Below are 72,089 nucleotides of genomic sequence, written 5' to 3'. Positions count from 1 at the left end.
TACAATAATGGCATCATTTTCTGTCCTGTGATAACTGTGAATAAACTGTGAAGCACATTTCTGGAACATCTCTGGATATCTCTGGAATGGTTGCTAAGAGCGGAGTAAAACTCACTCTAACACCTGGGAAATGTACACTGACCTAAAATACAGAGCCACCTCTTTCCGGAAATTTATAGTTACGAACCTCTAAGAGTATATATAGCACGTTACACTAAACCAATGATTCGTTAATCCGGGCATTTCATGCCGTTCGGATTAACGGGGTTTCGTCGTAATCTGTATTAAGTTTCAAGGCCTCCATTTTGAACAGGACCATACGAACTCAAACATAATCTTTTGCACTAATGACCGCTATTGTATCCTTCGTGGTCTCAGTTTATATATCGGCTTACCGATCGCGGTGGGCGTCAACCGGACAGCACCCTTGCTTCCAGATTAATTAGCTTAATTAGTAATGCTAAATATCTCTTAATTAGCATAACAGTTTGGTTGCCCCAAGGTCTGATACTAAGACAACCCATTGTCTATCGTGTCCTGTGATGCGTGGTGTAGTCTTGATACAGTATGAATTGTTAATTATTGTTCGAGGCTTTCCCAACGTGATTCCCCTTAAATGCCATCGTTAGAGAGTCTTTGTGCTGTGGGTGGAAATACTTGCAAAACAGGTTGTTTTTTGTGCAGATCAAGTGAAATAGGCTTAGTGAAATAGGCTTAGAGAGACGACGTTGTTAAGATACCATTGGTGTTAATGCCTGGCCATCTACCAAAAAAGGACATTCATTAACGCTGTTTTCGTTGTTTTATTTGTTCATTTGAATCAAAGTGAACGGCATTGTTCTATATTGTTCTATATTGTCACCCCATCCATGTCTGACACGGGTCATACAACCACGGTACAAGATTCTGTATCGAAATGACGCACTCACGAAATAAACAAGTTGTGTAAGTCAATATCTTATAATACCCCGTCAATATTTATTACATGCTCTTTCCACTTCCGGGCGGTGGGGTAGCCTAGTGGTTAAAGCGTTCGCTCGTCACGCCGAAGACCCGGGTTCGATTCCCCACATGGGTACAGTGTGTGAAGCCCATTTCTGGTGTCCCCCGCCGTGATATTGCTAGAATATTGCTAAAAGCGGCTTAAAACCATACTCACTCGTTCCACTTCCCCGATCTCCACCGAGTAGGTAAACATTCAAAGCTAAAATCCTAAGAAAGGTATGATTCTTTATGGATAACAACTTCTATATTAAGTTCTGTTTATTCTTGTTTAACAAAGGTATCAGAATCTATACCGACGTCGCATTATAATATACATGTAATAAAGCAGTTGTTATCCATAAAGTATCGTATCTTTCTTATTATTCATCAACTTCTAAAATCCCTATCAAACAGAGCTAATATTCTATGTATGTTCGTTCCTTCCGGCATGTTTTCGTGTGGACCTAACTTTCGAAATCAAATAAATATCCGAGTTTTGTTAGGTTCGTTATCAGGAGACAAATATGTTTGATTTAATCAGCTTCGTTGTGAAGTACCTGCCGTATTTCAGAAGCCTCGATGATGCCTGTTTTGTGATATCCTTATTTAGTATGCTCGGAGATGACTATATGTAGTTTGACTGGGGTCACACCGTGAATAGCTGACTATGTGAAGGAAGTACATTGTTTACCCCGTTGATAAGCGTTATCCGAATTTAGTTTTGTTTAACTTCTTGTAATTGAGTAGGCGGGCATATGCCATGTTGTTGTTGACAGTACCTCTTCTGTCGCAACAGTAACCAACGTGTGGACATCATACTCGTGTGTGCTCCCAGAAAGTAGTATGTGTCGAGATTGCTCCCAGAAAGTAGCATGTGTCGAGATTGCTTCCAGAAAGTAGCATGTGTCGAGACTGCTCCCAGAAAGTAGCATGTGTCATGTGTCGAGATTGCTCCCAGAAAGAAGCATGTGTCGAGACTGCTCCAAGAAAGTAGCATGTGTCGAGACTGCTCCCAGAAAGTAGCATGTGTCGAGATTGCTCCCAGAAAGTAGCATGTGTCGAGATAGCTCCCAGAAAGTAGCATGTGTCGATACTGCTCCCAGAAAGTAGCATGTGTCGTGACTGCTCCCAGAAAGTAGCATGTGTCGAGATTACTCCCAGAAAGTAGCATGTGTCGAGATTGCTCCCAGAAAGTAGCATGTGTCGAGATTGTGGAAAGTACAAAGTGCTCCCAGAAAGTAACCATTGTATCCCTTATGCCCCCAGAGAGTAAAAAATGTGTGGATATTGCTCCCAGAAAGTAAGAATATCTCATGCGTGATTCAGTAAGATGACAATGTCTCGTCTATGCTGCTAGAATGTTGACAATTAATGTGTCGTGCAATATAGACACTATATCATGTATGAACTCAGATAGTAGACGCTGTGCTGTGTATGCTCCCAGAAAGTTGACAATGCGTCGTCTATGCTGCTAGAATGTTGACAATTAATGTGTCGTGCAATATAGACACTATATCATGTATGAACTCAGATAGTAGACGCTGTGCTGTGTATGCTCCCAGAAAGTTGACAATGCGTCGTCTATGCTGCTAGAATGATGACAATTGATGTGTCGTGCAATATAGACACTATATCGTGTATGAACTCAGGTAGTAGACGTTGTGCTGTGTATGCTCCCAGAAAGTTGACAATGTGTCGCTCTTGGGAATTAGGCAAAGTGCCGTGTGTATGTGCTCAGAAAGTATCAATGTATTATGACATCCAGATGTTAGTGTTTGGGTCAACCCTAAACTAACCGAAAGACAATGAAATCTTACAAGACTCCCCTCTAAAACCTGAAGCTGTTTAAACATGTGGAATAGACCAGACTTGGCTTGACTTTTTATCATCTGGTTTCGATTTCATAAAAGGCATACATTCATTGGTGTCGAACTACAACTATCTCGAATGTCTACTGAGGTTATCTCTGCTACCTGAACAAGAGCATATATGTGTTATAAGTTATGCAAGCTGATTGAATCCATATCTGCCAATTTCCGGTATAGGTAATGGTTGTTATTAGCTCGTCAGTCAAAATTGAGAGATGGTACATCTGCATTTTGTGACAGTGCACATACATGACTGATAGCGTGAGTTAGTCTGTCGAACAGACCCTGAAGCAAATATATCCAAGAAAGCCCACGCAAGTCTAGCAATTGTGGCAAGTCTAGATTTCCTCAGCTTCAGGAGAATGAAGAAAGTCTCAGGGCTCCTTTTCATTATATTTTTTTTTTTTACTATGAACTTTTTTCAGTAAAATATGTTCATTTCAGAGACTAGTTGTTAGTCTAAGCGTGAGTTAGCAAGTAAAGTTTTATATTTTGAAATAAAGTAGATCCCATTTCATTTTCAAACGTCTGTGTGTATGGTAACATCATATTACCAACTATGCCATAGTCCGATAGCAGTGAATTGGCTCTTTATTATATCCTCAGATCCACTGTCATCAGGAAAGTGAGTGAGTTAAGATTTAACGCCAACAGGGCCAAACATTTCGTACTAGCAAATAAACACAAAAAATCAGATTGTTTTAAAAAATTTATTTCAAACTATCAACTACGTAACACCGACACGTGTTATCGATGTCCACAATGAACACTAATCAATCCTTTATTTGTAAAGGATTGGTGGTGGTTGATTCGAAAAATGCATATAAGCATTGTTCATTGTAAGAGCAGTTCAATTTGTTGTTACAGTCAGTCAGTGTGCCTCCAACGATGAAAATTGTGGCACTTCCATATTAGGAGTTCCCGTTACAAAGGAAATACTTGGTTAAAGCCCGCTAACACTACGGGGAAGTCTTTTCCCGCCGCCCCCGGTTGGGCTTCACAAGCAGACGACACATGGTATCACGTGACTTGTCTGGGACAGCTGCACGAGGCTGTGACCCTTCACCTGGTTCTGGTCACCCACGGATTGTGTGGTCGCCCACGGCGTGGTGGCAGTGTCTACGCACTGACCTGGAAAAGCGAAGAGAAAAGGTTATAGTAAATACCAAATGACTCGGCATATGACAAGGCAGGTGTGGGTTGGCTAAACACTAGACACAGGTTTCATACTGTTGCATTTTAGAATATTACAAAGCTTCAGCAAAGCACGCTGGCATAAGATGTGAAATCAAAGAATGGAACACGTTGCTGACGTTGTATTATGCATTCGCCACGTGTAATGTCGTTACTTAAATTAAAATAAAAGACAGGATTGAAATGAGTCAGACATTAACTGGGAGTAGGTTCATGATTCACTAAAGACGATTCTAATTACCTGGTCAGTCTTTGAAGTGACATCTTTTCCGGGTGATCGATGACCCTCTCATGGTCAGGCCGACTCCCCAACTGGTCAGTCAACCGTCAGCCCCCGCGGCAGTGTAACAGTTAGCTCCTAACAGGCAGGTGAATCATGTGTGTGGGTGTTTCCCTTGACCGCCCGTCCCTCTTCTTGGTTGACCCGTCAGCATCTGACCCGATGTCCACCTTGCAGCAGATGGCCATAACTTCTTGTTGACCCCTGGGCAGGTTCAGCTGACCCCTGGTCACTACAGTGGATGATTCAATATGGTCTTGCCGATCTTATGTCATAAATCTTCCTCCCACCCTCTCATCCAGTGTGGCTGTCGCCATTTTCGGTACCTCGAGGTACCCGCAAGGGTTGAAGTTCCCTGTCCTTGAGGATGAAGAGAATGGGTATTCTGGCAGTTAAGAACTCAGTGCAGTGCTGCACAGAGTACGAGTTCATTCAGGAAGTCGGATGACAGGTCTTGGATAAACATCGCTAAACATCACGTGATCAATGTACTGGGACACCCGTTCCATCTCAGGGCTTAGGTCTCCAGAAGGAAACTGAAAAAATAAATAACAAAATATAAATTTCAAGTAAAGTCCATCATAAAAATATACTATGAACCTTCGAAAAATGTATTAATGACCGTAATTCATAATGAATCTAGATTAGCAATGATGATATTGAAGCAAGCATACCTGAATAAGAGCACACGACGCGGGTCCGCAAACAGCATCATTTGTAGCCTTGACGTCCAGAAGGGCAGCTAATTTGTCTACGCTGTCAACCTGCAATGCAACATAAACACGTTTATTTCATTGGTTAACCGCAACAGCCTTGACATTGCTCACCATTAACATCCGGGTAGCGTAAACAGTTGTACTTCATTGACAAACAGGACATAGGACACTATCTGTTCCAAGAATTGTTTACGTGCAGATAAGTAACACATCTAGATGACCTACATAATGTTTATGTAACAGCTTTACTTCACGGCCAGGTCCCTTCCTATGCCTAATGTCCTGCATGTCAAATTTGTCTCGAATGTTATAATATAATTAAATCATTGATTAATATTAATTAATAATTGTAAGTGATAAAACATGACTACATACCTTAATCAACTTAATGTCGTTTTCCCAGCAAAAGGCTTGTATCAGTGTTTGTTGAATATGCACTGTGACGTCACAGTGGTCACTTGCATCAGGTAAGATACACAGCATTACACTGTCTGGGTTATTGGTCAGCAGGTCAGCACACTGGAACACCCCATGGGTAGCTTGACCAGTCTCCACGGCATCACGAACTATGCTTGCCAGGTCACAGCCAATCCCTCTTACTGGAGTTCTGGAAAACAATAATAATAAATTAATACATAATAAAATTTTCACAATTTAAATACAATTAAACTTGCAGAAATAATACCAGGAATTCACATGATATGATATCGACTTTTGTAATCGGCATAACTTCAAACTACTTTCATAAATAGATTATTTGCTAATATAACACTGATTACTGTATTTAATGTTCTTTTGATCAAAGGAGGGTAAAATATAAAATACCCCAAGTGTACTTCAATTCATTTGTTGCACAAGTCTCTTTTATCGAGATAAAAGGGAGTGTCTAGACGATGGAATTTGGGGCATCACAAATATTTGCCTGTGGAAATTGCACTGAGAAAACTTCGGGGGGAATTCCTCCCAGGCGCGCCTGTCTATGCCCTGACTCAGACTGTAGACCGTCCGCTGATCGTATTGATCGCCAGAGGAATTCCCCCTCAATAAACAACTAGCGGTTAGATCGTGGCTGTAAGATTCCGTAAACATGTTGACAAGCACATGGTATGTGCTTCACAGCCACTACTTATTTTGTAGGCTAAATCACAAGTTAGATCCCATGATTTGAAGGTGAGTTAGATTGCGCGTGACGAATCATAAGACACCGCCCGTGACAAGTCGGTCACACGGTGTGCGAATGAGTCCCAACCGCCCGCGAGTCAGCTGGCTCTCGGGAACATCTGCGCTTGCTGATAACGCAGCATCAGCGTTAACAAAATTACTTTCTGAGTTACATTTAAACACATAACTGCAGTAAATTCATGCTTAACATTCGATTTACTAAAAGATTACGCAATTAAAAAAGTAACTTTTGGCTTGACTCCAAACATGATGCACACATATAGTTAAGGGCAATGCAAATATTGACTTATTTTGTAACTCTCGGTCTCCGGTGCAAAATGAGCAATATTGTCGAATAAAATTAACGTCACGACCTGGACTTTGCCAAGGCAGAAAACATATAAATATCTGCGGTGATTAATCAGTGACTCAGCTGAGATAAACATGCAAACAAGTCCCCATTCCTGTTCGCTATAGGTTAAAACTAATATAAAGTAAGGAAAAACGATATGCTACTCACTTTTCACTCTTCTCTGAATCCTTAGATAGTGATGTAAGCTTCCTAAGCTCCAATTCACATCTGTATAAGTCAATACTCTCCGGAGCACAAGGTAAATCCTCAGAAATAAGTGGAGCCATTGTAACACGGTCCTCTCTCAACGACAGCTAGCGCTAAACTGAACTGAGAGCGTGTCGAGCCTACTCATGTACGAACAAAGAGGGGCTTTCCAGGAAGGCCGACGCTGATTGGTCAATCGCCGCACTCAGTTCCGTCTCGTATCAGGTCACACCACTACGTTCAAGTTCGCTATAGACAAAGTAAGGTTACATCTTTTAGTCTCGGTGCGAGATCGTTGACTAAAACCCGTTCAACAAAGGCTGTGGAAAGTACTTAGATGACTGTTCGGGTGGTTGTAGTGAAGGAAATTAGACTGAAACGAACGCTGCACGTGGTGAGGTGTACGCTATCACGAGTGCTGTAGACTCGCCTTGCAAGTATATATGTAATGGGCGTGTTGTTTTTGCATTAGACAAGGAAGCTCGCACACATCATGAAAAAACATCGGTTGGATTACTATGTGTTTTTAACTGTAATCCTACCTCGCCGTTAAAAAAACAAAAGTTGAATTTATATGAAAACATAGTTGAGTGTTTGTATTTCGAAAGATTCATAAGATCCACCCGTGCCATTGTAGTTGTTTTTCTCGAGACATTGGCATCTCACACGCTAAGTTCCAAAGTACATATTTTGGCAATTGTTTATTCTGTACACGACTGACGAATAAATAACAGTGGGTTAAATTCAACAATACGGATTATGTGTACAAGGTTTCACTTCTCGTGCTTATCTTGATTCAGCAACAGCGAATGAACGCTCTGTGTGACTGTGTAAAATGATCGCTGTATGAAACATTAGCTGCTTGCAATTCATTGTTTCTCCCATTTGAATAACGCAATATGTGCTAGCATAAACTGCACGGGCATTTGTATTACACATTAGTATCACAAACGCCCCCTCTTACTCAGCATACCGCAAAGATATAGCTTATATACTCAACAAACCTCCCCAGCCAACCCCCACATACCTCACACCCATACCCTACACCACCTCTCCAATTAAAAAGTTGAAGGGGTATAGCATGGGTATATTTTGTATGGATACGGATAGATAGTGACTAACTTCTGAAAGGTTTAAGTTATTTACTCTGCATGTACCGTGCCCTTTGATGTATATATATGTAGGCGTATGTAATACAGAGTGACTTCGATGAGGCACCCGTGAAGATGCGGGTTAGAATTGGTCTTCAGCAACCCATGCTTGTCGTCAGGCTCGCTGACTTGGTTGACCTTTGTCATCGTATCCCAATTGCGTAGATCGATGATCATGCTGTTGATCACAGGACTGTCTGGTCCATAATCGATTATTTACAGACCGCCGCCATGTAGCTGGATTATTGCTGAGTCCTGCGTAAAACTAAACTCACTCACTCACTTCGACGAGGCAATGAATTGTATCAAGCAATCCATGTCGACCAGCGGTCCAAACATTTATTTATATATATAGACTGATGCTTAGTCCCTGAATATATATAATTTTGATAGTAACAAATTAACCCATTTAAATTGAAAAGGAGCCCCAGTGAGTTGGGAGATTCAGAACCTGAGGAAACTAGACTTGCTTCCTTTAGCATTGCAGCGAGGACTAGGCTGTAGGGAAAATAATATGGTTCAGGGACTTTGATACAGTCTAATAGCACATATATTTCAACTTGATGCGTATAGCTGATATATATAGAGATAGAAAAACATGATACCGCATGTCTATATGTATGGTAAACCGTGCATATTAACTGTAAAATACAGATATGTTGCCCGTATATGAATATCGTGTATGAAAATATAAAAAAATCCCATGTGGAGAATATTGAAATATAGATATACAAAATAACAAATATATATTTGTGTCCTGCATACCTGCACTCGGATACCTGGCAGCGTCTGTTTGTAATGTAGTAATAAAACATGCATACGTCCTGCACTGTTGTTTATGTTAATCTGCATGTATTTTCGATAAGGAAGAAAGTTTATTACCGCGTTTTTATTATATATTTCAGTAAAGAATATGACACTTCCCTGCAGTCTTATCTTTTAAACTTTCTAAACCATTTTATTTAAGTTGGTTTAAATTCCGAGCTCAGCGAAATTTACTTCAAATGTATTTTCTGTCATATGGGACTGGCCAAAGGATCCTTGTTAGCAATTAAGACATTTAAAGGGCTTTAACAAAAAAATATGTCAAAGGTGTTACTAAGGTAAATTTAGAACCCTTAAACCCCTAAACAATCTAAAGGTTAAACCGTTGAGTTCATTGTCATTGTCAAAGTTGACCCATATACCTATGCCTATATGCTCTAAGTATGGGTAATCTTGGCTATCAAGACAATTCCTTTGTGAGATATTTTTGCCCAATCACCTAGCTTTAGTGTCTGTGTGCTTTGTTGTCGAAGGTTCAAGGTATGGCACTATTAGCGTGCTGATGTCGAAAAGGCATTGGACCTTGTACACAACGGCGGCGATTATAATCCGGATCACAAATAAGCTCGCCGGACCAAACCAAATAAGTGCGGGCAGTGAATAGTTGGGGAATCGAGGGGATTATGGCTGTGACTTCTTTCATTGACGTTTTGAGATAAATGTGTGTAGGTTGTTAAAAAGTACGTAATCGTTTGGGTTTTATTGTATTATTGGCCTCCTCGAAAAAAGCACGTGTTACAAGAAATGAGCTTTTTGTCATTATTAACCATATGTCTTAAGAGAAGCGTATATGTATATTAATGTAGGTGTACCAAACAATGTTTATTTCTTTAATTCTCTATCCACTTCTGATTCTATACAACGATACCGTGTAATTGTCGAAAGAGTCATGCGAAGGAGTCTTAAGTCAACAGATTCATTAGTCTGTCGTACAGACCCTGAAGTAAATATATCCAAGAAAGCCAACGCAAGTCTAGAAAATGTGGCAAGTCCAGATTTCCACAGCTTCTGAAAATGAAGAAAGTCTCAGGGCTCCTTTTCATGTTATTTTATTTTTGTTTTACTATGAACCTTTTTCAGTAAAATTTGTTCATTTCAGAGACTAGTTGTTAGTCTTCAGATTCATCTGCAAGTGACAAGGGTTATACGACTCTACCTCTTATTATATTGAAGTGTAAACAGAAACAACTGGTGTTTTTCGTGATAAAATAAGTAAAGGATACAATGTGTTGGAAAATATGCTATTTCATAAGGAAAAATAACAATAGCGGTGCTAATTGTCATCATATATAATGCCAGAGACTATGGTATGACGGCGCATATTGTGAGTCTGTTGAATTTTACGCCTCTTTTAGCAATATTCCAGCAATATCACGGAGGGGGACACCAGAAATGGGCTTCACACACTGTACCCATGTGGGGAATCGAACCCGGGTCTTCGGCGTGACGATCGAACGCTTTCACCACTAGGCTACCCCACCGCCCCCCATATTGTGATTTGTATTACTTTATACTGGAAACTGTACCAACCGCATAGACACGAGCGTCTCTTAATGTGTTTGTGTACCTGGAAGCAAGAAGATAAACAGATAGATTGACCACGTATTCCGCATTTGTTTTCATCTTTCCCCTCTATGTGTTTCGCAACGTTAAAACCACAAAGGCACGCCTCAGATTCGTTATCTGCTTCACTGACAACGCAGTTGATATTATTGACAGTAGCCATATTCATTTATATTCATTAATAATTCATTTGACGTTTCCGATTTTTACCACAAAACACGATTGCACCCCCTCGCCCTCATCACAGCACTTCAATAATATTGATGTGATTCAGGGCATCGATGACATTAACTGCACAGCAAGCAATGCGACCCATGGCCTTTTAAGCCTGGTGTTGCGCAACACACAGTAATCAGGCCCGCCTGCCTCTGCAGTTGCATCGACGAGAGTCACGCTCGGAAGAGTTGTCGAACATTTTGCGGCTATCATCGTGTTTATGTGATGAAATGATTGTTTTACCATGATATCTGTTTCTGTCATATGTATTGAAATCTGAAAATCTGAACGAGGAAGCAAAAGTCACGCTTAAAACTTATTTGCACTGTTTGTTTAATATGCGGCGATCGACACGTGCGCACATACACTTGTTCCGGCAAAATTGGTTTCCCTTCTGAAATTTGCGTTGCGAAGCGGCTCTCATCATGAGCCACATTTGGTGTTACTTGTATAAGTTTGTATCTGCTTCAGAGCGTTAATGTTTTTGTAGGGGCGATTGGGTAGGCAAGTGGTTAAAGCGTTCGCTCGTTACTCCGAATACCTGTGTTCGATTCCCCACATGGGTACAATGTGAGAAGCTCATTTTTGATGTACCAATCAAGATTTGAATGATTTTTTTCTTTTGTGATGAAAGTTCTGTCTGGTCTTTTCCAAACTGTGTGAAAATTTGGACAAAGGATACCGTATAACTTATCTACCAACGCCCAAAACATAGCCCGAGATTTCACATGTAGGGTCATCACGTGGTGTGACGCCGTTGTGTATTTTCACTGGAAATCTGACAAAGGAACGATATGTTGACATCTTAAATGGTCACCTCCTTCCAACGGCCCGAACACTGTATGAAGATAATTGTATTTTCCAGCATGATAACGACCCAAAACACTCTGCGGGCTACACTAAACAGTGGTTGTCGGACGAAAATGTTCAAGTTTTAGACTGGCCCAGCTACACACCATATCGTAACCCTATTGAGAAGGGGACTAATGAAGGACAGAATAAACCAAAGAGGACTTAGAAATATTGAGGATATGAAGAAAGAGGTGGTCGAATATTAGGATGAGCTGTCACACGATTTCAAAAAAACTTTGATAGGTGATGCATTCAGTCGTGTATTGCAGGGCAAGGAGGTCTCACAAAATACTGTAAAGACACTTAGGCTGTAAGAGAACCATATCTCAACATATTCATTTAAGTAAAACGTCTTTGGTTAACATACATGCATTAGATATTTGCCGAAACAACGTTCTCAATCATTTCTGGGACTACTACAAACCTCCAAATGTTCCTATTACGCGAAATACGTCTCAGATGTATCATAAATTTTCTGCAAAATAACTCTCGATAAACTGCCATTGGAAACCAGCAGGGGTGGCCGCGTGTTGGAGTCACCTCACAAAAGCCCGTGTAGTAACGGTTACGAAACAGTTTCAATATAACCGATAATAACAGTTCGACCGTTTGAGGGGGCCGAGCCATGAGATCATTAGGTCAACCCGTGCTGTATTTTCATAGCGTGTGGCGAACGTGATATAACGGCAATATATCGGTAAAGAGACCCCATGCACCATGCGTCGCTGGGGTATTCCTGAGAACTGGGAGATCAAGGAACCCCTGTGGTTTGTTTCCGTTCAAAGCCTTATATCTTCTTCCGCTAGTGGCTCTTCTAAAGGAGGACCAGCTTGGTGGGAGGCGAAACCGTCCGTTACTTATACTTAATAGAATGGAGTGAGTCTTACAAAACACCGGCCACTCCTGCGCAGGTCACGCCGTACTGTGTGGTCAGTTAGACTAACGCATTGTCTCTGAATATATATAGAAATGTATATTATGATATATTATGATTGTACCAAATAAACCCATTGTGTGTGTGTGTGTGTGTGTGTGTGTGTCACAATAGACTAACGCTTAGTCTCTGAATATATGGGGCGGTGGGGAAGCCTAGTGGTTAAAGCGCTCGCTCATAACGCCGAAGACCCGGGTTCGATTCCCCAGATGGGCACATCCTGTGAAGCTCATTACTGGAGTCCCCCCGAGATATTGCTGGGATATTGCTAAAAAAGGCGTAAAATTAAACTCACTCACTCACACTTGTTCTGAAATCTCTTTATTCGGTACAGGGTGTGGGCTAGCAGCCCTATGTACAACATGGTCCATACATTGTAAGAGAATTTGTGCAGGTACAGCAAGGCTATGTGACGATAAAATTGATCTTGCATATTACTTGTATAGGTGTATCCAGAAAGATATAGCATTCCACGAACAATGACGCATAATTGTACAAGGCAATTAAAACAAAGTCTTAAGGCCTAGAGGATATAACAGACTATATCCAATGTTACATGTTACAATGATACCCATACATAGGTTTAAGAAAGTACAAATGTATCTGGATATGAAGATAGTAGTTTTACACAGTAAATAAACAGGTACATTAAAGGCGGAGATTTGCAGCATGGAAAATAAAACAGACCATATACAAGTGTACCGAGGCATGGGATATGTAACAGCATGTACAGTGATGCATAGCTTTACAGGGCACTATTTAAGTGCCTCAGAGCATGGAAGATATACCACAATCCATATATAGTGCTATATAGTTTTACAAGGTAATTATACTAGAGTTTTAAGGCAAAGTCTCAAGGCCTAGAGGATATAACAGTCCATATCCAATGCTACCTGTTACAATGATACCTATACAAGAACATCAACACATGGATAATAGAACGGTCCATATCCAGTAATCCATGGGTTTAACAAAGTACAGATGTATCGTGTTTTTTAATTGGTTTGTTAATTTCGAGAACACTGGCATGTATAACATCATCTCCCTTTCCCCGGACTGTCGACAAGTAGTTTGGACGGATTATTTGTTGCTGTCGACAGTCCGGGTATAAACCGCTGATTGTGTATCCCCGTGGTCCACTCACTCTTAACTGCAGGAGCTGTGGCAATGAGAGAATGAGAGTCTAACTCCCCAAAGACTTCAGGTTTCCCACGAATAGCCTTGCTCCAAGGCTGTACTGAGTGCTAAGCCCTTAGATGTATAGTAATTCTATCCTTTAAAGAGGATAGTAGGAGTCTGTTAGGAATACAATCTGTTCTTTTTATTCATATCCTTTTTAGAAATTATAATTTAAAGTATTATTTTACCTTGGAGACTTGTGCAAGTCTAACTCAAGTCGTTCACACGGAGATCGTGCATTAGTCTGTCTCACAGTCCCTGAACCACAATATTTTCCCCACTGCCAAGCTCTCTCTGCAGTGCTAAAGCCCTAAATAAAGCAAGTCTAGATGTCCTCAGGTTCTCTGGTCTCCTGGGGCTCCTTTTCAATTTAAATGGGCTTGTTTGTTACTATCAAAATCATAGATATTCAGAGACTAAGCATTAGTCTAATCGTGCATGTATACACTAGCTTCTTCTTTGTGGCATTTCCTAATTTACACAAACATCTTACCTTCTGGCTCATAAACTGCATTTGTTCTTATAAATGGCTGGGTTCAATTAAATTGTGTCAGAGCTGAATATTTGCTGATCCAGCGGAAACCCAGCTGTCGGTGAGCGTGCATATCAGTTTTCCCAATGCATGGCGTGTGCGGCTATAAATAGACGGACACACACAATATGCAGTCTGTCTCACAGTCCCTGCACCATTTTCTTTCCCTTCCTCAAACCGTTTTTGTGGCAAGTAATGATTTTTCCTCCGATTCCGAATCTCCCATCTTACTAGGGCACCAATTTAAATGGTGTTATTTGTTTCTATCAACATTATATATTGTCAGAGACAAGGTGTGAGTCTACAAAACGTGTTCGCACGTGCAGTGAGGTGAGGTGGGGTGAAATTGGGTTTAACGTCGTGCTGGAGAATATTTCGCTGATATGACGACGTGCATGCGTGTGTATATGTATGTGCGGCTGCTTGTACTAGCCCTGACGTAAGCTGGATTTATAGTGCTAGCCCAGAGATACCATGCCGCATTGAAGCATGAATACCCCACTCAGACAAATTATACTGACTCCGAGCTGACCAGTCCTTGTTGTATCCATTAATACCAAGCGCCAGGCAGGGACCAACAAGTACCATATTTTAACGTCTTTTGGTATGACGCGGTCGGGGATGGAACCCGCGACCTTCCGCTCTCCGGGCGGACGCTCTAACCACTACACCCCGGAGGCGGTCTGCACGTGCAGTGAGTAAAGAAAGAGTGGGGTAAAATTGTCTTTACTGTCTGAAGACGGGTGCATCGTCAAGTGTTCTATTTCAACAGGATATTAAAACTCAAAAACGCCCTCCCGGAAGTGTATGCCCGCTGCCAATCCCACCTGTTGAAAAAAATGAAAAACTCGAATAATGCCACTATCCGAATACACAATAACAAAAGGGCCCGGAGGAATTATGCTATGTAAGTGAATGTACTACTGGTCACGGTTGATACATGTCAGGGACACAAGCACTTGTTCCCGGATACGTGGTAATACATACAGATGACGTAGATCTGCTCCAAATGTGAAATCTCGTATGATAAAGTCAATCTTCAGTACATCGCAGCATGCACTTTACATTCAGAACAGTGTCTGTGGGTTGCAAAGTTTCCCATACAGCCTCATGTAGACTAACGCCTAGTGTCTGACTATATATAATTTTGATAGTAACAAACAAACCCATTTAAATTGAAAAGGCGACCCAGGGAGACCAGAGATTCAGAACCTGAGATAGTTCATATAAATAAACTCGTATTCCAACCAAGGCCTGCATTGGTATAGTGCAACGTCGTCTAGTTATACGCTTGACTAAACCTAGAAAATCTAGACTTGCTTCATTTAGAGCTTTCGCGATGCAGAGAGGGGTAGGCTGTACGGAAAATAATGTGGTTCAGGGACTGTGAGACAGACTAAGCTTCATGATGTCACGATACGATCGCTGGACCTTGTTTTTTGGTTTGCCAGCACCATGTCTTGAGTGAGTGAGTGAGTGAGTTTAGATTTACACCGCTGTTAGCAATATTCCAGCAATAGCACAGCCCAGAAATGACAACATATGTAGTCTGTGATTTCTCTTAAAAATGTATTTGAACGGGTTTTTTCTTATGCTATTTTTATAGGGCACAGACCTGACTAGACTTGCTTTCTCACATTTCAGACAGGTTGTGAGAAAGTGTAATCCCAAACATAACATGTGTTACACAGGTGATGGAAGCCGATATCTACTTCACAGATTGAATACACGTAGTAGTAGTAGTAGTAGTAGTAGTGGTAGTAGTGGTAGTGGTAGTGGTAGTAGTAGTGGTGGTGGTAGTAGTAGTAGTAGTGGTAGTGGCAGTGGCAGTTGTGGTAGTGGTAGTAGTAGTGGTGGTGGTAGTAGTAGTGGTAGTGGTAGTAGTAGTAGTAGTAGTAGTAGTAGTAGTAGTAGTGGTGGTAGTGGTAGTAGTAGTATAGCTAAACACGTTTGAATATGGAGACGACAGTCTACCTTCAAACTTACATTTCCTATTGAACGCCACCTTATCTGCTCAAGGCATTTCGTCCCGTCCTATGAAATTTTTGTGGTTTGAATCGCCACACACGAGGTTGAAACGCACCTGATACGATGTGTATAAAACTATTTCCGGAACACATCTCAAAGCAATCGGTGCAAAATTTGACAATGACAAGAGTAGGAGGGTGTAAGGTTTAGTATCAAGGGGAAGTCACCGTGTATAGATAACGCCTACCCAGGCGCAATACCCACAATGCATTGGCATGTCAACTATTTCCGTCATGCGTGGAATGTTGGGTATGGTGTTTCAATAATTTGAGCGATGGCCTTTGTGTTCAATATATGACTTACACCACATGCGGCGATATCCCGAGATATGCTTATCAGGATATACGTCAAGTGATATGGTCCTAGGCACGAGTGAGCAGCGGGGTATTATTGAAGCATGATACGTCTCAATTCAAGTCCCGCCGTAACTAGCGGTGACAAGCGTGGACCTCTCTGCGATACCGAGCCCGCTGAAGCTTGTTACAAATTGACTCTGTCGTGTTCTGGTTTTACGACTAAATGAATCATCGAGTCACCGATATGAAGATAAAATTATAAACGATCATGTTTAGCTGTGTTCATGGCAGCATCACCTGTAGTGAATGTTTGAGGGTGTGGAAAAAATATTTACACTGATGTATATTTTACAAGAAAATCCAACCCGTTTTCCAAAGATATATCGAATGATAATGAATACATCCTGGTGTGAGGGCCAAATATTTCACGATGTCACAAAATACTGATGACGAATTTTTTAATTGTTCTCGACCAAGTGCATACTTACCACATCGTCTGTCTCACAGTCCCTGAACCACATTATTTTCCCTACTGCCTAGCCCTCCCTGCAATGCTAAAGCTCTAATAAATAAATGAAGGGAGTCTAGATTGAAGTGACTTGCGTGTTAAAATTCATTTTAAATTACAGTTGCATGTGGACGAGTGAGTCTGTATGACCTTTTGTCATACTTAACAATATTTGGGGCGGTGGGGTAGCCTAGTGGTTAAAGCGCTGGCTCGTCACGCCGAAGACCCGGTTTGATTCCCTACATGGGTACAGTGTGTGAAGCCCATTTCTTGTGTATATAATTATATAACTTATGTATATAATAAGGTTCAATCTTTCTTCCAATTTGTTTTTTGTTTGGTTTCGTTTTGTCTTTTACCTGCTAATAACGAAAATCACACTTGGCAGATACTCTGATATTCAAAGTTATTGGTGGCCAATCCTGTTTACAGGTGCTAATGACCGCCTCTCTGTGGTGTACTAGTTAGAGCGTCCGGCCGTCGCGGGTTCGATCCCCGGCCGCGTCATACCAAAAGAGGTTAAACTATGGTACTTGTACGTAGGTCCCTGTCTGGTGCTCGGCATTAATGGGCACAACAAGTTCTTACAAGTTTCGTGCCCGTATGGCACTGTCGAAATTTTCTTCATAAAAACACATGTTGTCCTAATCTTTGTCATTATGTAGGCAATAACTACTTTAGTATATGTTAAGTACGACAGAGACAGCGATGTACATGAATGTTCTTTAGCACAGGCTACTGTTGGCTCAATTCTTGGCTATTCGCAGGGAAATGGACAACTAGAAGCATGGCTGACTTAACTGTTCGGGCATGTTGGAAATTCGAGAGAACATTGTAATTAATGACCAATTTCCCATTTGAACTGAAATCGTTATTTCAACATCGCCATGTTTGATAAATAGTGATAACAAATGTAACACCATCTGCTGTGATGCATGTTACGTAAACTATCTAACCCCAATGACGTCACGGATGCAGCTACAGGCATGAAATAAATACCCTGTTATGACGTATTATACCGCCGCCTTGCCCACGACTACAGGGTCCTCGTGGTATACATCTATATACATGCTGTCTGCAAGATGAACGTCAAGCACTGTCAAGCAGGATACGTCATCCCACAGCGTTAGGTCTTCTAATATTACGTCACTGATAGTTGTCGCTAATTAGTAATGAAAATTGCCCCTTACATATATTTGGAAGTCATTTGCTGATTTTGATTGTGTTTTCAGGTCAAGCTAAAAAATGAAGTCATAAAGCTGGACATTTTTAGTCATGCGTTAAACAAATAAACAACTATTCCGTTACTGGAGACGTTGAGGTTGCCTCTGGTTTCAAACTTTGTTTCATCACGTCGGAGACCAGATTTAATTGCCTACATGCCTACAATTTACTACATGCCTACAATTACCTACATGCCTACACTTACCTATATATCTACAATTACATACATGCCTACAATTACCTACACGCGCCCAGTTGAGGTATGGCTGAGATAATGTGAAAGGCAGTCTATATATAAAGCTTGACTTAGGCACCTCTCCTTATAACTAATTTAGATAAAATCTTTCATCTTCATAGTTTTTTAATCAATCCCCAATTATTTACAGTATCAAAGATCAAATATATTTTGTAAAAAATAATAATACGCAGATTTATGGTGTATCAAACAACTCCAGCCTGTTCTCGTCGCATAACAATTGTTTAACCACACGAAACCGTTACAAATGCATTTGGCCTTGTCTTTATGCATTAAAATACCCTTGCAAGAAAACTGAATTTCAAGACGTTCTTACATGCGTTAGGCAAAGAATACATTCATCGTTTTCATTGCACTTTCAGCACACTAACACAGTAACCGTGTTGCGTTAACTAGGTCACGCACATCATTTCTATGTCCGTTCTATATGTCAAAATATCTGACAAATTACCTTGATTTGTGGTGACTGATATGTACCCCTTTACCTGCACCGTGACGTCAGACACCACGTATAGTGACGCAAAGGATTCCGTCGTTCACACCCTCCCGGCCAGACTCTTTCGCGCATACGCAACTGTCGGGCGTTAAAATTTAAACCATGTTCAGTAACAGTGGTTCTTTGTAAAATGAGAGACTGGTTCCTTGGAGAATCAAAGCTGCTAGCAGATATTTGTTTAACGTCTGTGTCGGGCTGCACGTCAAGAGAGTTTTCGCTTAAATATTGCAGGCTTATCGTGTGATTGTTGCCATCTTGCTTGTGATGTTCCTCCGAGAAGCTATGACGTCTTTTCCACGAGTCACCCGATGATTACGTCATCTGAAGGGGAACAGTATATAATGATGGCGTTAAAAATGTCGTGCATTGCGTTTTATTGTTCTTTTTCTGTTTAACGCCGCACTCAGCAATATTCCAGCTATTTGACTGGTACGCAAGTCCTTTCTGAAAAAAAGTTTAAAATATAAAAAAAAATTCAAGATACCTGGGTATCCTTGAGTGACTTTGTCCGATGATTATTTGTTTGTTGTTTAACTCCAGCAAGACTCCAGCTATATGGCGGCTGTCTGTAAATAATTGAGTTTGGACCAGACGATCCAGCCAGTAGGGGTGGGTATTGCAGAGAATATCCATATTGCGATATATTGCGATGTGAAAGCATGTATTGCGATATGTATTGCAATATATTGCATGAAGTATTTCTAAACAAAAAAACTACTATAATCGAGTTACTTATTGATTTATAGAGTGAAAACACAACAAAATCACTATGCTTGATTAAGCTTTAATAACAAATTTTAATCATGATAAAATAAAAATGTGAATAATATTTGGCACAAATGAAACAAGGAAATACCCGAAGATTTCCGAGTGTTACGACGTATTCCGAATGCAAGTCAAAATACCGGTTTTCGATCAGCCTATCGCAATACGTATCGTTTTCATGTCTGAATCGGTAAATACCGGTACACCGGTTATATTGCGCAGCCCTATCAGCCAGTGATTAACATCACGGGCAATGTATGCAGTTGGTAGACACCCCTTACGACTTGCATTGGTTGCGAAAGACCAATTCTAACCTAGGTCTCTAGGGGTAATAGCACTTGTTCAAGATGATATGAAATTACTAACGGTAAACTCATGACTTCGTAGTGACGGGAGCAGCAGTGGTAGTGTACCTCGAGTATTTCACAGACGTAATAAAGCGTTTTATAGCTATTTCAATCATCGCTATAATTAACATGTCCTACATAGCCGTCGCCGTGTAAACGCAACCTGTTTATGTAATCCTGTCAATACACAACCTGTTTATGTAATCCTGTCAATACACACTCCAGATACTGAAATCATTACGACAACTGCTGTGCGATTTCAGCTAGACCTGTTAAACCCATACACAACTGCTATGGCAACTACTGGTTTTAGTAGATTTGGAATTAAACAGATGTCACAGGTAGTAATGGTAGACACAGAATTCGTGCTTACAGTGACAGCTGTTGTAATGGTAGGAATAGTAGTAGTAGCAGTAGTAGCAGCAGTGGTAATAGCAGCAACAGTGGTGGTGGTAGTAGTAGTAGTAGTAGTAGTGGTAGTGGTAATAGCAGCAACAATGGTGGTGGTAGTAGTAGTAGTAGTAGTAGTGGTAGTGGTAATAGCAACAATGGTGGTGGTGGTAGTAGTAGTAGTAGTAGTAGTGGTAGTGGTAATAGCAGCAACAATGGTGGTGGTGGTAGTAGTAGCAGTAGTAGTGGTAGTGGTAATAGCAGCAACAATGGTGGTGGTAGTAGTAGTAGCAGTAGTAGTGGTAGTGGTAATAGCAGCAACAATGGTGGTGGTAGTAGTAGTAGTAGTAGCAGTAGTAGAAGTAGAAGATGTAAGTAGTTGTTGTTGTCGTTGTAGTAGTACCAGTTTTATCCGATGCAGTTGAATTAATACAACTGTTCGTAACAACATTTGTAGCGTGAATGGTAGCAGTGGTAGTAACAGTAGTGTCAATATTCATAAAAAAACAAGTAGATGTTGTCGAAATGAAAGTAGTGGTTACACAACCACCCCAGTAGTAGTAGTAGTAGTAGCAGCATCAGTAGTAGTAGTGGTGGTAGTAGTAGTAGTAGTTGTAGTGGCAGTAGTAGTAGTGGTGGTGGTGGTAGTAGTAGTAGTAGTAGTAGCAGCAGCAGCAGTAGTAGTGGTAGTAGTAGTAGTAGTGGCGGTGGTGGTGGTGGTAGTAGTAGTGGTGGTAGTAGTAGTAGTGGTGGTGGTGGTGGTGGTGGTGGTGGTAGTAGTAGTAGTAGTAGTGGTAGTAGTAGTAGTAGCAGCAGCAGCAGTAGTAGTAGTAGTAGTAGTAGTAGTAGTGGCGGTGGTGGTGGTGGTGGTGGTGGTGGTAGTAGTAGTGGTGGTAATAGTAGTAGTGGTGGTAGTAGTAGTAGTAGTAGTAGTAGCAGCAGCAGCAGTAGTAGTAGTAGCAGTAGTAGTACTGGACAGAGGTTGGAATCTAGGAGACGTTAACGTTGTGACTGCCATTTGGGTAAATTTAATTAGTGCAAATTATAAATAAACCTTATAATAATCTACATTACGAGTGCAATATCTTGATATACCAATGATTAAAATCACGCAAGAGCCTTCTTGTCACGATGGATTATACACAACCAGCGAGGATCTCGATCCTTGTCACAAACCATCTAATCCACGAATTAATGACGTGAAAGTATTGATGTAGTACTAACAGTAGTGATTATATGAACAGAAGCACCAGATATCATTGGGGTATGGTAAGTCGTTATAGTGGAATAAGGAATTGGTATCACAACCGAACTAACTTCACCGGCATTAACCTAAGCCTTCTAGTACATGGTTAGTGCAGCAGCACCCGAACAGGACTGATAAGTCTATTGCGGAGGAATATGGCTGCACGTTGTAAGATATAACCGCTTAGTGCGCGATGATATAGCAACCAAACTCTCATTATTTTGGGGAGGCACAGTGGATCTGCATGCATTTATGATACAGATAACACGCTGATATTGAAACATTTCTGCGATTATCGCTTTAACTGGGTGTTAAAACCAACATAAAATATAGGCCTATACAAGGCAGTGTCTATATGGTTTCGAAATGCTCGGCTCTGGATCAGAATGGTTTAAACTCATTCAGCACAGTGCTTCTAGGGTCTGAGCTTAACAAACACTGCCTGTTTCATTACACGTTTCACAAACATTGGTATCGATCACAAAGAAATCTGCATAAAATACCTTCTTCGTCATGCTGGTCTTGTTTTATAAGAGAGTTTATAATGCATAAAAAACCTGAACGTCAATAAGCCATTCTTTTGATCCCTGCAGTGTTTTTGAATGCGTTAGATGTTTGCCGCTAAAGTGGCTTCGTCTTGTCTGGGACGAGTAAGAAGTGGAAGTTTAAACACTGACGTTTGCTGTCAATGGCATGACAAAGCTGCAAACATGGGAGTTTTTGTCTTTCCAAATCTGTAACCAGAATTGATGAAATGTTTCGGACATACTACTTTAACAAGTGTGTCCTTTATAAAGGGGTCAACACCATGTCATTATTTTGAAAGTAAGTAAGTTTGTAAGTAAATGGAACTGTATTCACTTATCTTGTTGTAAATGTGTTTGTTCCATTGGTTGTGGTGAAATGTTTTTCCAATACTATATCACTGTATTTTCGACGGAAGATTATTATCCAAAGGGTTGAAATCATTCTCACTCGCTATACCAGTTGCATTAATGCGTTGTTGGGTATTGTGTGTCATGAATATCGATTTATGGTTAATGCATTTAAATGTGATCTTCTCATAGAAATCAAAATCACTACAGCTACAAATTAAATTTGAGTGTGTTTGCGACATATGGACTACTCACAAAGCCAACAAGCTGTTTCCACGCTCATCACAACACTTTCAGATGCGACCACCCTATTAAGCCGCTTGGGCTGTATTTTGCAAATCCCAATAAAAACGACCTTCGAACCACCAAGCTTCAGACTGTAGTGCGTGATATCCTTTTAACGGTAAATGTGGTTGTTCGTTGATGAATGATCACGTATGATTTCTTTGTTGGCACTTCGCACGACGCGTCCTAAATGTACACGACAGCAGGTGCGCTGGCCTCACGCCGCACGGACTTCACGTGCTCCACGCATCTGTCGTCCCGTAGTAACAGGGATGACCGTTCATTTACACCTACTCCAGTTATGTCCCTTGTTATTGATTACTGATCATTTGAAGTACTGCGGACTTAACTTGATTATTCTGGTTGGGTTTCACTTTATGAATATTTTAGAAATGACCTTAGATTTTCATTGTTTGTTAGACAGGGTATGGGAATATGATTTAAAGGTTAGTTAAGGTCACATTCCCACCAAGCGTCCACGTGTTATAACTAAAGCCTCTGATTAACTGTGTTATGAAGGTGTTGCAATCTAGACACGTTATAAGTTTACTGGTTTCAATAACAAAGGAATACGATGTGTAAAATTCTGTGCACGTTTTGAACCTGCAAGCAGTTAAGGTTGTTTTTTAAGTGCATGTCAAATCACATATTGTCTCGACTGTTGATACCGAAAATCGTAATTTGTTTCATTGAAACAATAGCGGTTATGTCTGTTATACCTTTTAAACAAATATACCCGGTATATGCAAGTCTATAACAATTAGCAAGTCTTTATCACTGCATTTTCAAGTGATTGGTGATCGGAATCTTTTCACGTCTTGTAAAACTTCAAGCGTTTACAGCTCTGCAGATTTCCTTAGCCTCTGAAGCTCAAGTGAGTCCTTGACTCTTTTTTATTATATTTCACAACTTCTTTCTGTCTACTATTCTAATTTCAGAGACTAGATGTTAAATTAGTCTAAGGGTGACTGGAAATCAAAGGCTGTGAGAAACATCAGGCTTGCTGGAAAAACGTCAAAGAAGTCTTTTTTAGCCGCTTACAAAACAACGATTCTAATCAGTGTTAGGATGAATACATACCGTCCTCCGTGAGTATATTTAATCATTGATTGATCTGTTTACGATCTGCATTCATTTACATGCTTAACCAGACCAAGGAATGCTGTAAACAAATGACATTTTTATAAGATGAAACATTTCTTGTGCTGATCTATTTAACAGAAACAAACGTAGTTCTTACTGAGATTTATTTACATGATTGTACAAGGCGCGGCCAGACAAGGTTTTCCCAGTTAATCAGACATTAGGTTTATTGGCAATGTACTTATTGAATCACCAAGAAACACATCCGGGTATTATGCAGCTCACTGAGTGACTGAATTTGGTTTAACAAGCATTGAGTGTCTGAGGGGTGAGTTTAGTTTTACGCCACACTCAGCAATATCCCAGATATATGGCGGCGGACTGTAAATAATCGAGTCTGGACCAGACAATCCAGTGATCAACAGCATGAGCATCGATCTATGCAATTGGGATACGATGACATGTGTCAACCAAGTCCGCGAGCCTGACCACCCGATCCCGTTAGTCACCATTTACGACAAGCATTGGTTACTAAAGATCAATTCTAACCCGGATCTTCACGGGTCACTGAGTGACTGACTAAGTTAGGTTTAACGAGCTTTGCACAGTATTTCAGTTAACTTCGAATATTCAGTTAAAGATAGATGCTCACTACAGTAGCTTACTGTCCAGGACACTTGAAAGCAGCTGGACATTGTATCAACCAGGTCCGGTATTGTAATCAACCAGGTCCGGTATTGTAATCAACCAGGTCCGGTATTGTAATCAGCCAGGTCCGGTATTCAACCAGGTCCGGTATTGTAATCAACCAGGTCCGGTATTGTATTCAACCAGGTCCGGTATTGTAATCAACCAGGTCCGGTATTGTAATCAACCAGGTCCGGTATTGTAATCAACCAGGTCCGGTATTGTAATCAACCAGGTCCGGTATTGTAATCAGCCAGGTCCGGTATTGTAATCAGCCAGGTCCGGTATTGTAATCAACCAGGTCCGGTATTGTAATCAACCAGGTCCGGTATTCAACCAGGTCCGGTATTGTAATCAACCAGGTCCGGTATTGTAATCAACCAGGTCCGGTATTGTAATCAGCCAGGTCCGGTATTGTAATCAACCAGGTCCGGTATTGTAATCAACCAGGTCCGGTATTGTAATCAACCAGGTCCGGTATTGTAATCAACCAGGTCCGGTATTGTAATCAGCCAGGTCCGGTATTGTAATCAACCAGGTCCGGTATTGTAATCAACCAGGTCCGGTATTGTAATCAACCAGGTCCGGTATTGTAATCAACCAGGTCCTTGTAATCAACCAGGTCCGGTATTGTAATCAGCCAGGTCCGGTATTGTAATCAACCAGGTCCGGTATTGTAATCAACCAGGTCCGGTATTGTAATCAACCAGGTCCGGTATTCAACCAGGTCCGGTATTGTAATCAACCAGGTCCGGTATTGTAATCAACCAGGTCCGGTATTGTAATCAACCAGGTCCGGTATTGTAATCAACCAGGTCCGGTATTGTAATCAACCAGGTCCGGTATTGTAATCAACCAGGCCCGGTATTGTAATCAACCAGGTCCGGTATTGTAATCAACCAGGTCCGGTATTGTAATCAACCAGGTCCGGTATTGTAATCAACCAGGTCCGGTATTGTAATCAACCAATCCTCATTTTACACGGGGCTGACACCACACGTGTTCCTCGAGACGTTTGTTTGTTTGTTTGTTTGTTGTTTATCACCGCAGTCAACAGTTTTCCAGTTATATTTCTGTCTGTAAATAATCCAGTGTCGACCAGACAATCCAGTGATTGACACTATGAGCTTTTAACATCACTGAATGAAAATGAAATACTATGTCAGTCTATAAGCAGTGCCGTGAATTATTCTAATTGTATAACTGGTTCTGTGTAACAGAATCAATGCTTGCATAAATATGGTATCCTGCATGGGTTTCAGGGTTCGACCCCCGACCTGTTCTGGTCACAAATGGATCGGGTGGTGACTTGGATGATTTCGAGTCACTGTGACCCGATGGCGTTGGCCGTTGTTCACAATATCTATCACTGGATTGTCTGATCCAGAATGGGATATTTATAAGATGTCGTCATGGAAGTGAATAACAGACAAAGAACATATCATCCGTAAATGTGTACACATGTACAACTTACCCCGTTGTTGTTACTGATGTTATGCTTGTCGTATTAGGCGACTAACGGGATTGGGTGGTCAGGCTCGCTGACTTGGTTGACACATGTCATCGGTTCCCAATTGCGTAGATCGATACTCATGCTGTTGATCACTGGATTGTCTGGTCCAGACTCGATTATTTACAGACCGCAGTCATATAGCTGGAATATTGTTGAGTGCGGCATAAAACTAAACTCACTCACTCACTCACTGTTACTGAAGTTGTAGAACCCAATGTATGCTCGAATCGTTGCAGTATTACTGCCCCTGTCAAATGATTGGTGTGTATGGATCTGTCATTATCAGCGCCCCGGGAAGTATACACAACCCAAGCTGACTCTGTGGCGCCAGAAGGTTAACATTCATTTTGTCACCTCATCCTACCGGGTACTCATTCACTCCTTGGGTAAAAGAGATATGCCTTCATTCTGTTCTAAACACTGGTAGCTTTTGAGTATAACCCTTTACACGAAAGACCGGGTTCGATTCTCCACATCATATTTACTACGTGTTACGCCCAGTTTCAGTTTGCCTACCCTGGCATGTAGGGAACATAGCAACAAGCGACGTTAAACAAAGTTCAGTCACGCAGCACGACAATAAGTGAGTGAGTTTCACGTCGCTTTTAGCAATATTCAGGAAAGTCTCGACGGTGGACACCAGAACCTATACGTCTTCGGCGTAGTGAGCGAACGATTCAAGAGCCAGGCTACCCTACCTGGCCACCACACACTGCATGAAACTCCAGCATACCCAGAAATCTGGCGGGATGTGTCACGTCAGCGGGCTTTAATCGTCGCCACCAGAGCGGCATTACATGCATGCAATATCACATGCCCTGTGTGGAACTCATAAATGAAACTAGACAAGTAAAGCCTCCATGTCACAAATCCAAACGATTTGGCACCGAGTGTCTGAAAAGTCTCAGCTTATGCCCCCTACCACGGCGCCACAATCCACAGAAACCATTTTAATAATCTTCCCCATCTTAATCAAATGTGCATGTCCAAGATACCGTTCATGATGGAATCCATCTTTACATGTTTGTGACCGTGTGTTATGGCGGCGATGACGGTGTGTTGACTGTCGACAAAAAAACCTTCACAGCAACGGGGACGTTCTGTTTGGTCAATCCTGAGCTACGTGTAACTATTGTTTGTTGCTGTGATTGGCAGGGGAAGGATGCTTCAAGTCACATTCTTCGCTTCGCAAGTCGTTGACCTTGACTGTTTGAGCTATTTAAGGTATCTGGTTTTTACCCGCCATTGTAATAAAATAGTTTGAGGCAAATTGTTTGACATGCATTTTATTTGTTAAAGTTTTTCGATTGATGTAGTATTTTAGTTATGTCGGGGAATGTTATTGTTTGTATTTGTTATTTGTGTTGTGAACTGCTAGGCCTAAGTCAACACACATACAATATGGAGGTTGACATTTGTTACGGTTTTAAAATGATTGAGGGAATCGAGCAGATTAGGCGATCAACATTTTAACATGTCGATCTTACTTCGTCAGGTTAAAAAAGTATGAATGGTATAATTGATATTCTGGATTAACTGACTGACTGAGTTTGGTTTTACGCCGCTTTTAGCAATATTCCAGCAACATCACGGCGGGGGACACCAGAAATGGGCTTCACACATTGTACCCATGTGGGGATTCGAACCCGGGTCTTCGGCGTGACGAGCCAACGCTTTAACCATTAGGCTACCCCACCGCCCCCCATATTCTGGATTAACAATTGTTTTCTTTTCCTATATTTATAAAACATTTCGGTTAGCGTTATGCGTGTCCTCACTGCACAGTTAAACCATCGAAACTGTATATTGCGGACATGTACAGTCAGCTGCATATATAACGTGACCCCATTGGCGCCTATTAATCCTTAATCCAAATAGATGATACTCTGGACGCTTTCCTGGGCACAGGTTCCGTATGGATTGATAGTTAGTGAACATGGTTTTGTGCCATCTTTTGCGATTCTTCATACACAGTACACATATGGGGAAACGAACCGGGGCCTCGGCGTAAGTGCAACCGCTTTAACCAACAGGCTAACCTACCTATGCAATGTTCATTGCCTTAACCTTGTATTTTCACTGTACAGTGTGAAATGTGTGCGTGCATGCGTGCGGGTCTACTTGTACTGGTCCCGACTAATGCCGTTTTTCATAGCTCTTTTCCATGGATATACTACCCGTAAAGATACGGGTTAGAATTGATCTTCAATAACCCATGCTTGTTGTAAGAGGCGACTAACGTGATCGGGTGGTCGGGCTCGCTGACTTGGTTCTCGCATGTCATCGTATACCAAATGCATAGGTCGATTCCCATTCCGTTGATCACTAGATTGTCTGGTCCAGATTCGATATTTTTAACAGACCGCCGTCATATAGCTGGAATATTGCTGGGTGCATGCGGCGTAAAAGTAAACTCACTCACTCACATGATATACCATGCCTCAATTTAACAAGGGTGCCCAGACCGACGCAGAAAACTGACCCCGAACTGACCATCTTTAGTTTAGCCTATAATACCGAGCGCCATGCAGAGAAACATCGAGGGCAATCTCTTAATGTCTTTTGATATGAGTCACTATATGGCTGAAATATTGCCAAGGTGACGTTAAATTCTTACTCACTCACTCACTCACTTTTGATATGATGCTTTGCATGTTTTGTTTGTTTGTTTGTTTGTTTGTTTAACTCCGCACTCTGTCTGTAAACAATCAAGCCTGGACCAGACAATCTAGTGATCAACATTATGAACATCCATCTACGCAATTGGAATACGATGATATGTCAGCCAAGTCAGCGACCCTGACCACCACATCCCATTAGTGGCCTCTTACGACAAGCATGGGTTGCCTAAGATCAATTCTAACCCGGATCTTCACGGGTTCTTCTGATATTAAGCGGCCAGGGATCGAACCGCCGACCTTCTACTCTCAGACCAGATGCTCTGTCCACTACACCAATACGGTGGTCTTACTTAAGAATAAGATTTGTCTTGGCATGCTTTTTATTGACAACAAGACAAGAATGTAGTTGAATGCTTTATCCCTCAACAACATCCGGCATTTGAATTTCACATTATCCTCTCATACATAATATCTCGGTGAACAAGCTCACGTGAACGTGAAGAAACTGACAAGAATAATGTCTATTACCCTGGAAAAACAACTATCGTAGCACACGCCGACAACAGCAAAACGAGCTGGAAAATTTTCACCTCAGAGAACCCTTGCTACATGTACAGTGGACTGTCTCAGATGGCATGCTGCTAAATACTTAATACATCGGTTCCCCATCTTTCGTGACAATTAAATGTATTTTCAATATAAATAAATCCACTGATGTTTGGTATTAACCTTCCATTTGCAAAAAAAGTGTTCTTCATAACGCATTCTGACCCGTGAAGATCCGGACTAGAATTGATCTTCAGTAACCCATGCTTGACTTAAAGACTAATGGCATCGGGTGGTCAGGCTCGCTGACTTGGTTGTCACATGTCATCGGTTCCCAGTTGCGTAGATCGATGTTCATGCTGCTGATCACTGGATTGTCTGGTCCAGATTCGATTATTTACATACCGCCACCACAGCTGGAATATTGATGAGTGCGGCAACAAACCAACCAACCAACCAACCATAACGCATCAATATTCACAGTGCTGGGAAGATGTAATCTGAACAGCAACATTAATTAGAGATTGTTACGCGTGTTTTATTTACTGTGCGAATGAGATGTACATCACACTAGCCATATGTCTCACTGATTCAGTCAGAGTTGCTCTGTAGCAGACGACATTTCAGGAAGAGAAACTTGGACACTTCTTTGAACCACACGGTATTTGCTTTTGAAAAAGAGAATCCTTCTATAAAGCAAACAACCTTTCCATAAAAAGAATTTGAATAGTCATTGAAGCAGACCTTCCCATACAAAGAAGTTGTTTATTCTTTGAAGCAGACCTGTCCATACAAAGAAGTGGTTTCTTCTTTGAAGCAGACCTTTCCATACAAAGAAGTGGTTTCTTCTTTGAAGCAGACCTTTCCATACAAAGAAGTGTTTTTTTCTTTGAAGCAGACCTTTCCATAAAAAGAAGTGAATTCTTCTTTGAAGCAGACTTTTCCTTTGAAGCAATAAACACTTCCATGAAGCAGACATCAATCCCTTAAGCATGCCAGTGAACATCATCTGTGGCCATTGTCTCTCCGTCTTCAGCAGTAATTCTGCTTCTCCAGGAACTGCGACAAAAGTGATTCCTGCAAAAAACGTTTAAAGTAAAATAAACCACAGAATACCTGAATATTTTAGAGTGATTTTGTTCCACAATTGTTTGTTTGTTTTTTAACGCCGCACTCTACCAAGACTCCAGCTGGATGACAGTGGTTTGTGAATATGTGAGTTTGGACCAGACAATCCAGAGACTTACATCATGGCCATTGATCTACGCAATTGGCATACAGTGATATACCAACAAAATATGCGAGCATACGCGAGCATGCGAATCCTGTTAGCCGCCTCTAACAAGGATAAGTTACTGGAAGCCGTTGTACAACACAAAGAGGCGGTGGGGTAGCCTAGTGGTTAAAGCGTTCGCTCGTCACGCTGAAGACCCGGGTTCGATTCCCCACATGGGTACAATGTTTGAAGCCCGTTTCTCGTGTCCCTCGTTGCTGGAATATTGCTCAAAGCGGCGTAAAACTAAACTCACTCACACTGACTGTACAACACAATCTTAGCGCTACTACTGTCGAAAGTCTATGTTGAGGTATAGGAATTACCAGCACATTGGTGCTAAGATGGCTTTGAGTAACGGTACTCTGATGCCCAACTCTAACCCGGATGTTATTGGGTCTGTGGTAATGGCATAAAAACGCGTGTTTAACAACCTAAGCGAGGATGAAATCTCTACAAAGTCAAATCTTAGGGCTTTTTGGTGGCGTGTGGTCCTATGCATGAAGCTCAGGTCACAATCTGTTATCAACGTAGGGCGCGGTGTGTCCTTTGATGGGTGCCCGTTTGTGACAGCTTGACTCCTAAGAGTTTTTAGGACTTCAGTCCTGCCCCACAACGAAGCATATGTGATACATGTGGTCTCACCTTAGGCAAGCGAGTTTGTTCAAAATTGCCTCTGTTCACCAAGCAGAAAATGGGTACCCGGTGAAAAAAGTCGTGAGACTATTAACCTTCTAGCGCCTAACAGGCAGCTTGGATTATCCGGGGTAATAATGATCAGATTGTGGCTTTGAGCAGGATATCTAGCCTGGAAAAGGCGCGTTATAAATATTCATTATTATTTTTTTTTCTTTTTCGGCGGCTTTGAATTGAAATTCGTCAAGACATATTGCTAGTGTTGTAAGAATTCCACATAACACAGACATACACACAATAATTAGATGCCCTTACATGTATTAGTATATGTATGTACCTGATAGTGAATCGTGCTCTGCTGTGTCATGGCGGAACGTCCCGGGACGCGAACAGTCTTGGCCGTCCTCTCTGGCGACAGTGTGACCGGAGTGGGCTCTTAACTGCTGGGTACTGCAAAACGAGAGATTATTGTTGATAATTTGTAGCAATACAGTCCACCTATATAGGACGTCGGGTTCATATGTCGGGTTCAGTATGTAAATACTAATATCTAGTTGCAGTGTCATTGTGATTGGGGCGGTGGGGTAGCTTAGTGGTTAACGCGTTCGCTCATCAGGCTGAAGACCCGGGTTCGATTCCCCGATTCACTCTATATAAAAGGTTTCACTCTGTACAGAAGGGTTTCACTCTATACAACAGCTTTATCTCTGTACAGAAGGGTTTCACTCTATACAACAGCTTTATCTCTGTACAGAAGGGTTTCACTCTATACAACAGCTTTATCTCTGTACAGAAGGGTTTCACTCTATATAAAAGGTTTAACTCGGTACAGAAGGGTTTCACTCTTTGCCGCCGAAGGTTTCAATCTGCACAGAATGACCAGAATATACATACCTGTATTAGAATACAGCTCATATCAAATACATCATCCTCCGCCGTGACGTCGTGGATACCGTTTCTAGACATCCATAAGGTACTGGAGAGTTTCTCTGTATTTTCAACCTGAAAGATATAAGCCAGTTTATTGTATTTGTGAGTGAGGACACATCCAGGGCAATACATGCAATCACTTGTCTGCAGCATTTTCAACCTGAAAGATATAAGCCAGTTTATTGTATTTGTGAGTGAGGACACATCCAGGGCAATACATGCAATCACTTGTCTGCAGCATTTTCAACCTGAAAGATATAAGCCAGTTTATTGTATTTGTGAGTGAGGACACATCCAGGGCAATACATGCAATCACTTGTCTGCAGCGCAATTATGTGGACTGGATGGTCAAAATGCACAATGGCTGTGGATTTTAATTAGTTTGGAAGATCAACGTGAAACTACAACTAAAGTTAAGCGATGTTTTTGGTCAGCATTCTAGTTACATCATGGCATGTTAGCTTTGTCTGGGAGAAACGTCCGAAGCGATGCCGGTCTTGGACGATTGGCATCTTGGTGAAGCTCCACGAGCACCAGGGCCCCGTTTCACAAAGCTATGGTAGTCTATGTTACAGTATAGGAGGTACGACAGTCGTAGCGCTACGATAGCTTTGTGAAACGGGACCCAGTATTTTGCTGTCAAACTTAGACACATTAGTATTATAGATATTTATATAGCGCAACAACACATAACACATAATGAAGGGGAACCAGGATTCAAACCCATGATCATAGGCTCCTTGCACCAAAAGGGTAGGCAACTCTGCACAGTGAAATGCAACGTCTTTAACGACTCTTACCACTGTCCATATCGTCAACGGCATCACAAAGGAGGAAAAACGTACCAAGGAACAAAGTTACGACCCGTTAAGATACGATTACGTTGTATGGTTTCAAACGCATATCAAATATTGAAGCATTATTCCCACCTGGCGTCATGCATCCCGTCCGATTCATCATCATCCACAGAACCGAGAGAATGTGACTCTCGTTTGTTCACACTTACAAATAAACCAGATCTCATGGAAAGTTCGAACACTTCCAGAAAAAGAGTATCATATGATTATATATCACAACGTGCAAGGAAGTGTTTATGCTAGCCACTGGAAGCGCCAGTATACGATAGAAATGGGTCAATACGGCCGTAAGAGTCCGCAGCAAACTGACACTCGCACATACAAAAATAGTTATAAATCATGTTAGCGTTTATCACTTGTTTGTTACCACGTTGTGACTGTACCTGCGTCACAGAAGCCGAACAGATATTAATTTTGGGAGAGAAAAAATATCTATCTTCTGACGATATCATTTTCAACAGCTCAAAGATAATGCGTTATGTACGATAAAATTACGTCACGATGCATTGCCCATGAAATGGAGACATTGTCAACTTATTTATTAATATTTATCTTTTTCTGTTGGGTGTTGCGGCCGTCGATGTTTTTAGGTAGTAATGAAATAGATCTGAGGGGCCAGGAAGACGGATCGTTATATGGTGTGTGAGCGGTTGTTGATTAACCCTGCTGTCACCGATATTCCAGCTGCAGTACACTACGCGGTTACAACAAGTAAGTGAGGTTTTTTACGCCGCCTTAAGCAATATTCCAGCAATATCACGGCGGGGGACACCAGAAATGAGCTTCACACATTGTGCTCATGTGGGGAACGAACCCGGGTCTTCGGCGTGACAAGCCAACGCTTTAACCACTAGGTTACCCCATCGCCCAACGGTTATAACGAACTCAAAAGGGCCACTGATTTTAGGTCGTTATATGCATCTCGACTAAAAAATACAAGTGCTCGGTAAGTTCGTTATATCCGTCAGTTCGTTATTAGCGTAGGAAACTGTACGTCACGCCACCATGTGCATATTGGAGCAGCTGGGGTAGCCTAGTGGTTAAAGCGTTCCCTCGTCACGATGAGACCCGGGTTCGATTCCCCACATGGGTAAAATGTGTGAAGCCCATTTCTGGTGTCCCCCGCCGTGACATTGCTGGAATATTGCTAAAAGCGGCGTAAAATTAAACTCATTCACATTTTAGAGCCTTGTCCACATTTATGGGTTGTCAATACAAGCAACAATATCAGCCATTCGAGAATAGTGCTTCTCAGTCAGCAATGAATTTTTACCACCATTTTTTTCAATATCCCAGCCTGTCCATTTCTGGTGTCCCCTGCCGTGATATTGCTGGAATATTGCTAAAAGCGGCGTAAAACGAAACTCACTCACTCACTCACTCAATATTCCAGCCATAATAGGTGAGGTGATGTGACGTGGCGTTTGACGTCGGGTTCAAAGTTGTTACACTGTTACTGCCTGTACAAGTAGGGACTGATGCCATTTTGTTTATTTAGCGCACTGAGACACTGTCGCACTTTAACATGGACGTCCCGCTCAGATACATTATACTGTTCGAGCCGACCCGTACTACATGTACCCTCCCTACCCGTGAAGATTCGGGTTAGAATTGGTCTTCAGCAACCCATGCTTGTCGTAAGAGGCGACTAACGGGATCGGGTGGTCAGGCTCACTGACTTGGTTGACACATGTCAGCTTATGCCCACTGCTCATGATGTGATCACTGGATTGTCTGGTTCAGACTCGTTTACTTACAGACTGCCGCAATATTGCTGGAATATTGCTTAGTACGGCGTTAAACAACAAACAAACCTGTATCCCTTTGCACTATACCCAATACCTTCTTCTAGCATCTGTTTGGTATGACACGACCGGGGATCGAGCCACCGAGCCTTAGTTTCCCGGGCATACGCTCTACCCGCTAGACCACGCAGGCTTACAAATGATTACGAATCTTGGGACAGCAAGAACGGTTGATACATCACGGTACATTGTTTAACTAATTTAACACAATCAACCCAAAAAAGAGAATGGTCTCGTAGCGTCACGATTCCAACATTTACCTTTATGAGTTGGATGTCATTCTCCCAACAAAACGCCTCAATGAGGGTGTGTTGGATGTCCAGTGTGACGTCATGCTGTCCACGCGCCTCAGGCAGTACGCACAGCATCACGTTGTCAGGGTTACAGCGGAGGAGCTTGGCACACTCCATAACACCACTTGTAACCCTGTGTGCCAGTATCGCCTCTTTCAAAACAGGGGTCAAGGGAGGCTTGGTCGGAGAAAGGGCACTGCAATAATCAACAATATACATGCTTCATTGAAATACGTACAACTACAGAAAAACTTCCACACCAGGAATAAAATAAGAATATTAAAATTAATATCAAAATAACATATTCAAATAACATATACTATATACTAGTACTCAAAACGCAAGGAAATTAATCATATATGTCCATCAGTAATGAAATATCATTAATGAGCATAAATCTAAAGACAATATAAATGCACAAAACAAACAACTTGCCAAAGACCCAGTAAGGTTATATCAAGTATTTTATCAAGCCATCTTGATCCATCTTAACCCTAATCTTACATCAGTATACTTTATACCTTGTCGGAGAAAGGGTTAAACTTCAGATGCTTCTGACATATTTTGCCCTTGTGCATATACTACTGAAAAGAACACACCGTTATTCCAAGTGATAGTAATTACTCTGTCGCGGTGTGTATACATTATAAATACATCTTTTGTGGGTTCTGGAACACTATGAGCAGTATGTGGTCCCTGTACATCGTATTCGCAATATCAACATTTCGTCTAAAAGATTGTATGAGAGACCGATGTACAGTCAAACATGGTTGTACCGAACCTGAATGTGCCGAATATACTGTTGTCACGAAGGGTAAGCTTGCTACCTGCGTATTCTGTATTTCGTTTCAAATACACAAACAAAAATGGCATTATCCTCAAAACCGATAATAAAACTTACCCTTGTTTTAAAACATACGTATTCATCTCTTCTGTTCAAAGTCTGTTCAAAAATACAAAATATATTTACCTGGGTGGGTATCCGTACGAATTCGTCAGCATCCTCGTTGTCGACAGGAACGTCATCTATAAAACTGGAACGGATGTGTTGAATGTCCTGTCTTCTCGGAAGATTAGACATAAACACTTCACTTCTACCCATGACGCAAAAAGGGTGCGACAAGCTCTTACGTGACCTCTCATCCGTTTACACACCCAGTCACGTGATCTACCCGGCACGCGCCTCCTATGTGGCGTGGTTAGCAACTTGACCTAGTTGGAGATACGGTCGGATGTTGTCGTTTTGCAATTTCTTAATGCTAAACACAGCGTCTGAGAGAGAAATATATTGATTAAAGCTATGAAAACGACATAATATTTCTTCGTATTGCCAGTTGAATGTCTGTCTACATGTGTTCTTCAAGGCAAAACAACGGGTGCGCTGATACTTACATGCACTCACATACTATACACAGATATTTCGATAATATTCACACGTACTCAAATATAAAATACACATGTATACTTATATAACTAGCCTAATGCTTAGTGCTTGATTATATATAATTTTGATTGTAACAAATAAACCCATTTCAATTGAAAAGGAGCCCCAGGGAGACCAGAGATTTCAGAACCTAAGGACATCTAGACTTGCTCCATTTAGGGCTTTATAGTATGACCAGAAATTATTGAGAATTTTAGGAATATGTCTTATTGGATTTCTAGTATAAACAACCTTGACCAGCTAGCTATCAAGTGCTTGGTTTCATTTAAGAGAGACAACTCCGTTAATTCTTTTTAATTACTTTGTGAAGAGTTATCCCCCTTTGTTTACTTGCTAGCAGACGACATTTCCAGTGATCATCAGTATGGATGATTTAGAGAAGAGGAAGTTGATTTTAGAGTATTATAACAAGGACATCAGATCAGCTAAAGTGATTTTAAGTAGAACAGGCATCCCTTTGTCCATTGTTTATCGTGTTTTGAAAAATATTGCAAATGGATATGGCATTGAGCACCAGGGAGGCGCAGGTAGGCCCAGAAAAGTGACTGTCGGTGACAGGAGGCGGCTTGGTATTTTTGTTTCTAAAAACAAACGAAGGAGTTTAGAAGACTTAAGTCTGGATATGATTGATAGAGGAACTGTGGCTGTCTGTAAGGAGACAATTAGAACTGAGCTGCATGCAATGGGTTGGCAGAAAAGTCGAGGAATTCCATCACCGATCATGAAACCTGAACAAAAGGAGCGAAGGTTGAACTGGTGCTTACAGCACAGAAATTGTAACTTGGACAATGTGATTTTCTCAGATGAAAGTTCTGTGTGGCTGTTTCCTAATACACTGAAATTCTGGACCAAACAAACTGAAAAACCTTTGTATCAGCGCCCAAAGTACAGTCCGAAATTTAACGTGTTGGGTGGCATATCTGTGTTAGGGGCAACGCCCCTCTGTGTATTTGAAGGGAATATGAACAGTGAGCGGTACACAGATATTCTCGAGGGACATTTACTTCCATCTGCTTACGTGTTCTATGGAAATGTTTGGATTTTCCAGCAGGACAACGACCCAAAACATCGTTCAAAGCATTCACAGGCCTGGTTTCGGACCCAAAATATGACATTATTAGATTGGCCAAGCTATAGCCCTGACCTAAATCCAATAGAAAATGTTTCGTGACTTATGAAGGAGAGTGTCAATAAGAAAAATCTGACAAATATTGCTGAAATGAAAGAAGAGGTGGTCCGATATTGGGACAGCATGGACCACGACTTTCTAACTTCTTTGATCAGTAAAATAAATTACAATCTTAAAGTCTCAATAATTTCTGGTTGTGTAGCATTGCAGGTAGGGCTGGGCTGTAGGGAAAATAAGATGGTTCAGGGGCTGTGAGACAGACTATCATATAATTATATGCCGATGTAACGTAATATTCTGGGGAATTATTCTGCAAATGCAACATCTGGTGAGTCGTTAACTGCCATCTATGTAAGCAGAAACGTCACAGATAAGGGACCTTCGAACAGTGTCACAGCCATAGTGTCACAGCTTAATGCGTGCCATCTGGGTTTCAATCCTATGATCATCGGATTCTGGCAGACATAAGGGAAGTAAATGTGCCCCATACGACTGAACCACAATATACAGTAAAGTTGACATCTAGCTTCACTTCTGTTTCGATGCTGTTATGGCGGTACTGACATAGTATAATATTTTGAAAATCCATCCCGTTTTCCTTGTTTGACTCACGACAGTTTCGCCTATGAAGGAGGAAGACTTTAACGTTACCATAGCACTAATGGTATCGTTATCTCTTGCTACTACAGTGATTGGTCTGATAAATAAAGTCAATATTCCGGGGGCAGATCTGCATGTTTGGAACATGATAAAGTTTCGTGGATTTATTGACTGGTTTTCCCTTACGAGTATTTCCGCAATAAGATGGAAGGGATTGAGTGAATGCTGTTTCACACCGCTACGGGCAATATCAAATCAGTAATATTTTATTGTTACTTCTGTTTAACAGGCTATACTACATTGAATGATGTGTCTTGACTTTGAAAAAGAGATTCGTTTTAAACTTATTTCTTTTCCCTAAAGCGCTTGACTAACATGACAGTAAACTTCAAGGTGTATAGCGTCTGGGATACCTGACTTAAAACATGAAGGAGTGAGTGAGTATGGTTTTAAAACATGTGTTATCTTTGGGATTACACTTTCTTAGTAAAGTAGAGATTCTAGTACTTTTGTTGGGTTGAGTCCCATCCGGCACGCAAAGTCAGCCGCCTACCCGCTCAGCCACCGCGACTTCCACACCAAGTATGGTTTTACGGGTTTGGTTGGTTTTTTTTTGTGCATTTTTAGCATTTTGGAAAGGAAGATAATTATTATTTGTTTGGCATAGTTTAGCTATATGTGTGCATTTGACATCACTTTTGATCTGATGTTGGCCTTAAACATGTACATCGTCAAGCATAATCATTTAGAAATATTCCAGCAATATCACGGCGGGGGACACCAGAAATGGTCTTCATACATTGTAACCATGTTGGAAATAGAACCCATGACTATAGTGTGACTAGCGGACACTAAACCATTGGGCTACATCAAACATGAAGGGAGAGACGCGGATTTCGTGAAAGACAAACGCCTTGCAACGTTCTCAAGGTGAATATTTAAGATGGTGACATACTTCCTAAACCTCCAAACTAAACTTGTTTCAACATTCGACTCTGACGCATACATCTGATCTTGAAGTGGGTGGGTGTTTGTATACAAACGTGTGGGAAAGTCTCACTGCGCCGAACAGCTGACACCGTGGGAGCGACGAGACACGAATGACAGGTGCCCACCCGTATTCAGCCTTATATATGCGCTCTAAAAATAACCAAGTTGGTTATTTTTAGCTTACAGGCAAGCCAGGAAGGTATACCTGAAATGTGTGTACATTGACGTCATAGCGAGTGTATACAAAGGACACGAAGACACGAGATAAAATTAAAGTGCAGACCACATTCGTCAAACTCTTACATATATAATCAAGCTATCACGACTGGCTTAAAATAGCTGTTTAAATAGACTTAAATGTACTGGGACATTTGTGTTCGGGTATTAATACGAGACCTTGGTTGGTAATTTCATGATAGGTTCAACGCAGACGTGTATGTTGAATTTGTCAAACTGATTACAAAAGGGCTTGTATGGAAACCCAGAAGGGATATTGCCGGTCCCGACTCGAAATCGGAGACAAACAACTTGACTCCAGTTCTTAAATAGGAGCTATGTATATCAGAAGTTCATATTTTTTAATGTACAATATAACAGTAAACGATTACTAGTGTTATGTATAGAAAGTACCATTGTTTCACACAGAACATGCATTTCAACATCAAAGTCCTTGCTGAACATGGGCACAGGACCATGATTCCTCCATAATACCAGAGAAAATACCGAAGAAAATTCTTGGCGAAAACATTCTTGAACCAACTTGAAGAAATATTTTGAATCTGGAAACACGTGCCTCAAAATGTGCTTATGTGTCCAAGGACAGAATATCAATAGATCTGGAATGTTTGTGCACGGAGATCATTTTGAATATAATATTATACTAGTATGTCTGTTAGAATTCGAGGCAAAACTATAAATAATATGCTGTATCGTGACAAAGTTAACATTCCTGGGATCAAACAACGTGTGCATATGAATCGAAATTCGAGAAATTTAACAACAAATTTAATTATACTTACTTGCATAAGGAGACGTTTGTTACCGAAGATTTTGTTCTAGAGAGGCATTACATTCGAGACATGCGTAGTTCGAGATGGGACGGTGGTCTAATACGGATGTATAGGATTGAGAATATAAAGAAACAGCGTCACAAGAATACGATCAGTCATTCTCGGCAGTTACAGATGGGACAAAGTCAGGGATGTATGAATTACTCGTAGAGACAGGTATAGGCGTGGTTGGTTCAGAGACCATGAATGTAAAGGTCGAGTTAATCAGCCGGGGAAGTGAATGACGACGACAAAAAAGGCCTTAGATGTTTGGGGGGCTTCTCACTACATCGTGTCCATTACTCGTGTACATGGTTTGTGTACAGCTCATAATGTACATTCACGTCGTGTAGTGATATGGTCAAGATATCAATAGCTAACGCATGCAAATGCCTTTAAATTTATTTGCAAACACTGCCGCGACCCGCCATTGATTATAATTAGGTTTCTGGGCAAGACTTTGAACTCTGTGACATAGAAAAAAATTTTGCTTGAGAAGCTGCTGCCGGCAATTATTCAAATCAAGACTGGAGCTATCGAGAAGCGTTATGGACAAAGGGAGATAACCGATACTAACCGCGCCGCTTTTCAGCCCGATCGCAAGAAGTAAACAAGTGCACTAACAGGCGAGAGTGGAGAGAAAATGTATTTGAGAGAGACGTGTGTGGGGTGGGGTGATGCTCCTACTGGCCTAACATACAAACTTATGTATACTCCTTGATTCGGACGTCTCATTGTGCTTTAAATTGTTGAACTGTAAATAGGCCTACTAGTCTCCATTAAACACAGCGGCTTCTGTTATATTGATTATACAAAGACGAAAAATATATAACGTCAGTGCGAGAGTATTAACTGTCTCGAATATCCACCTAAAGGGATTTCATTCGCCCTAGAGAGCTAAATAGCTAACAACTATATCAACTGACCACTGTATGTTCGCAGAGCCTAACTGTAGGGATGGTACAAGCTGGAAAAAAAATGATAAAGTTAAAGTTAATAAGATCCCAGTTATTCGTTTCTGAATTTCTACTTTTCACATGTTTTCATAACTTTTCAACTTACACGTGTGTGTATATATATCCGAGCATATGATTTGGGTTTTCACGTCAGAAAATATTGATAGGCATTTCGTGTGCTTCAGCGCTGTACGTTGTCGCCTATGGTCAAAGGGAGATAATCCAAGCTTTTCGCTATTATGTTTCGTTTTGCAAAACGAAACGCTGGCGTTTTATTCCATTATATTCAGCAGGACATTGCGTCATTATAATATGACTGTAAAATCGTTATTCTACTATGTTTAATTCATAATTAATTTCTTTGGATGATAAATATATTTTTATGGCCATCAAGCTTCAGTTGTGTTGCTCGGGAAACCGGTCTTTGGTGTGCATAGGTAGACCTAGACCATTACATCAAGTTTTCGGGTCACGAGTTCTGTCGGTTCCGTTAAACAGTAACTATGTTTCCCAAGCGATGTACCGGCTATTCACCAAAGATATAAATGGATCTGAGACATTCCCCCCTTGCCAAAGCTGAAGTTTATACCAGTTCACCAACTCACCCCGTAACTTGAAAAATACATTCCCACTGGCGAGTCTGTAGGCTACAGTAAGTCACCAGAATGTCCTGTGGCTACCAAACTCGGAATGGAATATCATCTACATCACGGCATGTCACAATGATACCTCAGCAGAAAATATGAGGGATGGGGATACTTATTTAATATCATTTAAATCCCACCTTTACTCCAGCTCCGTAGCTCGTCATAAATAGAGTTCAATTTTTAATGAAACCGGGGCGTTTAACGTGAGTTTCAGGCTAACCAATCAAAAGCAAGAATAATACATAACCATCGTATCTTAAGTCTGTCTCACAGTCCTTGATCGGCAATATTTCCCCTACTTCCAAGCCCTTTCTGCATTACTAAAGCCCTAAAAGAAAGGGGCGGCGGGGTAGCCTTGTGGTTAAAGCGTTGGCTTGTCACGCCGAAGACCCGGGTTCGATTCCCCACTTGGCTACAATGTTTGAAGCCCATTTCTGGTGTCACCGTCGTGATATTGTTGGGATATTGCTAAGATGATACTCATTCACTTGAAAGAAAGCAAGTCTAGATTTCCTCAGGATCAGAATCTCCCTTATCACTGGAGCTCCTAATTAATTTAGAAAGAATTGTTTGTTTCTATCAAAATCATATATTCAGTCTATCATATCCACTGAAGTTTCAAATATTTGTAAAACATCAGACGATATACTGAAAACAGTTTAATCCTAAAGCTTGCAAGTGAGGGGAGGTGAGGTGAAATTGGGTTTAACGTCGCGCTTGAGAATGTTTCGCTCATATGACGACGTGCATGCGTGTGTATTTGTATGTGCGGCTGCTTGTACTAGCCCAGACTTAAGCTGGTTTTATAGTGCTAGCTCACTGAGATACCATGCAGCAGTGAAGCATGAATACCCCACTCAGAGACAATATACTGACTCCGAGCCGACCAGTCCTTGTTGTACCCATTAATGCCGAGCGCCAGACAGGTACCAACAAGTACCATGTTTTAACGTCTTTTGGTAAGACAGGGTCGGGGATCAAACCCGCGACCTTCCGCTCTCCGGGCGGACGCTCTAACCACTACACCACGGAGGCGGTCAGCTTGCAAGTACAACTCGAACTATGATCCATGAATCTGCAACACAATTCCCTCTTTTCGTTCAGGGATGTGAAAAATGGTACTTCTCAGAGCTTTTCATTGGATCACTGGCGGATAGCAATATTGGATACAGTAATAACTCTAGTCATTATCCCATAGGTAAATTGTGAAATAATTCCTAAAATATCAGATTTGAAATACGATGCTGAGTTTGTTTGTTACAACTTCTATACTACCCCTTCACCATTTTGCCCTCATTTGATTAAGTCAAACTCGTTGATTAGAGTGTGGAAGTGAGTGAGTTTAGTTTTACGCCGCACTCAGCAATATTCCAGCTATATGGCGGCGGTCTGTAAATAATCGAGTCTGGGCCAGACAATCCAGTGATCAACAGCATGAGCATCGATTTGCGCAATTAGGGTGAAGTGAGGTGAGGTGAAATTGGGTTTTACGTCGTGCTTGAGAATATTTCGCTCATATGACGACGTGCATGCGTGTGTATGTGTATGTGCGGCTGCTTGTACTAGCCCAGACTTAAGCTGGTTTTATAGTGCTAGCCCACTGAGATACCATGCAGCAGTGAAGCATTAATACCCGACTCAGAGACATTATACTGACTCCGAGCCGACCAGTCCTTGTTGTACCCATTAATGCCGAGCGCCAGACAGGGACCAACAAGTACCATATTTTAACGTCTTTTGGTATGACGCGGTCGGGGATCAAACCCGCGACCTTCCGCTCTCCGGGCGGACGCTCTAACCACTACACCAGGGAGGCGGTCAGCTTGCAGGTACAACTCGAACTATGACCCATGACTCTGCAACACAATTCCCTCTATTCGTTCAGGGATGTGAAAAATGGTACTTCTCAGAGCTTTTCATTGAAATACGATGCAGATTTGAAATACGAGTTTGTTTGTTACAACTTCTACACTACCCATTCACCATTTTGCCCTCATTTGGAATTTAAGTCAAACTTGTTGATTAGAGTGTGTGAGTGAGTGAGTTTAGTTTAACGCCGCACCCAGCAATATTCCAGCTATATGGGTCTGTAAATAATCGAGTCTGGACCAGACAATCCAGTGATCAACAGCATGAGCATCGATCTGCGCAATTGGGGTGAGGTGAGGTGAGGTGAAATTGGGTTTAACGTCGTGCTTGAGAATATTTCGCTCATATGACGACGTGCATGCGTGTGTATGTGTATGTGCGGCTGCTTGTACTAGTCCAGACTAAAGCTGGTTTTATAGTGCTAGCCCAGAGATACCATGCCGCAGTGAAGGCATGAATACCCGACTCAGACACATTATACTGACTCCGAGCCGACCAGTCCTTGTTGTACCCATTAATGCCGAGCGCCAGACAGGGACCAACAAGTACCATATTTTAACGTCTTTTGGTATGACGCGGTCGGGGATCAAACCCGCGACCTTCCGCTCTCCGGGCGGACGCTCTAACCACTACACCAGGGAGGCGGTCAGCTTGCAGGTACAACTCGAACTATGACCCATGACTCTGCAACACAATTCCCTCTATTCGTTCAGGGATGTGAAAAATGGTACTTCTCAGAGCTTTTCATTGAAATACGATGCTGAGTTTGTTTGTTACAACTTCTACACTACCCATTCACCATTTTGCCCTCATTTGGAATTTAAGTCAAACTTGTTGATAAGAGTGTGTGAGTGAGTGAGTTTAGTTTAACGCCGCACCCAGCAATATTCCAGCGGTCTGTAAATAATCGAGTCTGGACCAGACAATCCAGTGATCAACAGCATGAGCATCGATCTGCGCAATTGGGGTGAGGTGAAGTGAGGTGAAATTGGGTTTAACGTCGTGCTTGAGAATATTTCGCTCATATGACGACGTGCATGCGTGTGTATGTGTATGTGCGGCTGCTTGTACTAGTCCAGACTAAAGCTGATTTTATAGTGCTAGCCCAGGGATACCATGCCGCAGTGAGGCATGAATACCCCACTCAGACACATTATACTGACTCCGAGCCGACCAGTCCTTGTTGTACCCATTAATGCCGAGCGCCAGGCAGGGACCAACAAGTACCACATTTTAACGTCTTTTGGTATGACGCGGTCGGGGATCAAACCCGCGACCTTCCGCTCTCCGGGCGGACGTTCTAACCACTACACAACGGAGGCGGTCTGCACGTGCAGTGAGTAAAGAAAGATGGGGTAAAATTGTCTTTACTGTCTGAAGACGGGTGCATCGTCAAGTGTTCTATTTCAACAGGATATTAAAACTCAAAAACGCCCTCCCGGAAGTGTATGCCCGCTGCCAATCCCACCTGTTGAAAAAAATGAAAAACTCGAATAATGCCACTATCCGAATACACAATAACAAAAGGGCCCGGAGGAATTATGCCATGTAAGTGAATGTACTACTGATCACGGTTGATACATGTCAGGGACACAAGCACTTGTTCCCGGACACGTGGTAATGCATACAGATGACGTAGATCTGCTCCAAATGTGAAACCACGTATGATAAAGTCAATCTTCAGTACATCGCAGCATGCACTTTACATTCAGAACAGTGTCTGTGGGTTGCAAAGGAAGAGAATCATAAATGACCCATCTTAGATCTGCCCTCGTGGTCTAAAAATCCTGAAAACGGAGAGGGGACTCAACTCAGCACATGTCAATGGGCTACGTGCACTCCTAGGTATCAATGACCATTTGGACCATACTCATCTGGCAAATACTGAAACACAGGGTCCAGTATCTTGGAATATCAGCTGATTGTGGCAGGAGTGTCTCAAGTGTCAGGCCTTTACCACTATATGCATGGGATTGAGCGAGGGAGTTTGGTTTTACGACACTTTTAGCAATATTCCAGGAACACCAGGGCCGGGGACACCAGAAATGGGCTTCACACATTGTACCCATGTGGGGAATCAAACCCGGGTCTTCAGCGTGACGAGCCAACGCTGCATGGGATTGAAACACCATCCAGCATCCCTCCTCATGGCCAGCGATGTTCACAGCATAGTTGCTATTACAAAAATGACCTTTTCTCCAAAGGATGCAGGGGAATTACATGCACTCAGATGGGTGGGTGATTGAGAGAGTCGAGTTTGACACTGCATTCAGCAATCTTCCAGCTATATGGTGGCAGTCTGAAAATAATAAAGTCTGGACCAGACAATCCACTGATTAACAGCATGAGCATCGATCTATGCAATTGGGATATGATGTGTGTCTACCAGTCAGTGAGTTTGACTACCCAATCCCATTACTTGCCTCTTACAAGCATGGGTTACTGAATATCAATTCTAACCCAGATCTTCACGGGTAAGCACTCACATGGGATTCAGATAGGAAAAGTTTTGTTTCAATTGGTATACACTGTGTAGCCCATTCATTACCATCAGATAGCAATAGTAAATATTTCAGACTGTGGCTAGTTAAACAGAATTGGTTGTACAGACATTTATTAACATTGCCGTGTCGCACCCTGGACCTGACAAGTGAGTGAGTTTGGGTTTACGCTGCTTGTAGCAATATTGCAGCAATATCACGGCAGAGGACACAGAAATGGGCTACACATTGTACCCATGTGGGGAATCGAACTCGGATAGAGCGAACGCTTTCACAACTAGGCTACCCCACCGCTCCTGGACCTGACAAAACAGACCAGTGGTTGAGAATAAATCTGTTGATTAAAAAGAATAACAAAATGGAATGAGGTTTCCATGTTTATTGTCTGTCATGTACACATCTATGCGTCAGCAATGGTAACCTCGACCTCTACACCTGGCTCGATGCTGATGGAGGTGATCTGCTTCACAATCTCAGAGGGACTGTGCAGATCGATGATTCGCTTGTGGATCCTCATTTGGTAGCGACTCCATGTCTTGGACCCCTCACCACAGGGGGTCTTCCTGGTGGTGATCCTCAACACCTTGGTTGGCATACGCACTGGCCCCTTTACCTTCAGCTGCTTTTCCTTGGCACCCTTGATGAGGTCAGCACACACTGGAAACAATGTCACAGCACATGAATATTGATCAACAATGTCATAGTATTTCAGAGTTCAAATAAAAAAAATGGTATTATCATGCTGCATATATTTTTACCAATTTCATTTTTCCTCCCACAAAGGTAAACAAATGAATGATATATCCACCTACAGTTTTACCTACACCAGTGCAGTCTTATCAATGCAAATTGAACATGTCACACGACCCGTGAAGGTCCGGGTTAGAATGAACCTTCAGTAACCCATGCTTGTCATAAGAGACGACTAACAGGATCGGGTGGTCAGGCTCGCTGACTTGGTTGACACATGTCATCGGTTCCCAATTGCGCAGATCGATGCTCATGCTGTTGATCACTGGATTGTCTGGTCCAGACCCGATTCCTTACAGACCACTGCCATATAGTTCGAATATTGCTGAGTGCGGCGTAAAACTTAACTCACTCACTCACTGAACATGTCACATAGTTTTCACAAGCCCTGGGATAAGCAGCCATGTGAAAGAAACCAGAGATGTAACTCTGCACTAGTACAAAACAGTATGTGTCGTTAACATGCTAACCAAATCACTGAACATGACTACCCCATCCTATACGTCACCTTGTACGGCAAACATAGGTGATGAGGTCCTTTCCCAACTTGGAATCCCCAAGGGTCTATTTCCACTAAAGAAAAAGAACTAGTTCCATACCCTTCTCAAGACTCTTTACATTTCTGCTGGTTAGAGTGATCCGGATCCTATGGATCGGGGCCTCTTCTGCTGGAGCCTTTGTGTCTTTGTAAGACTGAAATTAAAGACCAAGAATTATCATACAAAGAAGCTATATTCAATGTTGATGTGCAGTTTGAATGTAAAACAAGTGAGAGTGTATGTTCAGTGTTACGTAGGCTTTTAGCAATATTCCAGCAATATCATGGCGTGGAGACACCAAAAATGAGATTCACACATTGTACCCATGTGGGGACTCGAACCAGGGTCTTCAGCGTAATAAGAAAACACTTTAACCAATAGTCTACACCACCACTCAACTTACTGTAATTTAGTAAAACAAAGTTCCATTTATCTGAGTTTTGTAATGTTCGATTATCGCCAGCTGTAGAAGTTATGTAACACAGAAATGACAGGGTGTTTAAATATTGGAAATGTGTTACGTACATCTGGAATGTCAATTCAAATTACAGACGTTACATGCCTGTTAGGGTTGAAACGGTGTACCGCGGCATTAGTAGAACTGCGGTATTTTGCCTTCGGTTCGGTATAACATAATGCAATCGGTATTTTCAGTTTTCGTACCGTCATTTTATTAACCTTCTTAAACTTTTTCTAAAATGTCTAGGAATCGAATCGTTTTGTCAAAATAAACCCATTTTGTTTGCTAGGTGGCCGCTATTTTCCTGGAAGTAAGTTCTCATATACCGAACTGAAACGGACCGAACCAAAGGCCTTGTACCGCAATACGTACAGTGGCAAGAGCGTACTGTTTCACCCCTAAAGCCTGTGTGAGTCTGTGACCGTTTTGATCTCTCAGACCAAGATATTAGAACCCCCCATGCTGACTGACCGATCAGAAAGTTCATCCGATACAGCGTCTTATGCTGAGCGATACTGTACCACTACCAGGGTGAAAGATTCTGGTAAGAGTTCCTCCCATTTCCTCATCCCAAATAATATTCATAGATTTATATATACTATAATTATTAACAAAACCTAACACAACAATTACTAGAGCTCACAAACATAACTAAAAGCCCAAAAATTACAATATTATCGGGTTGAACCAGGTTGCGTCACCACTATTAATCTGTGGAAGAAAGAAGTGGGGGAACAGAAGGAACTCTTTCCTCCCTTAAACGCACCCCCTTTCTTACTAGGATGCTTCTCATTAAGTTACTAACAACAGCATTTTCTTAGAAAAGAACTTTAAAGAACCATGGCTCTCCCACAAGAGACCGCGATTAGTAGATGTTTTATTTCTGGCAGGAATCTGGATCGAGTGTTAGGAAAATCATAATTTCTTTTGATAATTTTCTAGCGTGAAACAGTTCTCGCAGTTGTATATTGATATAACTTCCCAAACTGTTAGCGTTATAACAGTAACAACAGGTGCTCGGGGGTGAGATTCAAGGGAAGCAACCATAAACTTTTCCAGTATTCTGACCACATAGTGTTATTTCCATGGATTTTTGCTCTTAGAATTTGAATAACAGTAAAATAATACTTCTGAAAATGATCATACCATGTTTTATGATTATATCTGGCCGACTTAATCAAAGATTCAAACTTTGAACAGCGGTGAGCCAAAACACAATCTTGGCTGCACGAGGTTCGGAAAGAAAGAGCGAAAGCATGCGCGGACGGAAGTTACAGCGACTGGACGATTGAGAGGGGTGTCAGGTTAGACGAGAGGCCACGAAGAAAGGAATAGTCTCTCATATGGATATAGATGCACATGGAATATAGTGAGGTGTCTTATGTATATGCAACTGGTTTATATCCATATACATTTCTAACGTTTCCTGATGTTATTGTTATCATTCACAAACGTATGATAAAGCTGACACCCCTATGAATAAGTCAGCAAATGAATGTTTTATTTCCAACGGGAAACGTACCTTTAGTCCGTATTATCTTTTAACATAAGTTGTTTGAAAAACGTAGATCATGCGTGTTTAAAAAATTGCGATAAGGGAAAATAGTCCTAGAAATTACAGAACCACCCAGTCAGGAAACCGGTAGCTGTGTTAATTGTTGTTATATAATACGTTGCCGTGGGCGCAAGAGCAACGTGGAAGATAACACAGGTCCAGATTTAATACAGCCTCAAACGTGACGTCACGGGGTCCACGTTTGTAGCAAGATGGCGGCGCTGGTAAGTCGGTTGTCATGTTTTTGAAACTGAGTATTTTTGCAGGACAGGGAGAAATAATACGTTATACGATGGCCATAATAACTGTAAATGGAATCTTAAGAGTTTGAGTGCAATGTTTGGTTTGGGATAAATGGAGACAGGAACATCATTAGATTCTGAAATGTCAAGTCGGAAGTCCCAAGACATCCTTGAATTGTATGCAGTACATGTCGAAGCCGGTCTGCGAGCGGTTTGATTTCTGTTTCTGCAATACTAGTTCATCGTGTCGTCCTAATATTTTTCTCGCGTATGTAATAGTTATGATGTACATGTTCAGAAGCCATTGATTGCCATATGTTAGCTGTCTTGCTCAGAGTGTGTGTCTTGTGGGTTGTATGAATTGTAGTGACTAACCTCATCAAATTGATATTTGAAATATGTTTTTGTAACCTTGTCATCACTTTTGACAATTGATTGAACTATCAGCATTTTTGTATTGAACTAGACACAATGTCAGGTTCCAATTAGCATGATGGTAATGAAGATGAAAAAGGATTGAACCCATGTTGCCAGCTTGAAGATGTATTAATCAGATGAAACAGAAAGGGCCAGTACCTTAATGTTTCTATGTTTGTTTACATTATGTATGAAATAAATGACTTCAGGCCTTTATTTCATGCCCAAATATATTCTCAAAACAAAATGATAGAGCTCAGCAAAACAGCAGCACCAACAGTGCAAGTGCTGTGCTTCAGTCATGTTTTTCAGTGGAGGAAAGTTGATGGTAAAGCTCATGTTTTTCTTAGGATTTAGTTAAGTAAAAAAAACCAGCTATTTTGGTGGACAGGGTTAAGGTTGTGGTAATTTGTGGCAGTCCTGTGGTTCTTGAATCTAATAAAGATGCCATTTTGTTCAGTACTTATGGGATTATCAGTTCACCGTTCATAATTTAGTCCAGATAATATCACTAAAACCTACTGGAAATAATGATTTGGAATGTGGTTAGTCTAGTACAGTCAAACATTTTGGGCACATATTACAATTTAATTTCAGATGTTTCAGGCTTAACCCTGGATTTTGTTCAACATGTACAGTTGGCCACATCATGTACCTTTTCACAGTAAAAACTACCACTTTGCAGATTATTTGTGATGCTTGCCATATTCAAAAAAAGAATGTGCATTGATTAAGTGTTGTAATTCACATGTTGAACTTAAGAGGAGAAATTACCACCAAAATTCAAACCTGCCACCTTACCATACATTGCAGGGAGATAACATCAGTTCAAGATGTTGCATATGTTGGTCAATTATTGATTTATCTGATATGTCTCATGTGAAATGCAGAAAAACTGGATATGTGACTGAGGATTGACAGTAACTAGACTAGATTAGATACATTGATCAGTCAGAAGTTCCCGTTGTTTTTCAAATCTGCATCATGTTCGTTCTCACACACAGATTTTCTCTGCTATTAGTGTGAAGGGGACACCATTATGTTCGTTCTCTCTCTCTCTCACTCACTCACTCACTCACTCACACACACACACACACACACACACACTACTTGAAATTAAGTAATACATGTTTTATCGATGTCTACTATATAAATATCCTATAATAATAGTGTGTTATAGCACACTAGTCAGTTAAGAAGCAGGGGAAGGGACTTGGTTTGGGATGGGGATAGGGATGGTGCTGCAGCTTTAGTGCACTATACACACTGATGCAAAACCCTGTGCAGTGACATTCCCCTCTCATATACACCAGTCCTCAAACCTTGGCATTTGCAGAATCGTTAGAGAGAAACCTTTGCATTTTTTGTCATAAGGTTCAGTATCGTGATGCTTTGTTCATGCTGATAGATGATTTAAACAATGTATGGAAACTTTTTATTTATCTGTTATTTTTACCACCTTAAGTTAAGTGATAACAATAAACCTAACATAAAACATTTCCTTTCTTTCAGAGCATCACTGTAGGAAGTGCAGTAATCTTCCTGTTGACCATATCCTCTGTTGCATGCTTCTATGTGCCTGGGGTTGCCCCAGTGGAGTTCAAGAAAGGAGATGTTGTAGATGTCAAGGTAATGGTTTCAGATACCCGTGAAGACCCAGGTTAAAATTGATCTTCGATTGATCGTAGGAGGTTATTAGTGGGCTTTTGGATATTCAGACTCAATGCATGTCCTTGTAGCCTGCTTGCATAAATCGATGCTCATGATGTCAATGACTAGATTGTCTGTACCAAACTGAAGTATTTACAGGTCGCTGACATTCAGCTGGATTAATTGCTGAGTGCAGTGTGTAACAACAAATAAGAATGTATTTATTATATTCGATCTTAGACAGCAAATTGATGATTAGAATTGGTTAGAAAATTGTACTTGTTGTATAAACAATAGTTTTGAAGTCTATTTGGTTCTTGGGTCACAATACGAATAACATCTGATAGATAAGAAACTGTATGAAAGCTTTCTCAAATATAAAGCACATCAAAGAATTATATCACTCGCTTGTTTTACAGATGATAATTTTGTTTACACTTATTTGACAAGTTACAAAGCACCATGCTAAAAATAACCAGAATGAACAGTAATTTATAAAACTTAAGAAGTCCAAATACACGAAATATGCAAAAGAAACATGTTTATATATTTTTGCATTATAAATCAATGTGAAATTTGTGGCAATGTTTTTGTAGAAAGTTTGTGTTAAAGAACAAATAAACTTTGTTGATCGATGTTTATAATGTTGAGTATTTACTCCAGACACAAGAAATGCCAAATGGGAACCTTTGTCGGGTAATCTAAGTGGCTTTACCACTAATTATACCTGTTATAAATTCATTAACTGACCATCAAGTGAATGATGACAAATAACATGTGTATAGGTTTATACCACCTAACACGGGTTACAACAAGGGAGTATTAATTGCTGTATTGCATGTGAAAACTTATGGGCCAACACTGTTTTGAGAATACAAACAGAACTTCATTGTTGCATAAGAAATACACATAAGCATTTGCTGTGTGCTAAAACTGTATGTACCTATTTACCTAAGTAAATTTTCAGTTTCTTCTAGCAATGGCAAAGTAGGGTTGTTTAGTTTACGGATTCAAATAAATCAAATGTCAATTTTTAATATCATACGTAATAGGCGTCATATTTTTACATGACATGATTAAATATCGAGGTAACAGAAATGGGATCAATTTGGATCAGTCATTACATCCAGGCATTAGAAAACCTGAAAAAGCCCACACTGCTTTGATACTTTATTTCAATCAGACCAGAACTACCAGGGATATTTTCAAATAACTGCATCTGATGGGCATCCACCTTTCTTAATGTCGCACTGTTTAGGTTGAAGAAATTAACCATAACCATGATGAGCGAGGCTGATCATCGGTTTCGCTCTCACTAGCATCTGGCTTGAACAAATAAGGCCTAGCGACACCAAGCGATTTTGACAGAATCGTCTATGAAAACAAGTTGTAACTCGGAAACTAGGCAAAGCAGGAGACAAAATTAAATGACAGTAGATTGTGAGAACATATAGCTTTCATTTTTCACATCGACCCTCATATCTATTCCTCACATGACGTCACAGAAACGCGCCATTATGAATGGATGAAAGTTCGTTCGCGGGTGAGAATTGTGCACTGTTGTCAAAAAGGTCGATTTAAGTTAATTAAAGATCAAAATGAGTAGTTTTAATGATGGGGCTTCATTTATAACGATGCCAATTAGTGATTTATGTATTTGTACCCCCCTAGAGTATATGTGATCTTTAAAGATTACAGAATTATCTACAGACTGTTTTTCCTTTCAACAAATCAAAACCTATGTCAGGCAGGGAAGTTTATGCGCTTCAGCACAGAGATCAAAACAATCTGTTTAGTTCCCTGGTTACAAATAAAAAGAAACACAATGTTTTATATTAGGTTCATTTGTCTACCATGATCATGTTACGTTTCTTGCGTGCACCAGCTGAGCATGTTCAAGATTCTTCCTTTTGTAAAAGTTGCCTTTTTTTCTGTCACTATCCTAGTCTGTACCATTAACTCACCCAATGTGCTGATTCCAGGCTGTGAAGTTGACCAGTGTGAGGACTCAGCTACCATATGAATACTATTCCCTGGCATTCTGTCCACCACCTAATGGCATCACCCACAAGGCAGAGAACCTGGGTAAGTGGCAGGGAAATAGTTTGTTTATTCACGTTGTATACGTTTCTCCTCTCATAAGTTATGCATTTCAGGGTCATTGGGCTGCCTTGATTTTAAACAGTGTCAGTGAATTTCTTTTTATACTGAAGGCAGTAGTGTTACTGCTACATCACAGTGGAAAATGGTCAAATCTGAACCAGGCAAACCAGTGACATGAAGGGTGGTTCACTTACACTTTTGAAGGCCTATTGTTGATTTCTGGTGTCCCCATGTGGTGTAAAACTCACTCACCCACTCGCCCACATATCCACATATCCACCTGTGAAGGCATCAGATACCCATGATGTCAATTGCTGGATTGTCCAGTCCAGACTGGATTATTTTACAAACTGCCCTTATATAGCTGAAATATTGCTGTGTTCGGCATTAAACACAAAACACCCAAACAATGTATATTTTATGAGCATGATCAGTTTTAACATTTTATGTGATGTGTCATCTGTTGTTTAGGTGAGGTCTTGCGAGGAGATCGTATTGTCAACACACCATACAGGGTATGTATTGCTTTCATTCCTTCTGTTATCCTGTCTCACTCCTTTTGCCTTTGTCCATCTGTCTGTCATCCGTGCAAGATGTCATTTACAGAAAAGAAATCACAGTCCTTATGTTACTTTTGATCTGCTGCATTAAGACGTCATCATGATTTTGATGTTCTATAATAATTTTCACCCAGGTAAATATGGCCCAGAATATCTCATGTGAGACACTGTGTAACCACCCCAGTAGTCCGACCAAACCTGTGCAGATCAGTCAGAGTGGAGCAGCTGATTTTATTGACAGGATCAAGCACGACTACTTTGTGCATCTGTAAGTATCATGTTCATTCACTTCACCATGTCAAAGTTGAGTTGGTTGGTTGGTTTGTTGTTTTAACGCTACACTAAGCAATATTTCAGCTATATGCCAGCGATCTGTAAATAATCAAGTCTGTACCAGACAATGTAGTGATCAATATCATGAGCATCGATCTGCGCTGTTGGGAACCGATGACATGAGTCAACCAAGTCAGCGAACCTAACCACCTGATCCTGTTAGTCGCCTCTTACGATATTCATGGGTTACTGAAGACCAATTCTAAACCGGATCTCCATGAGTGCCATGTCATTAGGGTGGTGGGGTAGCCTAGTGGTTAAAGTGTTTGCTTGTCACACTGAAGACCCAGGTTCGATTCCCCACATGGGTACAACACTACAATTTGTAAACCCATTTCTGGTGTGTTCCCTGCAGTGATATTGCTGGATTTTAAAAGCGACATAAAACTAAACGCACTCACTCTCCATGTCAGGAAGTCCTGTATGTCCAACCGACGGTAATAAGACTGGATTAGTACTGATCGCAAAAAAAACACTATTGACATGACAACTACATGACATTCTAACATCACTTTCACTATCAAGTGTTAGCCACTGGTCTGTATCCCAAGTTGAGTAAAGTATGTTTGGTATAGCAAGCTCGGCTGATAATAGTCCATATGATAGCACTAAAATCTGAGCCATGTTTGGGCTAGTGGTCTCAACTGCCATCTTATTGCAGGTGTTTGAAAAGAAGAGTGATACCTTTCAGCATCCAGTCATTGACAAATCTTGTTCATTTTGAATGTGTGGTTGTTTTTTTGAGCTTTTCATGTCCAGCAGTGTATCATACAAACTCTTTCTTCATTAGTCGTCGTCGGACTAATTAATGAGTGTATTTTCCACCCCGTTATGTGGTGTTGTGATGGATGAATTGCCTTATCATTACAGAATTGTTGATAATCTGCCGTGTGCAACCAAATTTGAACTGCTCGACAGCAAAGAAGTTCAGTATGAGCATGGCTACAAGCTTGGATATGAGACTGGAAATGAGGTAATTGCAGTAACCTACATTGTTATCTCCCAAAACTTCTACATGCCCACACTGTAGATTACATATAATTGTGTGATCCTTTACTTCTTTTGGGATGTGTATTTCAAATTAGTGCATTTTAATACATCAGCTGGCAACAGAAAGTATGAGCTGATGGACCACTATTGAAATTGCATGTTCATGGATGGTATTTTCTTTGTAGGTGTACATCAATAACCATCTGCGACTTATCCTCAAGTATCACACAGATGATGAGTAAGTACCCTTCTCTGTAAGCACTGTATAACATCAATGATGAGTATGTACTATATATTACTCGGGTGGAAATAACCCATTGCCCGACGCCCAAGTCCAGTGTGTTTTTTCTGTCGGGCATGCAAATTTGTATATCACGCTGTACCAGTGTCCAGTTGACTTTCCAATGTTCATCGTGTTGCTTATTTAAAAAAATCAACAAGAAAGGTGTCTTGTATAGTGGAAACATTATCAGGGCAAGTGATTTTACATGTGCCACTGTACCAGAGTACACAAGCAATTTTAAAGTTATTTCCACCCCTGATTACTGTAGATAAGCGGATCTTATAGATAAGCTGACCACCTAACTTGACCCTCCAAATTGGTATATTCCATAGGTAAGCCAACCCCTCAAGCTTTGCTCATTTTTTCGTCGTCGTGATCAGTTATGGGGAATAGTGTCAACAAATCCACATTGAATTATGCAAGTTTCTTCTCCGATATTTACAACTTCATTCCGCATTATTTACAGCAATCACTATCATATTGCATCTACTCACTCCTCTAAATGAAGTGTTGTTGATAGAAAATGGATACGTATGCATATTTTGTTTCGCTTAAAGTCATATTTGTTGTTGCTGGACAATCACATGTCAACAAACTGTTTTCACGGTGGAAATAGCGAGATCGCGTGAAACATCATTGGTGTCAGGTGAAATTGTACCATGCATAAAAACATTCTGGCAAGACACCAAAGTGCTCTCACATGTAACCTTAGTTATAATTATAAATATTTTACATTTATAGAGCAAAACCTGCAATTAAAATGACCCAATGCTAGAATGTATTCTCATGGTAAAAAAATAGTTTCAGATACTTTATTTTCCTAATTACTGCATCAGAATTGATCTTGTTATATTATTGGGTATGTTTTAAAGAAATTACCAGTAGATGGGGGAGATGTGTGCACAGGTGATTGCTATTTCCTTCTGGCTCGGTATTCGAGACATATACACTTAGTAGTCTTAATCCCTGCATATATGATAATGCCTTGCGAAAAAGAAATTAGAACTGAAAAGGTAAATAATCTTGTCTAGTGATGTTAAATTGCAAATTTGACGTCTTTACTGACAGTCGTATTCTCTTGTTCGTTCACACGAAACAATATGATGTCGTTTTCTTACCCATTGAAAAAAAGTTTGACAAAAGTGTAACCCGTAGATAAGCTGACTTCCATCTACAGACTGTTTTTCTCTTTTTGTCCTCAAAATTTGGCTTATCTACCGTAACATATGGTATCCTTCTCTATAGACACTGTATAACACCAATGGTGAGTAAGTACCCTTCTGTAGACCCTGTTACCTTCATTGTCAATAGTACACTGTTTTTCTTTTTCAGCAAATCATTCAGAGTGGTTGCTTTTGAAGTGGAACCAAGGAGGTAAGAATATAATAGCTTGACTTAATGTTTTGGGTGGAAATGTGCTGAAACACAGATTTCATCATCGGTCATTGCCTCCCTTAGAAATATCAGGATCTGCTGATCATGGGTTTTCAGCAATGTTGCTTATATTATGTACTTACTTTGCGCTATCCTCTGTGCACTCAGTTCATGATCTGAGTAGGACCCTCTCAGTAAACATATATGGCCCCTGCTCACAGGCGCTCATATGAAAAGCATTTGCAGATACATAAAGTACTAATGTGGCACAGTGCCCCAAAAGTTTCTCCACCAACATATCTGCCTTGTGCATGTTATGTGCATCACAGAAAAGATATGTTTTGAGTTGTGATGCAAAGTTTCAAATTTGTTGGAACGACTGATATTAGAAAGGCAAGGGGCACAACACAGAGGAGTTCCGTTTGTGCGGAAAGATCTGTATCCAGATTGTGGAAAGACAGTTGGTGTACATCTTCTGATTGAACTGATCTTTGTGGCGTGTATTGTATTGAAAAGTGTGGACAGGTGTGCTGGTGCTAGGCCTTCCTGACAGTTATAAATTAAAAGAAAGTCAAAGACTTCCATGACTGTATGGGGCAGTAGGGTAGCCTAGTGGTTAAAGCGTTCGCTCGTCACGCCGAAGACCCGGGTTCGATCCCCCTCATGGGTACAATGTGTGAAGCCCATTTCTGGTGCCTGCTGCCATGATATTGCTGGAATATTGCTGAAAGGGGTGTAAAACCAAACTTACTCACTCCATGACGTAAACGCTTTCATCCCACATTAGCTGATCTGCCTCAATATTCATGCCGCTGTTGATTACTGGATTGTCTGGTCCAGATTTACAGACCACCACCAAATAGCTGGAATATTGCTGAGTGCGGTGTAAAACTCAACTCACTCACTCACTCACTCACTCAATATTCATGCCTCAAAGTTCAAGCAGTTGTAAACCAAGGCCCTCATTGATCATCGGTCTAGTGGAGTGACAGTATGTCATATCTCCGGTTGTTAATACCAATACAAGATAAGATTGAATGTTTTGAAAATGTCTGCAATCATATCACCTATCTGTGACCATGCTTTGGATAGTTTATTATCAGAATTAACCCCAGGTGTGTTAAATATAATCTGTTAGTTGTGCCTCTGTTCTCTCAGTATCTGGGCAGTGGGGTAGCCTAGTAGTTAAAGCGTTGACTCGTCACACCAAAGACCCAGGTTTGATTCCCCACATGGGTACAATGTGTGAAGCCCATTTCTGGTGTCCCTCAATGTGATAATGCTGGAATATTACTAAAAGCGGCGTAAAACCAAACTCACTCACTCTTTCAGTATCAATAATGGAGAATTAGGTGTTGATGACAAGGGAATTTGTAAGCAGAAGAACCTGGACAGAAAACCTGCCCCTCAGAAAATCAATGCCCAAGGTAGGTTTTGACTGCTTTGTAAAAACATTTATTACTGGATACCAGCACAATATGCATATAGCTAAGTGTATAGAGTGATTGATGGATTGATTATTGTTATTTCTCCAATTACGAAAACTCCCAGCTGGCACAACCATAGTTGTAGTTGGACTATGATCAATTATGAAACAGTTGTTGGCCTGTTTGGATTCTTATCATACCTTCAACAGATGTTGCCACAGTATCTTATATTTGCATACCCACTGACTAGGCCAGTAATCCACGTTTCATGTCCATTACTTTTGTATTAACATGTTCCATGGCCAATCATTGTTTTCTAATGAAGACAGATCTGAATACTAGGTATTTTCTTCTTTGTTAATTGTTCATTTGTGACTGACTGAACCAATCAAAATATAGCTTCACATGCTTGTGAGAAATTCAAATTTGTTTTTCAGTATGCCATAATTGAAAAAATTAAACAAAACGTGGTAGATATATCAAACAGAACCTAAAGTGGTGCCTTTTGCTATTTGGCAGAATTTTGTCATTTTTATTTTTATTGCTTTCCATGGAAACGTTTTGGACTAAGTCTCAAAAGGGAGGGAGGGGCTTTGTTTCCGGAGCACAACTCGAAAACTTCTTAATATCTTTCAGCAAAACTTGGCAGATTTATGAGTCAGATCTTGAAGTGGTGCCTTTTGCTATTTACACATATTTGGCATTTATATTTTTATCATGATTTCCATGGAAACGATTTGGATTAGTCTAAAAAGACATCAAGCTGGACTTTAAGTAACTGTCAGATGATTTGTTCTTTCAAATATGTGTGGGCCGGGGGTATATGTCATCTTCTGATGACTCTTGTATAGTGATAGTGACACTCCGTGGTTGCTATATCCTTAATAGTTTCAGTGTTAAAGTTATCATATTTTACGTCAGCTATCGTTTATAATGAAGCTTACTCACATTTCAAAATGGTCATTCAAAAATTGTCCATTGTAATACAATGTCATTGCACACTTATTTGCACAAAGCCATGGTCTGTTCCAAATTAGTTGCTTTGGACTTTGGATAAATACACATTGCTCAGTTCTGCACTAATCTCTCCTTAGTAAAGTAATTTTTTTACGTTTCCTATCTCCCTACCACTGAGACTGTAGTTAGGCCTAACTTAGTTTAACAGATATTTCACACTTTCACATATTACCTACATAAATTGTGGATATAAATGTGAATAAACACAGGGTTTTTTTTCTGACAGTACTTTAGTACCAGTATGTTCAGTGTTAGTATTCTGCAGAATCTTGTTATATATCTTTTGTGTTTTATGTAAAGCTGCTTTATGAATAAACTATCACCATGGAAACTTGATGACTCATGTTTCACATATCGATGTCACAAATTACTGAACCAAATAATGATGAGTTCAGCAGATTATCGAAAGAACAACTGTTCTGCTTGTCCAAAGAATATCTTGATATATAACTTGTTGGAGATAGTGTAAATTGTAGCTAAAACATTTACTTGAAATTCTTTGATGTTTTGAAATTTTACATGTCTTAACATTGAATTTCCATCCCTGCATATCTGGTGTTCTCCACTGTGAATATATATGGTACTGGAATCTTTGTTAAAGTGTGGTAATTTTACACACAGCGTGTTGACCTCCTCCGGTGTAGTGGTTAGAACGTCCGCCCAGAGAGCGGAAGGTTGCGGGTTCGATCCCCGACCGCATCATACCGAAAGACGTTAAAATATGGTACTTGTTGGTCCCAGCCTGGCGCTCGGCTTAATGGGTACAACAAGGACTGGTCTGCTCGGAGTCAGTATAATGTGTCTGAGTGGGGTATTCATGCTTCACTGCGGCATGGTAGCTCAGTGGGCTAGCACTATAAAACCAGCTTAAGTCTGGGCTAGTACAAGCAGCCGCACATACACACGCATGCACGTCGACATATGAGCGAAATATTCTCAAGCACCACGTTAAACCCAATCTCACCTCACCTCACACACGGTGTGTTACTGTTTCAGGTGTGACAGACGTACTGTTTACATACGAGGTGAACTGGGTGAAGAGTGAAATCCGTTGGGCCTCCCCGCTGGGACACCTACTTGTCCATGAGTGATGTCCAGATTCACTGGTTCTCCATCGTCAACTCTGTCGTCGTTGTCTTCTTCCTCTCAGGTAAGCCATCTCGCATGTTACCTTGACCCATTTCACTTATAGATGACAACAGTAGGAAAGACTTAATTGGGTTACTTTAGTGGAGGGGCGTTGGGATAGCCTAGTGGTTAAAGCATTGGATCATCACGCTGAAAACCCGGGGTTCGATTCCCCACATGGGTACAATGTGTGAAGCCCATTTCTGGTGTCCCACGCCGTGATATTGCTGGAATGTTGCTAAAAGCAGCGTAAAACTAAACTCACTCACTCACTCATGGATTGGTTGATTGTGTCATCATAGCCCAACAATGGCTCGTTGCCCACCATATCAATCACTGGATTATTTGGTCCAGATTTAAATATTTACAGGCTACATGTAACTGCAATATTGCTGTTGGCATTTTAACAACAAACAAACACAATTTTGCAGTGTTGCCATAGGGATTAGTAGATTAGATCCCCAGAGTCCTGGTCCTGTTTGGTTTGGTTGTTCAAGACCAATTCTAACCTGGATCTTCTGGTTGATGGTGGCAACTAATGAACTCAAGTTCAAAATCAACCCAAGTCCACTATTGCAGCTAAAATAAGATTCAGGAAGGACAAGTAACATTTCCTGGTGGACTACAAGTTGTAACAAGATGGTGTCTCTGTTGCGGATAAAGTTTAAAATATTGGAAATATAAGATAATATCTAGCCCTGTGCTGTTTATTTACATGTTAATAATAATGTTGCATAGTCTTTGAAGAAACCCATTCAATATTTTTAGGTCATCATTTGCAATTAAACCAAAATATATCTAACTATGCCCCCCTAGAAAATTGCATGTTGTTTTGGTTACACATCCACTCACAGTAATGATGACCATTGAGATGTTTTTCACAAACAGGTATCCTGACAATGATCATGGTTCGTACCCTACGTCGGGACATTGCGAAATACAATAAAGATGAAGATGTGGTAAGTTTATCTCTATGGTATAATTTTCCCAATATGTAATAGTTTCCAAATGATACAAAGCAAGCACCACCGACTACTGTTACTCCTTATGATTCTAAGATGTAATTGATTTCCAGTATTAAAAATATCGGCTGTGGTGTCCACATAACCTAACCCAGATGTTGAAAGTTCAGACTCAGATGCCAGGAGCATTATTTTCCATCACTGGAATTTCTCCAGCATAAAGCTGGACTCAAATCATTTCAACCATTTTCAGGATGAGACCATTGAGGAAACTGGTTGGAAACTTGTCCATGGTGATGTGTTCCGTCCTCCACGAAAGTCCAAGATCCTCGCAGCTCTGGTCGGCTCGGGCATGCAGATCTTCTTCATGGCCCTCATCACTATATGTGAGTAGAGATATATCTTGTCCATGCATTCGATGATCATGGATATCTACTGTCCTTTTTAAAAACCAGGGTCCCGATACACAAAGCATTCGTAATGTTATAACCCGTCGTAACTCTATAGTTTAGCGCTGGCGCTGGCGCTACAAACTTTTTGTGGATTGGTACCCAGGTGTATTTTTGGCAATCCAGATGTTATATTATCCCACGCCGGGCGTTTCCCTTAAATGTTTTTCAAAAAGCAGTTTCTTTAGTACTATTTTTAGCATATTTCAAACACTATGACATTCATGTCAAAGTCAGTCTTGAAAATATGTGTGTGTTTGAACACCTAAAGAGCAAGACATCAAGAGAGATTGACTGGTCATGTTTTTGTTGACATTTAACTTAAACTGTCATTACTTTATAAGTTTGATTTGATAATTTGCGGCAGGGGATTATGCTTGTTTAGGCATTTGGTGTCTGGTTAGATAATATAACGTAGACAACAAACAATCAAAAGACAAGACAAGAAGTGTTAATAATTCGCTGACAACACTGAAATATTGATGCATTCCTCAATGGAAGGGAAGCAACTCCTCTACAATTGTCACTTGCATTCATCAGAATATAGCCAATATTGTCATTGGATGACTCTCAATCTCTCCCAATGAAGTCATTTCTTGCTGAATATTGTTTTATGCATGTTTTTCATAACAGAAATGTGAGTCTTTGTGACACTTAATTGAGGATGGAAAAAATGAGTTGTACATTTGTTGTGGTTAGCAATTTTGTTACAGCTTTTTGCACAGTATCAACAAGTACTGAAGTAATTACCAAATAGAACTTCTTTATGATGAGAAATAAAGCTTTAGAGGAGCTTGGTTGATGATTTGTCATCAAGTTTGATAGCTACATCTCCTGCAAGGTTTGATTTGCAGCATCAAGAAGTTATGCTCCATTGGTTGCTGTATTTGGTGTTTTACTGAGTAACTCAGAAGTTGCTTCCAAAGGATCTATGATGAAAGGAATAAGATCAGTGTTGCTTTTTTTAACCTGAAATGTTAAATGGTTGTGTCAAAAGACTTTGGATGATTGTATTTGTTCCAGTTTTCGCCATGCTCGGAATGTTGTCTCCAGCCTCTCGAGGAGCTCTCATGACTGCTGCCATTTTCTTGTTCATGTTCTCAGGGTGAGTGTGGGTTGTTTCTGTACACTTAACAGAGGTCCAAGGTCCGGGTTAGAATTGATCTTCAGTAACCTATGCTTGTCGTAAGAGGCGACGAACGGGATCGGGTGGTCAGGCTAACTGGCTTGGTTGACACATGTACATCATCGGTTCCCAATTGCGCAGATCGATGCTCATGCTGTTGATCACTGGATTGTCTGGTCCAGACTCGATTATTTACAGACTACGGCCATATACTTGGACTATTGCTCAGTGCGGGCATAAAACTAAATTCACTCTTGAATGTATACAGTGCAATGTGTCTTAAACAATGTATGCATAGTGAATCTTGACAGAAATGCGTTCACAAGGTGTCAGATGAATTCATTCAGTAGTAGGAATGCTGACAGGATACCCAAAACAGTGCACTTGAGTCTGTCAAACAGTGACATGAAATTACAATAACATTGAAAGTGTTGAGGTTCTCTGTTAACAAGAGATGTTATGTTTCAAAACATGATCAGTACTTCACTCGCATGGTGACGTGGCTACTTCATTGAATGGTGGTCAGGCTCACTGACTTGGTTGACACATGTCATCATATCCTAATTGCGTAGATTGATGCTCATGCTATTGACCACTGGATTGTCTCATCCAGGCTAGATTATTTACAGACTGCTACCATATAGCTGGAATATTGCTGAGTGTGGCAGAAAACAACAAACCAGACCAAAAATTATTGAATGTTTATTGCTCTAGAACTGGCAGTACTGTAAAGATCTGATTACAAATAACTGTACTTAACCACAAGCAAAGTACAATGTTACCCAACTAATATAAGCAATATCATCCTCATCTTCAGTGAAGATTTTTGCCAAACTCACCGAAGATCCATTATTTCTATAAATGTACTCACATTGCTTCTTCCAAGCATTTCCCCTGCCGTGATGTTGCTGTAACATTGATAAAAGCAGTGTAAAACCCAACTAACTAACTCACTCACTCACTCACCCTCTCTCTCTCTCTCTCTCTCTCACTCACTCACTCACTCACTCACTCCAAACATTTCCTACATTATTTTTCATATAGGCTCAGCATTTGTTTTATTATTTTTCAGTTTATTTGCTGGCTATTTCTCAGCCCGCATCTACAAAACCTTGAAAGGTCTCCAGTGGAAACAAGCTGCACTACAGGTACACTCGATATATGACAGTTTTGTTTATAAATATATATACGAATAAAAGGGTGAATACAGCCATCCAGTGTATAATATGACTCATCAATACGAAACTCATTCATTTTGCTTGTTGCATACTTGAACTATTGACAGAGCCCAGTGATCTATTTTCAAAACAGTATTCATAGTATTGCTCACTTGCTTGCTCACTTAAAACAGGGGATTCTCAGTTGGAACTGAGCCCTTTAGCAGTGTATGAAATAAGCCCAAAACACAGCCAGACATCCGGGCTGGTAACTTCAAAATGTTACCAGCCCAAAATGGATTTAACCAGACCAGACAATACTATTTTTTCAGTTACAATGAATAATTTAATGAACCTTAGACGTGTATTTACTCCGCGCATCTATAGGTGTCTCTGTTTCAGTATGTCAACGCAGGGCTTTGAGCTTGTGATACGATAGTTTAATGTTCAAATAGTAATTGTCAAGTCTAAATGTAAAGCTCAGTTTGAAAAATAGATTTTAAAACGTGGTGAATTTACTCCGATTCATGAAAATGTTATCTAAGTTTTTACCAGACCATCGGGCTGGCTAGCTGTATATTTAGACCGTCCAACAGAAATCCAGCCCGTCTCGGGCGGTCGGACAGGCCTTATTTCATACACAGCCTTTAGCCTATGCTTTTTGTAAGTTCTACTTAGCTTGAATATTAGCTTATATATTACTGAGGAGCGTTTTCAACACCAAATACATCCCGAGTTCAGCTAACATTGTTTCTCTTCAGACTGGCTTGCTGTTCCCGGGAGTTGTGTTCGGTATCTGTTTCCTTCTCAACTTCTTCATCTGGGGCAAGCACTCGTCTGGTGCTGTGCCATTCACTACCATGATTGCACTGCTGTGTATGTGGTTCGGAATCGCTCTGCCTCTTGTGTTCCTGGGATACTACTTCGGATACCGCAAACAGGTCAGTTACAAATGTACAATGTAAAGACGATATTACTTTCAAGAATTATGATTAGTTGTAATGATGAATGGTTTACTGTTTTACTGATAAGTGACAATGCTTCCTTTGTTCCAGTGTGAATATGGCTTTGAGAAAAATATGATATTCATAGTATGTACAACACAAGAGAAATTAAGGACTACCTGATTCTGTTGTATACTGGAGTTTCTTTGCCGTGGAATTTCTGCTTCATCGCATAATTTCTTTCTAAATGATTTGTCTTGAATGATGCAAGGAAAGTGACCATGACACGTGATAATTGCAGCCCTATGAGCATCCTGTCCGAACCAACCAGATCCCCAGACAGGTGCCTGAACAGACCTGGTACATGAACTCCTCTCTTGGGTATGTCTCACATCATCTTTTGAACTCTACCTCTTGCTTAGTTTGCACATGATTCATAAGCACTTACTTTGAACTGGGAAAGTGGAGTTGAACCTCCCAGTCAGGGATCCTTGGTGTGTAAGAACCACACACTTATGATCCTTGGTTTGTAAGAACCACACACTTATGATCCTTGGTGTGTAAGAACCACACACTTATGATCCTTGGTTTGTAAGAACTACAACTTATGATCCTTGGTGTGTGAGAACCACACACTTATGATCCTTGGTGTGTAAGAACATACACTTATGATCTTTGGTTTGTACCAACTACAACTTATGATCCTTGGTGTGTAAGAACCACACACTTATGATCCTTGGTGTGTAAGAACATACACTTATGATCTTTGGTTTGTACCAACTACAACTTATGATCCTTGGTGTGTAAGAACCACACACTTATGATCTTTGGTGTGTAAGAACCACACACTTATGATCCTTGGTGTGTAAGAACCACACACTTATGATCCTTGGTGTGTAAGAACCACACACTTATGATCTTTGGTGTGTAAGAACTACACACTTATGATCCTTATGATCCTTGGTGTGTAAGAACCACACTTATGATCCTTGGTGTGTAAGAACCACACACTTATGATCCTTGGTGTGTAAGAACCACACACTTATGATCCTTGGTGTGTAAGAACCACACACTTATGATCCTTGGTTTGTAAGAACCACACACTTATGATCCTTGGTTTGTAAGAACCACACACTTATGATCCTTGGTTTGTAAGAACCACACACTTATGATCCTTGGTTTGTAAGAACCACACACTTATGATCCTTGGTTTGTAAGAACCACACACTTATGATCCTTGGTGTGTAAGAACCACACACTTATGATCCTTGGTTTGTAAGAACCACACACTTATGATCCTTGGTTTGTAAGAACACACACTTATGATCCTTGGTGTGTAAGAACCACACACTTATGATCCTTGCTTTGTAAGAACCACACACTTATGATCCTTGCTTTGTAAGAACCATACACCTACTTATTGGTTTTTCTCATCATCGTTTGTCTTTTTATCAATAAAGAAATTTAACCCATTATAGCCCTCCTTTTCCCCCAGCAAATAACCCCCATGTTACAATGGAAATTAGGTAATAGGGTATAGTTTATGAAAGCAGGAGTGCAAAGGGACTTCAGTCAGTTTGACTAATATTATAGGACCTAATGTCTCGATTTTCAACTAGTAGACGTTTTATGTGAAGTCCCATCCATGTGACACTCAGCCATTATGGTTCAGTCTCAATATGACACCTCTTCTATCTTCAGTACTCTGATGGCTGGCATCCTGCCCTTTGGAGCTATGTTCATCGAACTCTTCTTCATCTTCACTGTGAGTATACCATTATGGTTGGGATACACATATTGGGGTACACGCTGTAAAGTGGATAGTAGGAGTAGATATCGCTGCTCTGTTTGCATCAGTTCACAACATGTTTGTTTTGAGATATTAATGTTTATAAAAATGTGTAAATTAAAATAAGACACTTAACCAATGATTGTTATTCTTCACTTGTTTCTATGGGACCATTATTTGTCTTGACAAAACATCTCTGTTGGTATAATCAATAATGTATAAATTTACATATGCCTTTTGGGGATGAGAATAATGACCTCTGTGAATAATATAATTAAAACGTAAACATTCCCTCTGGATTATGGTAGCCTTTTTCCTGTGGATACACAGAATACATACAGAAAATCAAAAGAAATTCAGAAATGAGGTAAATTTAGCCGGCTATTGAATAAGGCTACCATAATCCAGAGGTAAGTTTACTAACAATTACTAACAATACATGTAATTGTTCCTGTTTAAGCCATAAACTAGGTGCTGTCTATAGAGAGTTTGTATGACTTCTGCAGTTAAACTTGGATTCTTTGTTGCAGGCCATCTGGGAGAACCAGTTCTACTACCTGTTTGGTTTTTCTCTTCATTGTGTTCATCATTCTCATCGTCTCCGTTTCACAAATCTCCATCGTCATGGTCTACTTTCAACTGTGTGGCGAGGTAGGCGTTTCTTCTTTCAACTTTCAAAAGGGGCAGTGGGCTGTTGTTAAATTGTGTATTTAGATTTGGGTTTGTTGACATGGTATTTCGGGTGTTGCATGCTCATGGTAATGACTTTATAATCATATAAATGTAATCAAGGTTCGTCAATTGTGTGCAGTTACTGCTTCTGTAAGGGAGGCTTATTGATCAGCTTGACCCGTGAAGATCCGGGGTAGAATAGGTCTTCAGCAACCCATTCTTGTCATAAAAGGCGACTGCTTGTCGTAAAAGGCGACTAACGGGATCGGGTGGTCAGGCTCGCTGACTTGGTTGACACATGTCATCGGTTCCCAATTGCGCAGATCGATGCTCATGCTGTTGATCACTGGATTGTCTGGTCCAGACTCGATTATTTACAGACCGCCGCCATATAGCTGGAATATTGCTGAGTGCGGCGTAAAACTCAACTCACTCACTATTGATCAGCTTACTTGCCAGTAATAGCAAATGATCATGAAAGTCGAAGAAGGACTTATAGTGAGCATTACCGAAAAGCCTCTCAAGAAAAAACAAAACAAAATAATAAACAAAAACAATGCAAGAGTGCTCCTTCCCATACTGGGGCAGTGGGTTAGCCTAGTAGTTCAAGAATTCGCTCATCACGCTAAAGAACCGGGTTCGATTCCCCGAATGGGTACAATGTGTGAAGCCCTTTTCTTGTGTCCCCCCGCCGTGATATTGCAGGAATATTGCTTAAAAACGGCGTAAAACTAAACACAGTCAGCCCATACTATCCACTGACACCATTTCTATTGGTATCCCACTGGGGCAGGAGTGATGGGACACAGGGCCCACTCATATCTAACTGCATGCACCCTGGGGTAGGTGGGCCCTTATCAGATGAAATCCAAAATGGCCCTTGAAGTGTTGTGTTGTTCAAATACAATATCGATTGTTGTTTTGCTTAATATCTATTCTGTTGTTATGTTGTTGTTTATGACTGGATCTCTCTTTCCAGGACTACCACTGGTGGTGGAGATCATATATTGTGTCTGGAGGCTCTGCTGTGTACATCTTTGCATACTCTGTATTCTATTTCATAACCAAGGTAAGTGTTGTTAGATAAACTCTTGTCCTGAAGGGGTCAGTGGGGTCGCCCAGTAGTTAAAGCGTTTGCTTGTCACGCCGAAGACCCAGGTTTGATTCCCCACATGGGTACTATGTGAGAAGCCCATTTCTGGTGTCCCCCGCAGTGATATTGCTGGAATATTGCTAGAAGCGACGTAAAACTAAACTCACTCGAAACAGTTTGACTACTTTGTTATGCAAAAGGTCCCCTGCTGTAATATTTCTTGAATATCGATAAAAGCGTCATAAAACCTAATTCACTCACTGTTATGTAAACAATATGCCAACTGTATAATCCCCTTACTTCAACTGTAAATAGGTAGTATACGTGCATGAAACATTTTTTGATTTGTGATATTCATGAAACATTTCTGTCATCGTGGGTGACCAAGTGCCACAGTCCACCCATGTTCATTCACAGACTATTGCATCAGGCGTCCCTTAAATCAAGTCAAGAGGATAGGATCCATGATAAAGGGCTTAAAATCCCAGTTGGGACTCTAAAACTGAGAAGGTCCCCAGTATCAGGGGTGGAAATAACCCATTGCCCGACGTCCGAGTCCAGTGTTTGTTTCTGTCGGGCAAGCAGATTTGTATATCACACTGTACCTGTGTCCAGTTGACTTATCAATGTTAATTATGTTGTTTATTTTAAAAATCAACAAGAAAACAGCCGGTACAGTGGAAAAATTATCAGGGCAAGTGATTTTACATGTGCCACTGTACCGGGAGTACACTAGCAATTTTAAAGATATTTCCACCCCTGAGTATCCTCAGTAAGAGTAAACAAAACTTGAGTTGTCTCTGTGACTTGCTTAATTTCTTGTCTTCATACCTTGACCGTGAGGAACTTAGCACATAATATCAGCCTGCATTGTATATGCATTCTCTTCCCACAGAGGTTACTTGTCATATCTTCCTACGAACCTCTGTTCTAATACAGACATATTTCCCGGTTCTCGTAAAATCCCCCAGCGGCAAAAATCGCAACACGAAATATCTCCCTTTTTTCTATCCAATCAGAACACATCTTACATCGACTTAGATCCAACTTGAGTAATACAAGCAAATGTGGGGCCACAAATATCCGTCCTCTGCTGGGGACACACAAGACATTTAATGGCTAGCTTGTCTGTTGTCAACGAAAGTGATAATTGATCCACCATTACAGTTCTGTCTAGAAGAAACTTTTGCGCATGGCACAGGGAAAGAGGTTCTAGTTGTCCCAAAGCATACGGAAATTATCGAGACCTTGTGAATGATCACTTTTGAAACAACATTGCTTATTGCACAACTAAATCTGATTGCAACCAATCACCAATCCTGAACACTCACGCCATGAAAGGGCCGTATTAGAACATAGGTTTGTAGGAAGATATGACAAGTAGCCCCTGTGGGAAGAGAATGTTGTTTATGAGGAAACTAACATTTTCACTGCAACAAATTTTTTTTAGAGAAACCTTAAGTTCTCTCATTTTCTATCTTGACTTGGGAACGTGGGGTAGCCTAGTGGTTAAAGTGTTGCTTGTCTTGCTTAAAACAAGAGTTTGAAACCCCACATGGGTACAATGTGTGAATCCATTTCTGGTGTCCCCCCGCCATGATATTGCTGGATTTTGCCAAAAGCTGTGTAAAACCATACTCACTCTTCATGACATGCCGTCCGCCCGGAGAGCAGAAGGTCGCGGGTTCAATCCCCGACCGCGTCATACCTAAAGACGTTCAAATATGGTACTTGTTGGTCCCTGCCTGGCGCTCGGCATTAATGGCTACAACAAGGACTGGTCGTCTCGGAGTCAGTATAATGTGTCTGAGTGGGGTATTCATGCTTCACTGCGGCGTGGTATCTCAGTGGGCTAGAACTATAAAACCAGCTTAAGTCTGGGCTAGTACAAGCAGCCGCACATACACATACTCGTGCAAGCACGTCGTCATGTGCAAAATATTCTCAATCACGTTAAACCCAATTTCACCTCACCTCACCTCACCTCATGACATGCCCAATTATTCAGAATTCATTATTGTTATTTCTACTCAACTTCTTTTCGGAATTTGATTGGATATTTGCTTGTTATTTCAGCTTGAGATCACAGAGTTCATCCCCACACTGTTGTACTTTGGCTACACTGGGATCATTGTGCTCACATTCTGGGTGCTGACAGGCACAATCGGCTTCTATGCAGCCTACTGGTTCATCCGCAAGATATACGCTGCCATCAAGATAGATTAAGGGTTGTAATTTTAGGTATGTTCCGACTTTGAATGAGGTTATGTGTGGTCACGAGTGAGAGGCGTAATCTTTCAGTGTATTCAATGAGGAAAGAGGTGTTGACTCTCATACATAAGGGGGTATTTTATTGTGGTGATGTTACTAAGGTATTTTTATTGGATACTAGAATGTACTTGAAGATATTGTGTTCTTCAGAACAAGATTGTTCACAATATGAACCTATTGTTTGATTTCTGGAAAATAATCCTGGTTCCAGGTTTTCTTATATCCTTGAGGGGCGGTGGGGTAGCCTAGTGGTCAAAGCGTTGGCTCGTCACGCCGAAGCCCCGGGTTCGATTCCCCACATGGGCACAATGTGTGAAGCCCATTTCTGGTGTCCCCTGCCGTGATGTTGCTGGAATATTGCTAAAAGCGGCGTAAAACTAAACTCAGTCAGTCAGGCAGTCTTATATCCTTGAAAAACCCTCTTCAACTCTCTCCCCGGCCCCATTACAAAAAGATATGTTGTGAAATAATTTTGATAAAAAATCGAAAAAGTTCATTCTATTTGAATTGTAGACTGAAATAGCTTTCGTTTCTAGAAAAGTATATTCGTACAGTTATTAATTAGCTGTAGCAAATATTTGGACCATTTTGTGAACAAATATCTTACAGTAATGAATCTTTACAGCTTGTGTAATTAAT

General features: G+C 40.8%; 4 protein-coding genes across 8 annotated transcripts; 1 reads left to right on the top strand and 3 right to left on the bottom strand.

The window, feature by feature from the left end:
- Positions 1-3,548: 3,548 nt before the first annotated feature.
- LOC124283939 (growth arrest and DNA damage-inducible protein GADD45 gamma-like) lies at positions 3,549-6,894 on the bottom strand. The gene is made up of 5 exons (XM_046719978.1): positions 6,724-6,894; positions 5,418-5,649; positions 5,001-5,090; positions 4,288-4,862; positions 3,549-3,983 (listed from the first exon to the last, which is right to left on the bottom strand). The coding sequence occupies exons 1-4, from the start codon at positions 6,840-6,842 to the stop codon at positions 4,755-4,757; spliced, it is 549 nt and encodes a 182-aa protein (XP_046575934.1). The 5' UTR covers positions 6,843-6,894; the 3' UTR covers positions 3,549-3,983; positions 4,288-4,754.
- Positions 6,895-29,649: 22,755 nt separating this feature from the next.
- Positions 29,650-36,105, bottom strand: LOC124283949 (growth arrest and DNA damage-inducible protein GADD45 alpha-like). 5 transcript variants are annotated; one of them, XR_006900438.1, is made up of 6 exons: positions 35,945-36,105; positions 34,942-35,170; positions 31,984-32,091; positions 31,427-31,539; positions 30,081-30,257; positions 29,650-30,041 (listed from the first exon to the last, which is right to left on the bottom strand). XR_006900438.1 is itself a non-coding variant. In XM_046719987.1 (5 exons), the coding sequence occupies exons 1-4, from the start codon at positions 35,998-36,000 to the stop codon at positions 31,453-31,455; spliced, it is 480 nt and encodes a 159-aa protein (XP_046575943.1). In that variant the 5' UTR covers positions 36,001-36,105; the 3' UTR covers positions 29,650-30,257; positions 31,427-31,452. The 5 variants fall into 5 exon arrangements, 3 of the variants coding, with proteins under 3 accessions (XP_046575943.1, XP_046575944.1, XP_046575945.1); XR_006900439.1 differs by having other exon boundaries at positions 30,120-30,257; XM_046719987.1 differs by having other exon boundaries at positions 29,650-30,257.
- A 10,418-nt stretch (positions 36,106-46,523) lies between these two features.
- Positions 46,524-49,213, bottom strand: LOC124283937 (40S ribosomal protein S20). The gene is made up of 3 exons (XM_046719976.1): positions 49,055-49,213; positions 47,509-47,602; positions 46,524-46,816 (listed from the first exon to the last, which is right to left on the bottom strand). The coding sequence occupies exons 1-3, from the start codon at positions 49,055-49,057 to the stop codon at positions 46,560-46,562; spliced, it is 354 nt and encodes a 117-aa protein (XP_046575932.1). The 5' UTR covers positions 49,058-49,213; the 3' UTR covers positions 46,524-46,559.
- Positions 49,214-49,537: 324 nt separating this feature from the next.
- On the top strand, positions 49,538-71,679 carry LOC124283935 (transmembrane 9 superfamily member 4-like). The gene is given in 22 exon segments (XM_046719971.1): positions 49,538-49,687; positions 51,635-51,751; positions 53,755-53,857; positions 54,347-54,390; positions 54,570-54,703; positions 55,639-55,741; positions 55,944-55,996; positions 57,374-57,415; positions 58,748-58,842; positions 60,856-60,920; positions 60,922-61,009; positions 61,876-61,946; positions 62,203-62,335; positions 63,422-63,503; positions 64,597-64,672; positions 65,443-65,622; positions 65,927-66,006; positions 67,327-67,390; positions 67,945-67,980; positions 67,982-68,065; positions 69,066-69,155; positions 71,256-71,679. Coding segments are annotated over 22 exon segments (1,902 nt in total). The 5' UTR covers positions 49,538-49,675; the 3' UTR covers positions 71,406-71,679.
- Positions 71,680-72,089: the final 410 nt, after the last annotated feature.

This window comes from Haliotis rubra, unplaced genomic scaffold (genome assembly GCF_003918875.1).
Source record: "Haliotis rubra isolate DU_JTF1 unplaced genomic scaffold, ASM391887v1 Scf325, whole genome shotgun sequence".
Classification (NCBI taxonomy): Eukaryota; Metazoa; Mollusca; class Gastropoda; order Lepetellida; family Haliotidae; genus Haliotis; species Haliotis rubra.
Note: the sequence above shows the minus strand (reverse complement) of the source record. Positions and strands in the feature narration are given on the sequence as shown.

What these genes read in the sequence shown, in the direction of transcription:
- LOC124283939 (XM_046719978.1), bottom strand. Translation starts at nt 6,842, where the DNA reads ATGGCTCCACTTATTTCTGAGGATTTACCTTGTGCTCCGGAGAGTATT. An exon ending in GATTCAGAGAAGAGTGAAAA is followed by an intron (nt 5,650 to 6,723) that starts GTGAGTAGCATA and finishes ATTGTTTTCCAG; the next exon opens with AACTCCAGTAAGAGGGATTG. An exon ending in CGTCGTGTGCTCTTATTCAG is followed by an intron (nt 4,863 to 5,000) that starts GTATGCTTGCTT and finishes TTATTTTTTCAG; the next exon opens with TTTCCTTCTGGAGACCTAAG.
- LOC124283949 (XM_046719987.1), bottom strand. Translation starts at nt 36,000, where the DNA reads ATGACGTTCCTGTCGACAACGAGGATGCTGACGAATTCGTACGGATAC. An exon ending in ATGACATCCAACTCATAAAG is followed by an intron (nt 32,092 to 34,941) that starts GTAAATGTTGGA and finishes TATATCTTTCAG; the next exon opens with GTTGAAAATACAGAGAAACT. An exon ending in TGAGCTGTATTCTAATACAG is followed by an intron (nt 31,540 to 31,983) that starts GTATGTATATTC and finishes CTCGTTTTGCAG; the next exon opens with TACCCAGCAGTTAAGAGCCC.
- LOC124283937 (XM_046719976.1), bottom strand. An exon ending in TGTAAAGAGTCTTGAGAAGG is followed by an intron (nt 46,817 to 47,508) that starts GTATGGAACTAG and finishes CATTGTTTCCAG; the next exon opens with TGTGTGCTGACCTCATCAAG.